This window comes from Lathyrus oleraceus, chromosome 6 (assembly GCF_024323335.1).
Source record: "Lathyrus oleraceus cultivar Zhongwan6 chromosome 6, CAAS_Psat_ZW6_1.0, whole genome shotgun sequence".
NCBI lineage: Eukaryota > Viridiplantae > Streptophyta > Magnoliopsida > Fabales > Fabaceae > Lathyrus > Lathyrus oleraceus.
In genome coordinates, this window is record NC_066584.1 from 414,505,482 (window position 1) to 414,576,318 (window position 70,837).

The following is a 70,837-nucleotide window of genomic DNA, read 5'->3' on the forward strand; positions in this document are numbered from 1 at the left end:
GCCTGTGGGTGATACGGAGTTGCCACTCTGTGTGATACACCGTAATGTTTTAAAATGCTTTCCAACGGTGCATTACAAAAGTGTGACCCTCCGTCACTTATCAACACTCGGGGGGTTCCGAAACGGGAAAATATGTTTTTCTTCAAAAAAATCATTACCGTTTTCGCATCCGCCCGAGGTGAGGCAATCGCCTCAACCCACTTAGAAACGTAATCAACTGCGACAAGCATATACTCGTTATCATAAGAGGGTGGGAATGGTCCTACAAAATCGATGCCCCAACAATCAAATACTTCGACCTCTTGGATGTTTTGGAGAGGCATCTCGTCTCTCTTACCAATCCCCCCGCTTCTCTGGCAACTATCACAACTTTGCGCATGGGTATGTGCGTCTTTGAAAATAGTGGGCCAATAAAATCCTGACTGAAGGATTTTAGTGGCCGTTCTCACCCCATTATAGTGTCCGCCGTAAGGCGAGTGGTGACAATGCCAAAGGATGCTCTACGCTTCATCTCCAGTAACACATCTCTTTAAAAGGTTATCACTACCCAACTTAAACAAGTACGGGTCATCCCATACGTAATACTTGGCATCCGAAAGAAACATCCTTTTTTGGTTCGAAGTTAGGTCGGGAGGCACAAAACCACTAGCCTTGTGGTTCGCAAAGTCTGCAAACCACGACCTAACTTGAATTTTGAAAAGTTTTTCATCAGGAAACTCTTCCCGGATTTTCTTCTCTGAAGCGGTAACCTCCACATTAACTAAGCGAGATAAATGATCCGCCACCAAATTTTCCGATCCTTTCTTGTCTTTGATTTCAACATCAAATTCTTGCAACAAGAGGATCCAACGGATGAGCCTTTGCTTCGAATCCGGTTTGGTGAGCAAATATTTAATCGCCGAGTGGTCGGTATACACTACGACTTTAGACCCTATAAGATAAGACCTAAACTTTTCAAGCGCATACACTATCGCAAGTAATTCTTTTTCTGTGGTGGCATAGTTAATTTGAGCCTCATTAAGAACTTTACTTGCGTAATGTATCGCATGAAAAATTTTCTCTTTTCTTTGGCCTAATACCGCTCCGATTGCATAGTCGCTTGCATCACACATTAGCTCAAAATTTAAATTCCAATTTGGAGCGACTATAATTGGAGCGGTAACCAATTTTTCTTTCAAAGTCTCAAAAGCTTGCAAACATTCATCGGTTAAGAGAAATACCTGGTCCTTAGCTAGCAAATTACTCAAAGGCTTAGCTACCTTTGAGAAGTCTTTGATAAAGCGCCGATAGAACCCGGCGTGCCCCAAAAAGCTTCGGATTCCCTTCACATTCACCGGAGGAGGTAACTTTTCAATCACTTCAACCTTAGCACGATCAACTTCAAGCCCTCTTGAAGAGACTTTATGGCCAAGCACTATCCCCTCGGTCACCATGAAGTGGCACTTCTCCCAATTGAGCACAAGATTGGTCTTCACGCATCTTTCAAGCACCGTTTTCAAGTTTGTCAAGCATAAACTAAAGGAACCACCAAATACCGAGAAGTCATCCATGAAGACTTCCATTGTTTTCTCAATAAGGTCGGCAAAAATGGCTTGCACACATCTTTGGAAAGTCGTCGGTGCATTGCACAACCCAAAGGGCATTTTTCGGTATGCGAAAACTCCAAACGGACATGTGAAAGCCGTCTTTTCATGATCGGCCGGGTCAACCGCAATTTGGTTATACCCGGAATAGCCATCCAAGAAACAATAGTATTGTTGCCCCGAGAGTCTTTCGAGCATTTGATCCATGAACGGGAGTGGAAAATGATCTTTTCGAGTTGCGGTATTCAACCGCCTATAATCAATACACATTCGCCACCCTGTTGCAACTTTAGTAGGGATCAACTCATCCTTGTCATTTCGGATCACGGTAATTCCACCTTTCTTCGGAACCACATGCACAGGACTAACCCATGGACTATCCGAAATCGGGTAAATCATTCCCGCATCCAACAACTTGACAACTTCCTTTCTAACAACCTCTTTCATAGTAGGATTTAAGCGGCGTTGTGGTTGAGCTACCGACTCAAAATCCTCTTCCATTAAGATCTTGTGCATGCAATATGAAGGACTAATTCCTTTGAGATCCGAAAGAGTCCAACCAATGGCTTCTTGATTTTTTTTCAGCACATTGATCAAACGGGCTTCTTCATCATTTGACAAAAGGTTGCTTATGATGACTGGCTTTGCTTCGGTCTCATCTAGGAATACATACTTCAAAGTAGAAGGTAACATTTTCAATTCAATAGGCGCTTTTTCGTCATTAACCTCCTTCTTCAAGTCTTCCTCCTCAACTTCCCACGGTTGTAGTTTGTTTACACTATCAAGTTCCCTTAAGCATTCATCAAGAGCTGGCTCTTCTTCAACTATGAAAACTTCAAATGAGTCATCAAGAGCTAACTCCATAGGAGATATCTCATGAATATGCTTAGAAACCTCCAAAATTGCCTCTTCGATCACATCGATGCGAAAGCTATCACTTCTATCTTTTGAATGCTTCATTGCTTCGAATAGATCGAAAGTAACTTCTTCATTTTGGACTCTCACCTTCATCAAACTGTCGTCAACGTCTATCATCATGCGCGCGGTTTTCATGAACGGTCGGCCCAGAATGAGCGGAGCATCATCATCCTCTTCCATATCAATAACAATAAAATCGACCGGGAAAAAGAATTTGTCGACTTTAACCAAAACATCTTGGGCTACGCCATGAGGATGGGTAGTCGACTTATCGGCCAATTGCAAAGTCATCCGGATGGACTTAATTTCAATGTTGCCAAGCCTCTTTACAATAGACAATGGTATAAGATTAATGCTTGACCCCAAATCAATTAGTCCTTTTCCGACATAGATATCACCAATTTTAACCGGCAAAGTACCTCGTCCCGGATCAACCTCTTTTTTCGGAAGCGTCCTTTGAATGATTGCACTACAACTCGCATTTAGGACAATGGTCTCCGGTTCCGTATACCTCCGCTTTTTTGTAAGTATGTCTTTCATGAATTTGGCATACTTGGGCATTTGCTCCAATGCTTCGGCAAACGGAATGTTGATTTGCAGTTGTTTGAAAATATCCATGAACCGGGCGTAATGCCGTTCATTCTCCCTTTTAGATGGAGCATGTGGATAAGGAAGGTTTTGGATTGGAGTAGCGCTTACTACCTCCTTTCCTTTAGCAACTCTAGAACTTCTCGCTCTTTTCTTTTTCACTTCCTCCACCATTACTTCATCACTCTTATTTTTCTCAATTTCCACACTTTCTTTCTTTTCAACTTCACCATTCTTTTCGTTCTTTTCAACTTCTTCCTCACTCCACTCCCCCACTTCACCATCAATATTATCCTCCAATATTTCCTCCTCATTTTTTTCTTTTCCTCTCTTTGTTCACTCTCATCTCTTTTTTTATTCTCACTAATCAACTCCCTCCCACTTCTCGTCGTGATCGCTTTACAATGCTCCTTAGGATTTGTTTGCGTGTTCGCCGAAAAAGAAGGACCGGGTTGTTGTTCCGCTAGTTGCTTAACAAGTTGTCCAACTTGAGTCTCGAGATTTTTGATTGCCGCATCGTTGCTCTTTTGATTAGCCATTGACATTTGCATAAATTGTGTCAATGTCTCTTCTAACTTTGAAGTTACGACCGACGGTTGTTGAGGTTGATAAGGACTTTGGGGAGGGTTTTGACGGCTAGAAGAACCACCCTCATAACCTTGGTTATGGTAATAGTTACTCCTAGGTTGGAACCCTTGATTCCCTTGGAAGTGTTGTTGTTGATTTTGAGGATGTGGTTGATAAGGTTGTTGTTGTTGTTGTTGTCTCGGTTGGTAGTCTCGTTGGTTCGCCATGTAGTTTACTTCTTCGAACCCGGGAGGTGAACAAAATCCGGTGTCATGCTCACCTTTGCAAAGCTCACAACCAGCTATTTGTTTAGCTTTTGAAGGTTCTCTCAACTCTTTTATTTGCTGCGTTAAGAGTTCCACTTGTTGTGAAATGAGTTTGTTTTGGGCAAGAATGGCATCGTTCGTCCCAAGTTCAAGCACTCCCGGCTTCTTCAAAGAGTTGCCTCTACTTTGACTTTGGAGATCATTTAGAGCCATTCGATTTATGATATCTGTAGCTTCTTCGGCGTTTTTAGACAATAAAGAACCACCCGAGGTAGCATCCAACAAAGTCTTGCAATTTGGTTGAAGTCCATTTTTGAAAATATGGATTTGAGTCAATTCATCAAAACCATGCCCTTTACACTTCCGAAGCATGGATTTGAATCTTTCCCACGCCTCATTTAATGATTCGTTGGTTCCTTGTGAAAACACTGAGATGGCCGTCTTGGATTCCATGAACCGGTTGTGGGAGAAAAATCTTTCAATGAACTTCTCTTCCAACACGTTCCAATCTGTCATGACGACGGGTGTTTGATCTAAGTACCAATCTTTTGCTTTGCCGAGCAAAGCGTGGGGAAATAATCTTTTGAACAACGGTAGCTCTTGAGCTTGATCAACTCCGGCCGCCAATGCTATCTCGTAAAATTTGGTGAGAAAAGCAAAGGGATCTTCATGGTCCATTCCGGTGAATGGACTTCCATATAGTAAATTAAGAGTTCCCGTTTTCATCTCGGCTTGCCTTCCCGTGTGGTTGGGAAACTGAGCAGTATTCCTTGGACTGTTTACACATGGAGTGGAAATGGACGGTGGTGGTGGTGGTTCCATGATAGGTATGAACGGTGGTGGATGTGTGGTAGAAGAACTTTCTCCTTGTTCTTGTCGTTGTCTAGCTTGTTACCTCCTTCGTCTCGTTCTGCTATTCAGCCTCCTTGCGGTTCTTTCGATCTCGGGATCAAAAAGAAGTTCGTCCACAGGAATCTGCCCTCGCATAAAACGAAAGCTGCACACTAAACCAAACAAATTACAAGCACAAGTCAAAAATTCGAAAGCTAAAATTTAAGCAACTATTGCGATGCTCGCAATATCAATTCACAATCCCCGACATCGGCGCCATTTTGTTGATTGTGTTTTTTAAGTGTCGGGTTTTTGTTATCGTCTCCACAGGGATTGTGAGATATCACCGCCTTTCGACAGTTGTTTTAATTCTTAGCTTAAGGTAACAATGGTTTTTGGTTTTAGTCACGGTATCTTGCATGAAAGTGTAAGAAATTGTGGTAAAAGATTTGGTTTTAATATTTGAGAAATATTGCCAAAGTTAGGGTTCGACGATCACTTTGCATGTATATGTTCGATCAACAAAACTTATAAACTCCTTTAGATGATAAACTATTTCACAAAGTCCTCCCAATGTGTTTATCTCTAACACACATTGTGAGTTTTCCCATTTTGATCCATTGTTTATCTCTAACACAATCTATCAAAATGACAACTTTTTGGTTCAACCTTATGGTGAACAAAATCATTCATTACTATCTCTAGCTAACAAACAAGATTGGATGAAAACCTAGGTAAAGAGTTGGTAAACATCTCTCGATCATAAACCAACACAAAGAGTTTTCAATAAAACAAAGTTTTCACCATATATTCATCATTAAAGAGTTTACAAATGAAGATCATCTCATATACACACAAAGCTTATGACCATCTACATCTAACCTTGACAAGATGAAGAACTTAGCTACTCATTTTCATGGTAGCTTGGTCAACAAGTTTTGGAAGAAGGTTGATCAACATCCGAGTCGAATAATCGAGATTGGATGGGAATCCACCTTCTTTTTGTGAAAGATTGTTAAGAGATGAAGAGAAATGATTTCTAGGTCACAAAGTATCTCTAGAGCAATGCTGGAAAAATATCTCAAAAGTACAAAAGTATGGAGGTGTAAGGTATGGCTCCAAAAAGTAGCCCTTGCTACTTATAGTGCTGCTACTGAGCTGTCATGCTCGCTAGGCGAGCAGAATGGCTCGCCTAGCGAGCCCCAAAATGAGGCACCTGAGGCACCTGCGCCCAAAGAAATATCCTTTTCCAGATTGGCATGTTCGCTAGGCGAACAAAACCTTCGCTAGGCGAAGCCCACGCTTCAACCTTCGCTCCAGCGAGCTTAGGAGGTTTTGCTACTGGAATTGCTCGCTGGGAGCTCGCTAATGGCTCGCCTAGCGAGTGAGTGCTGGCTGCGCTTTTGACCAAGTCTGGACGTGTTCGCTACCACCTTCGCTGGCTGCTCGCCTAGCGAGTTTGTTGATGTTTGCTGCTGTAAAATACTGGAGCTGTTCGCTGGGTGTTCGCTGGGTGCTCGCCTAGCGAGCTCTTTGCCACAACCTTCGCCTAGCGAGCAAGCTGATGAATGCATCCTTTTTTTGTCCCTTTGCCAACTTTCTTGTGGCTTCATTTTCTATTATTTCATGCCTAATTCCTGCACAATAACACATAAATCAAAGGTACCAAGATCGTTTATTATTGTATTGAAATTCATCTAAAACAAAGGTGGTTTCGAACACTTTAGCAAGGAAATGGAGTGAAAGATGCCCATATTTGATAGCTCAAATAAGCACTTTTGGGTATCTAACACCTACTCAAAGCTAAGAAATAGAATCTAAGATGACTTAGCTAGTATAACATGGAAACCACCGAGAATATTTAAAGAAACTATGATAGGCACAAAGAAAATAATAGAAAAAAAGAAAATTCTAGACAAAGAAAGGTAAGTAAATTAATAATGTTATTCATACATGTTATAGACAAACATTTGGGCATAACACCCAATACAAATGATAAAGAAGAAAAAAAGATCAGGCATTGTCGCCTTGAGTCAAGCTATGAACGTAGAACCTGAACGCCTGGATTAAGTTCATTTACCTAATAATTTTCTTGGTGAAAGGAACCATACACCCTCTTGAGGTTTTGGTCAAACATCTCATTAACCTCTTTCCTCAAGTCGGCTAACCGTCCCTCATAAACCTTTTATTACTTCTCCTAAGATTCCTTCTTACGCTGAAGATCTTTTAAAATTTTGTCTATGAGAGAGGTCATTACCTCAATAAAAGTGGCACCTTCCTTTCAAAACTTATTTCCGCCTCGTGAGAAGATTGAAGCTCCACAACCTTGGCAGCAAGAGAAGCAAGGGACCCATGAACCATTCTTCCTCCTGAAGAGACTTATGCTTGTCTACCTCTTCCTAAAGAGCCAACAATTTATTTAAAGTTGGAATTTCTAGGACTCGACCACCTCTTATTTTTACTTTGAGGTGTTTCCTATTATTAGAACATCACCCTGTCCAGCAGCAACTAGGGAAAATAGAGAAGTCGTTCGATAGATGTAGAAAGTGGCCTCAAAAAAGAGTTACATCTTCTATGCGTCGAGAAGATTTTAGAGACATGCAAGATATTCCTCTAAGATTGAAGCAAGATCCTCTTAAGAAATATGAGAATCGGGGAAGGAAGAATGGTAGACATCTTAAGTAGAGGTGTATATGATCCATAAGAAGCACCATTTGACAATCGGTCTCGTTTGCCCAAATCTCCCATTGGAGGAGGACTCTGATCCCGGTTTTGGTCACTCTTGTAATTGTAGGGTGAGAATATCGACACAAAGAGGTCTATAAGGGGGGGGGGGGTTGAATAAACCTATCCCCTAAAAGACAATTTCTAAAAGATTTTAGGTCCCATAAAAGATATCAGAGATATTAATAAACACATAAGCAAAACACAACATTAAGAGAGCTTGGAAGCATCTCAATGAATTAAACCAAGTGCAATGTTACAGGATATCACTAAGGATTTTATTACTTCTAATGCAAGTCAATAACAAGATAACCCAAACCGTTTAAAACAAAGTGATTTTAAAAACACTTTACATAGATGTTCATTCAAGACATAATTGAACTTGTGGTGATCTAATAAGATTGATGCATCACAAACCTAATCTTACACGTTAAATATCTATAAGCACGGTCTAACCTAAATGACATACAAGCGATGCAATACTGCACTAACGCAATAGCGATGTTAATGAATGCTAGAAAATTAAAAGAGGTAAGGGAGGAGAGAAAAGATACATAGAGATATATAGTGGTTCGACGTTCATCCTCGCTTTGCCTACTCCACTCTTAAATGGTGTTTAAAGAACCATTGTAAAATGATCATAATCTTCCACTATTTTGATAAGTTTGATACAAGTGTTTTGATTACAATGAAATATCACACTATAATTTCCTTTGTTGATGAAAAACTTAAATTGCAAACAAAAAACAAGATCCCCAAGGATCTTGATCCAATAACCTTGATATCCATAATAATTTTACTCTAAGTCTTTGTGTGTGGCAATCACCTGATTCCAACAATTTCTTGTCCAAGTGAATGCCATAGCTAAGCATTGATTGGACAACTCCTAATTTTTTCTACGACCAACCTTTCCATAATCTCACTAATGTTGGACATCTCTCAAATCCGCCTTACGAAAAATATGTGTTAGGCTTCGCCAAATCCTTTCATGAAGTATAATGAAACTCCCCTCATGATAGATACCAAAAAGAACCCAACAACTTTCAAGAAATGATACGTTCACCTGTTACAAACAACAAAGTTCACACAAAAATATTAGATACCCTAATGTACCACTAGTATCCCTCAACACTAGATCTTTAAAGACGAAGGTCCTCAACAATGGAAAAATACTAAGGATGAAGATGATGAACAGTACCAAGGAATCTCATAAGTACTTTAATTCACAAGGTGTTAGTCAAGGAATTTGATGTGGGTGAATGAAGAATACACACACAAGGTTCTCTCAATATTTTGGATAGTTGGGTCTTGGATCTTGATGGATATCATGTTCTTGATCAACCATAAATCACTACAAGATTGATCAACTCACTATCTCTAATTCCTCCAGAATAATAAAAAATTACACAAGAACAAAGTGGAACAAAAAAAGTGAATTTTACAAGAATTAACACTCAAAAAGTTGTTCTAGAAACAAAATTAATATTGGAGGTGCTAGGAATTGATACATTAAAGAAGAGAAAATAAATTGACATTTTGTCTATATGGGTTTCACCCACATGTTTCACGCACATTGTCACTTTCATCAAAGAAACAACTATTTAAATCTAAGTAAGAAAATTGGTTTTGTGAAGCCATGATTTGGGTTAAGAAGAAACCATGATTCGAGTCGCAAGGTTTTATGATTCGAGTCAAGTTAGATTCATGATTCGAGTCAACTTAAACAGAGTCAAATCCTAGCTTCATGGAAACTTGTGATTCAAGTCAGAATTACAACATGATTCGAGTCACATGATGTTGTGATTCGAGTCAAGTTTATTTTATGATTTGAATCAAATCATCCAGAGGCAAATATCAATTTTCACAAGGTTTATGATTCAAACCATACGTACCACTTGATTTGAATCAAGTCACTCAACATCTTGATTTAAACGTTCTAACTTATAATTCATGCCACACTATCAAGGATCAACTCTTTAATTTTATTAAGTAATGAAGGGTCCTAATGGTACAATGCTAAAATATCTGAAGCGGATACCATACAACTCAAATACGAATAAGATACAGACACACGAATATTGAATGATAAGCAAATCACAAATAAGCACATGAATAAACATAAACACTCAAATTGACAAAAACATCAAAACAAGAAAATGATACCATACGGTAACTTGAATACACTTTCGATAACTAGTACAAGGAGATGAAACCCACTCTTCAGCACCTGTAACAGCATCCCAATAGAAGATTGGTCCCGATCAAAGGAGACCGAGGGAGTCCAAAAGTAGTTGATGCTCTTGGACAAACCGTAGGAGGAGTGGGGCCCGAGCAAAATAAATGGTGATGGCAACTTTATCCTCAAATTCTTTGGAATGATCAAAAACCTTCTTGATAGAGTTCATTTTATCTGCAAATACCAAAACATCCCTCATTAAAAAACGGATGAGGGGATGGCTCTCTATCTTCAATAAAACACTTCTTTCTTTCCAAACCATTGGTCACTCTCATTGTAGCACATGCGTCGATTGATCGCTTCCTCTATATTGAGGGATTTACCTTAGAATGGCCAAACCCCTCTTCATGACCTTTGAATGGTTTTATGGGTGTATACTCATTTGTTTCGGTGTGAGTTGTGGTTGACTTTTATGACCCAGGACTCTCTTTTTGGTTCTAGAGCCATTGAGATTTATAGGTTTCAATGTTTAGTTTATCTCCACTATTCTGAAGGATTTTAGGTTATTTAGACTATGAGTGGTTTGTGTATTCTATAAATGGTTCTAGTTTGTTGTCTTAGTTGTCTTAAAAATCTACTTTTGTGCGTTGTGATTGATTTTAGAATATTTTGCTAGAAATGATCGTGATTTCTTGTTGTAGTTTGTGAGTGAGTTGTTGGTTAAATTTTTTTTGCCTTGTGAGACATCGAGTTCATGCACCACATTCAAAATCTAAGTTCAATGCTCGTCAGTTCACATATTAAATTTTTCGCAATTCAGTTTCACACTGTAGGTGGTTCGCTAAATTGTGCGTGTGAAGTGTGAATGTATGTCTTTGGATTCATATTTGCTTTCTTGTCTTTTTTATTGCGTTGTGCTCTATGTCCCCCTTGATATTTCCCCCTCATAAAGAGCGTCAAGGTATTTCTTCATTTTAATCTCTTTAAGGGTAATAAAATCCAAGTGGACAACATAGTTGTGAGGCTCACATTTAAAATTAACCCAAGCCCAATACTTTCGGAAAGGCATAACATTATAGTAGTAATTGCAATTATATGACATGAATGTTGTCTTAGGCGCGTCCAAGGGGTCCACTTTTATCTGGATGTAGTTGGAATAGGCGTCCATGAGTCTCATAGTCTTGTACCCCTAGGGTTTGTCGATTAATCACTACTACAAAAAAGATCTTTCGTAACACCCATTTTACAATAGTCTTCCTGTTAACCGTGGTAATAATTTTGTTTGGGCATTTTTTTTTGTATTTACTAAAAAATATTTCACAATGGTCATAGGTACCAACCATGGTGAAAACTGACGTTTGGTCATACGTTTGAATCCTAGCACCTACAATTTTGTTTTTTATTTATTTTTAAGCCATTTTTCACCACGGTTGGAACTTCCAACTGTGGTGAAAAGTGGTGTCTGGTCATGATTTTGAATCCTAACACGTACAATTTTATTTTTGTTTATTTATTAAAAGACATACAACAACAGTTGTTTAAAGTAATTATTGTGATAGGTTGAGACATACAACAACAATTTTTTGAAGTAACTGTTGTGATAGGTTAGAAGTTATAGTTTTATTTATATTTATTTTTAAGCCACTTTTTACCACGATTGGAACTTCCAACCGCGGTGAAAAGTCACTCAAGGTTATGGGGAAATATAAGTATTGTGTATATTCACCATTCTTAGACAAATCTTTGTCGTCCATTGAGTGAGTATTAATGATTAAGACACTACCATTAGTGATCCGCGTGAAACCTAAAACTTAGATGAACTTCCAACTTATACGAACTTCATCTTCTACTCCAAACATCTTCTTCCATTTACAATACTCTATTTCTCCATTAAACCAAGCTCAAAAACATCATTTCTTCCATAAACAAAACTCGAAAACATTTTCATTAACAAATTTCAGAACTTCATCACCTCTTCTCCAACTTGAATGACCCATGGAAAACGTGGATTCGAGTTAGCAATGTTAGTTGGTGTTGTTCTTGTTGTTGTTCTCGTTATTCTTTTTGTTGTTGCTCTTTTCTTGTTATTCTTGTTATTCTTGTTGTTATTCTTGTTGTTATTCTTGTTGTTCTTGTTGTTATTCTTATTATTGTTGTTGTTGTTATTGTTGTTGTTTTTGTTGTTGTTCATGTTCTTGTTGTTATTGTTGTTCTTGTTGTTCTTATTTTTGTTTTTGTTCTTGTTGTTGTTCTACTGCTACATTTTATTTTATTAAAAGACATACAACAATAGTTGTTTAAAGTAACTGTTGTGATAGGTTGAGACATACAATAATGGTTGTTTAAAGTAACCATTATGGTAGGTAGTATGCTACTTGACTTATAATCACTATCGTATAACCGTGGTTGAAAGCATCATACATACAATCACACCTTACCTCACAACAGTTGGTCCATCGTGGTGGTATCCCTATTCCAACCATTGTGATAGGTGTTTTTGGTAATAGTGAATATGTCAATGTTTGGAAAGAGATATAGGTCTTTAGGACAAGCCATGTTTAAATCGGTGAAATCTAAACAAAATTGGCATTTCACATACGACTCCCAAATTAGCACTATATTTTCTATTCAGATCGGATACTTGACTTCTTCTATGAAACATGTTTCCTTCAATTTCCTAAATTCTTCGTCTATGACCACTAGTCTCTCCTTTCTAACATTGTGCTTTCTTTGCATCACTAGCTTCACTATGTGACTAATGGAGAGGTGGTGACATACCACTATGGTGTCAATTCCTTGCATATTGGAAGGAGTCTGGCCAAATAGTTCAATGTTCCTCCTGAGTAAGGCAACCACATCCTCCTCACTAGCTTCTATAATGGAGGTGTTAATCTTGGTGGTGTGAGATTTTTGGGGCTTGGACTTCCTCTATGTATTCTATAAGCATGAGCCTCTCTTTATAAGACTCTATTATGAGATCCAAATTTACAAAGTTCACCCCACATGGTGCATCGACAACTACCATAGTCACCCTTATGATCCTCAGGTTTTCTTTGTAGCATCTTCAGGCGGTTTCTTGATCATCTTAGATCATACTGATACACCCGTTTGATAGCGGATACTTCATACTCAAGTAGAATATTGATAAGGCAGTCCCTTGGAGGTTAAAAGCAAGCCACCAGATGATTATATTTTACAAAAATTGGGAATCTACTTTGAGATACCTAACTTTTATCATTTTAGTGTTCTCTTTCAGTCTCATCACATCTTAAAGTGATGTAGACTTTCTCCTGGACCTCTTTACTAGATAAACCAACCAATCTACCTCCAAAAGGATAAAGCTTTTTTGTATTAGGGATGACAATGGGCATGATACTATAGTATATGTCCTTATACCCACAATTTGAAAAAATTCTCGTCCTCGAGCCCATACTCGCGTGGGAACCAACATTTGTACCCGTATCTATACACATATACATACCTGTTTACCCGCATTTCTAATAAAAAATCAATCAATTATAGTTTATCATGTCGTTTTAAATTTGTTCAACAACATTAAAAAAATGCAAGGATGTTCTTGTTGAGTTAATAAATAAACAAACATTTATATTAAAATGCGTACAAGTTTAATAATGATGTATTTAATAAAATTAATAAATTAACATGTATACATAATAATAAAAATAAAAATATATAAACATATACTATATGAGTATGGGTCAGGATGGGGACTAAGGTACACGTACTCGCGCTCATACCAGTTTATTTTAGTTGGTACTTGCATGTGCCCATGCCTGTACCCACTTTACGGGTTTTTACCCACTAAAGATAAGTCAAATTGATATCCCTAGTCTGGATCTAACTTTAGTCTATCAAAGGTGTCATAATATAGGATTTCAACTAAACTTCCACATATATCAATACTCATTTGATCTCTTAATCATCACAATGAACCTTTATGACCATGTGACCATTCTTATGAGGGAGGATCCCTAGTATATTTTTATAGGAGAAAATGATCTCGAGATCTATATCACCTTCTGGGTCTGCCTTTGTCATATGGGAAGAATCTTATACTGTCATGACTTGGCTAACATATCTTTTACAAGAGGAACTAGATTCTCCTTCCCCAACGAAACCTCTGGCTCTGGTATTCCGAGTATGGTTATCTGTATCCTCCTTCTCAATTCTCTCTAGCTCTTTGTCTTTTCTAAACCTACGGTTTATGGGCTGATCTTTCCCCTTATTCCTGGAACTTCCTCTTATTTGCTAAGAGATTCCCTTGACATACTTTTTCAGGTAGCCCTCTTGGATAATTTTCTCAGACTCTCTCTTGAGCCAAGAGAAATCTTCAATGTGATGACCTTCACCTTGTAGTATTTGTACCACCTACTGATTTCGGGTACCATCGTCTCCAACTTGGGAATTGGCTGAGGCGAATGTCATATGTGTGGAGTACTTCACGCTAGATCTATTATTGGTAAGTGTTGAGTGATGTGAAGTTATCAGTGGGACTCCAATTATGTTTAAAAGTTGACTTATCTCTAACAAGAAAGGTGTAGTGGATTCTACATTGCTTCTACAATGAGTCAGATTCATCAAATGAATTCTCTTTGACGTCCATGGATTTCTTCTCCGCATTTATCTTTTCTCCCTTAATGTAAGATTCATCTTGTGCCATGATTTCAGTCATCGTGAGAACGGGCTTATGATCGAGAAAATAATTGAAAGGCACGACTCTTAAGTTATTTTGGAACACTTCCACATGTATCTCCAGGTTTGGACGTATCACCTTGATGGCCTCATTGAAAAGGTTGGTCATTGAAACCTTTCAGTGTTTACTCCCTGAAAATTGATGGACCAGTTTCCTCGAGAGGTCTCGATAGTTGTTCACCGAAGAGAGGGGGAGGTTCATGAACCACATGAGGGCCAACTTCTTGAACATGTTGGATAATAGCTCTCGCTTCAAGAAGTTGGATGCGCCTATGATTCCCATCTGAATTTTGATGGTGAAGATGTGCTCATGGGGTTCCTCTTTCTATTAAATTTCACCAATGATGGTAGTTTGAAGTTTTCTACCACTAGAGTGCCCCAAAATCTTGTTAGAGATAGGTTGGGGGTAAAGAACCTTGTCCTCGACCTGGGTGTCTCTTGATGTCACTCCTAAAGGGTTAATACATTCACATGCAAGGCTTAGTTAGAATGGCATAATTTTTCCATAGCAACGTGCACCTCTGCTAAGGCCTCATTGTTGCTATTCTCAATTATGTTAGTTGTTGTAGCGCCTCGTCGTCTCAACGTGTTAAAGAAGATGATTGAGGCGAGTGAAAAATGGATGTGAGTGTGAGTATAATCTAGGTTAGTTTTACTGAGATCCCATATTTTACGTTACTTATACATGCAAGAAATACAATGATGTAACCCTGCTCACGAAGGTGATCGCAAAAGGGTTTGTATGCTCTGAATATTTGAAATTAATGAATGATCTCCCAACCCTAAAGATTGGGATATTAATAGCATAGTTTATGGGTTAGATTCAAGGGAAGAAGTGGTTTTTCCTCAACTTCCCAACAAGTACATAGTAGTAGGGGGAAGAAGATTTCCTCCTTAAAATAGGTATAACCCAAATCGGTATTTTTCTTGACCCCTCATATGCCATGTTTTGGTGAGATAAACCGATAATATACATGGATCCGGGTCGGGAGACCCGAACCTTAATCAGGCAACCTGAGACCATGCTTGCCTGATTCTTCTAGCAGTCCTTCCACAACTATTTTGGGTTGCATAGACCATGGGTTGCTCCTTTAAAGACCCAATAGAGTTATGTCATCTCAATAGTATGTAATTGACAAAATTACATCAGAGGTCCTTTAAGTTATTTTTTTGTAACAGGTAAATCCTTTAAAAAAATTGTAATAATTTGGTCCTTTAGGGTGATTTTTATATCTTTTTTCTCACATTTTAAAGAATTATAAATTTGTGACTGTTGTATATTTTATTGCACTTTATCATTTTCATACCGCTCAAAGTAATTGCATCCATAATTAGCAACCTCACTCTGTTAAAAAAAGGTAATGGTACACACATTTGATAACCTAAAGGACCAAGTTGTTATTAAAAAAAACTTAAAGGATCAACATGTTACACAAATAAATCAAAGGACCTCTGGTGTAATTTTGCATATATAATTATATACATGAATATGGATATGTTAAATGAGATTGAGTCTCGTCACAAAAACTAGATAAAAGAATGAGGTTGCCCAAACATATTTATACATCTAACAACTCAAGATTCTAAGCAATGTGAGACTCCCACACAACTTCAAAACCCACCCTTACGACTAGCGTGAGTTTGTGTCAAATTCCCACACTATATCCCTTATTTTGGTTATGGTAGCATGTTAAATGAGTTTGGGTCCCATCCCAAAAGATAACTCAAATAATAAAGTTGCCCCAACATATTTATACATTCAACATCCCGAAAACCAGAAACCTAAGCGGTGAGGACTCCAACACAACTTCAACATTCACCTCATGCCGTGAGTTTAGGTCCAATTAAAGTTGTGTTGGAATTCCACATTACTTAATTTTCCAAGTTGTTGGATATATAAATGTATTTTGACATTCTCATCTTTTGTCCTAAGTTTTAGGATGAAATCCAAATCAATTAACATGATATTAGAGTTAGGTTGTTAGATGTTCTCAACTCGTCAAAAAAACACGGGTAAATATAACTCTTATTTGAAAGTTATAATAGCATTTTAAAATGTTATATTAGGTTAGAAATTTTAACATCATCATATTCAAGAGCGCCCTAAAACATTATTAAATGAAAAAAATAAATGCTATTAAAGATTTTTTTTTAAGTTTCTAATCTTTTATTTGGGATTTAACCCTTTTTTTCATAAAAAAAACATTAAAATTGATAAATAAATGTCAGCAATAATATTTGAATAAAAAAGTAAAATCCAACTTTAAGGATCTAATTGATTCAAATGAAGGGAATAGGAAGGGAGGGATTTTAATAGAGAAAAGAAGAGTGGAGGTGGGGAAATTTTTTAATCAGATAAACGTTTGATTCAAAATAGTAGAGGGAAAGAAAAGAGAGAGGTTCTAATTAAAAATATATTTGGTTTAGGAGGGGAGGTAGGAGGGTTATTAATAGTTTACTTTTATTCTTATGATCTTATATAAGTAATATAGTATTCAAATGTGAAAAATTTATGCATATTTTTTTGGTAATAAATTTTTTAATTCTGAATGATTAAAAGAATAATAATTTATCTGGTAACTTTAAAAATATTCACTACACTTGATTCAGATTATGACTCTCCAACATAAATTAAATTATATGTTGATAACAACTTTTAAATCGCGATGAATCATCGAAGAAAACAAATACATAAAATAACTTATTACTAAATATTAATGTTTCAAAATATTTAATAAAATGAATAAACAAAAATAAAATCAAATGAATTGTTTAAAATTTGATATAAAGAAAATAGGATAGAATTCATAACAAAATTAGAAGAAAACATCGAATATAAATAACATAAAAAACTTATAAAAAACAAAAAAAATACAAGAATTATGATTTATATTAATTATAAAAATTCAAAAATAATTTAAAGATGAAAAACAATTATAATAAATTAACAGAAGCATTCGTGAAAAATCACATAAAAGAGATGCAGCAATACGAAAGAAAATAAATAATATTAAAATATTATAATTAAACTAAAGATATTTTAATAAATATAATAATTTTTAAATATCAAAACTCATATTTTCTCCAATCTCCTCCAAATCGAGGGAACATAAAATTTTTGTTTTTGATTAATTTTGTTCTCCCTCCCTTCTCGTTCCTTCTCCTTCTAAAATTTGAATCAAATATATTTAATTAAAAAAAAATTCATCTATTTCCCTCCATTTATCCCAAACTAAACACACCCTAAAAACCAATATCCGACCACTAATATTTTGTTCTAAAAACTATTTAAAAGTTATGTTATTAGTCTTAAGGAAATAAGAACCAAAACAATTTTTTTTATACTATTCGGCAAACAATGGAGTTCACGACATCTTGAATTTAGAAAATAAAATAAAACAACACTTGACATATATGAAAAGATATATTTCTAAATTAAATGTTCCTATTGGTAAGAATGATGTTAGTATTGACAAAATCGTGGAAATAGATTTGTAGTTAAATGTCAAATTAATATCATAGGTAACGTGCAAGTGGGAAATTTAAAAGTTACAAGTTGCTAATTGTTGTATTGGGTTGGGCAATATGCAACTTGCTATATATTTTAATTTTGATGACATAATTTGGCATTTGAAAGCATATTACCCCGCCATTTGAAATGTATTTGAACTTTAAATAGAGATGCGACTCTATCTACGGCTATTTGTCTCCGGTCTTGTCACTTTCAACTTCTTTATTGCAATATGCAAACCATATATACATTGAACTGGTATGCTGATTGACAATAAATTCAAAAAATAAAAATATTATTCATGCGCTTCTAGGTAATGTCAATAGATATTTTGCCCATTCTAGGAATTTTAGGTAGGATGCTCACTCCATTTTGGAGATGTCTTTTACACTTATTTTAAAATTATTTTTCATATGTATGTCTGAATACATCTCAATTATATTAAAATGTGTTATTATGAGATCCATCTCATTTTAATTAAAATATGGTCAAGAGATGCATTTCAATATATTATTTGGGTGTACCTAGATATGGATCTTCGAAATGTCCCTTGAAGTCCTTTTACAGGTCTTTGAAGCGTGATAATTGCAAGAGGGAATTACTTCGGAGATGCATCTCTGAAAATTCCTTTAATGATTTCAGAACAACATCATTATCCTAACATTTTAATTTTTTGAGACCAATTTGTATTAACGTAAAATCAAAGCAAAAGAGTAAAATCAAATTTAATTAAAGGTAAACGAAAGTAAAAAGTCATACACTAATTAAAAAATGCAACACCATACATAAACTACGGCATATGTCGAATCTTATGCCTTTTCCTCCTCCGAGTGTACTACACGACATTTTGTAACTCAACAACCATGTTTTCCACGAGGCCAACTGGGGACTGTCATCCTCAAAGACTCTTGGCTTTATGTCTGCTCTATCGATATCCACAACACGCCGACAGATCACCGTCACACTCTCGGTATGGTCATCCTGAGCCTTTGGTAACTCGTGGTTAGCTGGCCTAAGTGGTCTTCTAGGATGATAGGGTGTGACACCCTATAGAACCATGTCATGTATATGTCTGCATAATTCCAGTGTATACGAGCTGGAACCCGACGATACTCCTCTGGTACCAAGTGACTCTCGAAATCATTCAGGATCGCACCAAGATCTTTGTGGTGGACGACGAGAAGAGAGGACTCATATGGAGATCTCAGAATAAACTGCAAGAAACCAAATTGGCGCATCACTCACCCGGGCAGATAAGGATACATGAGCGATGACCCACATGTCAGTCATTCAGAGTATAAGGAAATGACGTCAAACTAACGTGTCTGGTGATGACCCTCGTATGGGCAGAAGCAAACATCATCTGGTACCATACGGTCAAGAGAGACTCTGAATGGCTTGACCACATTCTTCTTCTTGTACATAACAAATACGGATGCACATGGCTAGTCTTCATCGTAGGTAGGCTCAACTTCTCATTTGATGATGCGATGGAAGTGGGAAATGACCCCTCGGAAAATGGTTTGGATGCAATATTAATAACAAGTGTAACAAATGAATTATGAATATATTAGTAACAAGAAAATACCGTAAGTAGTGTGCAACTCCATGTCATCTACTTTGTCTTCCAAAGACAATCCTAACACAACTTTGAGTACAGATAGAACAAACATGCGTCCTCCCAGTTGTACTCATGAATCGAAGTCTGGTTGATGAAGTACTTAAGGTACACTACATCGACATAAGTTTCACTTTTGTCCACAAACATGGACATGCCAACCAGGAATAAGAGGTAACACCTCAATGCACATTGTCGGTGATACTCAACCTGCATATCATCATCCCCTTCGGCATCCAAGGCCCCTTGCAAAATGGTCTTTATAAAGATTTTCCAAAAAAACTAAACCTGCATATCAATGAACCAAACAACAATGGGTTGTTCCAGCTCAAATATCTTGTTGTCGTTGTTTACCAATCCCAAACAATAACACTCATGTCAAAAGATAATATCACCATTAACATCGATTTAACTAATTGAAAATATATGATTTCAAAAGAAAATAAATATACCTCGATTTTCTTTGCATGCCTAGCAGCATGGTCGACATATAAATGAAGTAAGGAGGTGTCAAATGAATCTCCTGGATAACTCTCTAAAAGAGCGTCGGCAGCGGCTTCCTCATGCACTTCAGGGGCGTTAAAAACTTCAGGATCTGCTGCATCATATGCTTGAGAGAGTCGGCTATCAGAACCAGATGAGTGGGAACCTCGGTTCTCCAAAGTAGATGCATCATCAAACGAGTTATCAATAACCTGTGGCCTCGTGGTCCTCATTACGGCCCTCTCACGTCGTATCGACATGGTTTGGGACACACACCCAAGCCTAATTTGGTCAGTGATATTTTTAGCCATTGCACCTGCATTAAAAACAGACAAATATAAATAACATGTTAGGACAATTTCACAAATTCCACAAATCAACTAAATTTTGGCCTGAGTTCAATCCGGAGATGTATCTCCAAAAACAATGCAGAACAAATTCAGAGATGCATCTCCGGATAAACATGCGATTGTCCAAGCCATGGCAGATACGCCATTTCTGCCCTAACAGTCCAAAAATACCTCAATGCATATTCTTCTAGCCTACCAAAATCGTTTACACTACTATCTAATGTATCTAAAACAACTAATGTAGCTTAAACAACTAACTACAAATCAAAATATAAAAAATAGAATTTTTAAAAATTTACCAAATCAAATTGAATGTATGAGTTATGAGATGCAAGAAAGGAGCAGTTAGAGCTCCAAGGATAGAAGTTTGCTACAAAGGGAAGGTTGAATGGGACAGAGAGCTCAAAAGCTTGAGAGGAGGAAGATAATTTTTTTTTGCAGAAAATGAAAGAAGGAAGTTGGAAAAATAGTCTGATGCGGAATATGAAACAAAAACTTCTGAAGATGCTTCTCTAGATCATCCACTGACTTTTGAATAAACGATATTTAGAGAGATGCAACTTCTAACACATTTTTTACGCATAAAGAGATGCATCTCTAAATTAATTTTTGACGCAATAGTGGTGCCTCTTTAATTTGGTATAAAAAACGGCTAAAATGAAGTGTCCAGAGATGCATCTCGACTCTAGGAACAATCTAAATTTTTTATGATGGTGTGAGATAACTCATAAGGGTGAAAAGAGCAGCCATCTTTTATAAAATATTACTTTTACTCTTTTAAAGAGATTTTATCTTTGTAAGTTTTTTTCTAAAATAAAAAAAAAAGTGCAAATTAATCTACAAGTAAAAGTACAGAAAATAAAAATAAAATATATATTTATATTTAATATTTAATATTTTTGAAATATTAAATTATTAATTTATTTTTAGATGTTTTAAAGTTTTGGATTGTAGTATTTATAAAGTTAACTTTTTATAATTAATTTTTCATAATATAATTAATTTGATATTTAATATATATTATAAATATAATTATTAGAATATATTGTAATTTTTTTAATTATTAATTTAACAAATAAAAATAATAATTTAAGAATTTTTATATTCATTTTTTTATTATGTTTTTATCTGCAATAATCTTTTTTTTTGTATTATATAATGTAAAGGAACGCTTCGGAATGAAGCTTTGCGTCCTTTTGAAGGAATGGAAATTGTAAGTAAGTCCATAGATAAAAGTGTAGTAATTTAAAAATCACATAAATTCCTTTTGAAGGAATGTAAATTATAAATAAGTCCATACATAAAAGTGAAGTAATTAAAAAAATCACATAAATTTACGGCTAATAAGTACATTATCCGAAAAACGGCATTTGAAAATTATAGTTGGCAAACGGGCAACGGCATGTCCATTCCGCTTAAGTCCGTTCCGTATAAGTTTATAGAAAAATAAGGTGGGACAGAATATGCATAGTTAAATGTGTGGGTCAAAAACCTTAATCCGTTCCATACAAAAGTGTGTATGAGGTGGGGTGGATTCGTGAGCACTACATCTTTTATGTTTAAAAATATATAAAATCATATATTTGCTAAAAAAAATAAAACGAGACAGACACGTTAGTTGATGAGGACCTAAATTTTTGTACCGACCCGCATTAAATTGCGGGCAAAATGGACCTCCATTTTCCCACTCTAGTGAAAACTTCCAAAAAGAAATGGTAAAATTAGATGAATTTTTTGAAAAATAATTGCTATAGAGTTTTAGAACTTAACTTGCCAACCTCCAGTTATACCTTGCACCTCCTATAGTTTCAAATTTTCAAAAATGTCTCTGATAAAAAATTGAATCAAATTTTCGTGCAAAATTTATGGTAGGCAAATCGGAATTTTCTGTACAAACTAAATTTTCGGTAGTGTATTTTAAATTTCTGGTATACCGGAATTTATGAAATTTCTGGACATTTATAAATAATATCAGAAATTCTAAAATTACAATTTTTATACCGAAAATTTCAACCAAAATGAAATTTTCGGTAGTGTTATTTATTTGAAATTTTAAACGTTCAGGATTTTACCGACAGTTTTGTGTGGTCCAGAATAAATGTAAAGTTGTATAACTAGTGGGATCAGTTGTTGTTTGATAAAAACATCTCAAAATGCATCTTCCTTGATTTTTTATTAAGGCAGAAGTGTACTTCAATGGAGCTTCACTGCCTGTAGAGTTTCCGCTTTCAGATGACAATCTCTCGTCACCTTGACGTCCAAGTTGAATGAATTGTTGTCTTATACCGAAAGAAGAAATGTGAGAAAGATCGAGTTTCGTGAAGATTGGATTGATACATACAGAAGGGTGAAATACAACCTTATTAAGTTGAAGACCGATGAAGACGTGCAGGATATGTGAAGATCATTTTGTCGTAGGTTAACAAAGGGGCTGATCGAGTTAGATGCAAATATTTCAAAGTCTTCCGACGACATTATTAAGATGATGAAACATCCAAAGTTCATCTGATAGTGTCTAAGTTTTCTTATTTATCATCATTTTTAAAGTTATGTTTAAGTTATGTAATTCATTGTCAAATGTTAGTTTATGTTGATGTTGCATCAATGGAAGATCAAAAATATTATCTAATAATTTTTTTTGATGAAGATGTTTAAGTAATGTTACATGTCATATACAAATAATTGTTGGTGTAAGCCCTAGAGGCCAATACTTTTGGTACTTGTATCGAATTATTTATTAATAATAAAAGGTTTTTTCTTTATTATGTTTGTTTAATAAAGTCCCTAGAATAGATAGTCCGTTTAATGTATCAAGTGTGACTTAATCATGAGATCACATTAAACATAAGGACATTATTCTTAAAGTATCCGTAGTCGAGCTTTATTGTGAAGTGGAATAACATTAAAGCATTAAGACTATTATGTATATAGACTGATGATCACATCTCATGGATCATGGATAAGGAGTTATCAAGTCTTAAACATAGGTATGAATATTAAGAGTAATATTTATACTGGATTGACCCGCTATGAGAATACTATATAGAATGTTATGCAAAGTGTCATAAGTTATTCTCATGGTGATAATGGTGTATACCACCCTTCGACCTGAAACCACTATGGACCCTAGATGTAGAGTCGAGTGCCTTATTGCTGATCAAACGTTGTCCGTAATTGGATGACCATAAAGACAGTTTATGGGTACTCCACGAAGCATGCTAAGGGACATGAGTGACCTAGATGGAATTTTCTCATCCTGCGTAACAAGATAAATGTCTATGGGCCCAATATTGAACTGGACAAGGATGACACGGTCTATGCCTTTTGTTCAATATAGACATAAGGGCAAAAGGGTAATTGTACACATAAGTATTATCACAGAAGGATTTGTCTGATCACATGACATTTTTGTGTCTTGGGTAGCAGTGATGTGTTGCTAGATATCGCTCACTGTTTATTATGTTAAATACGTGATTTAATATAATTGCCAATGTCGCGAAAACCTACAGGGTCACACACAAAAGGATGAATTGATGGGAGATAGAGTAACTAAGGAATACCGTAATGTACGGTGCACTTAAGTGAATTGGAGAACATCGTAAGGTACGGTGTACTTAAATAGAATACGAAATATGGTAAGGTACCACGCGCTTAAGTGATATTGGCATATTATAAGATATGGGCCACATACACTTGAGTGGACTTTTTAGCTTGCAGCCCACACAAGTGGTTCTATAAATTGAACCCTTGTGTAGAAGCATTTGTGCAGTTGCAATTTCGTTTCTCTCTCTCTCTCTCTCACACTCAAAGCCTTCATTCGTAGCAGCTAGCACTGAGATTGAAGGAATCCATTCGTGTGGACTGAGTAGAGGCGTTGTCATCGTTCAACGTTCGTGATCGCTCCGCAGATCTGCATCAAAGGTTACAATCACCACAAGAGGTAACGATTCTATCACTGATCATGTCCATTCGTAAGGATCACTAAAGGAGAAATTTTAAATTCCGCTGCGTTTTGGATCGTCCTTCTCCTTCAATAATGTCTAAATGGGCCCCCCATAGGCTATGTGTGCAGCACGAGACAATCCAGAATAAACCTCGTCATTTGAATTTACCAAACTCATGAGGTTATCCATAATAACTGCAATCATCTGGAGGCGTTGTTGGTCATCGACGTCAACTGTAGAAGGAGGCGGTGGCACGTCATCGACAAGTACCCCAACATCAGAAGGCTCAGTGTCATCTGTATGCTCAACATGTGGGATGATGTGTGTGTGATACAGTGAGATACCACTTTAAGTAACCATCCTCACATTGCGAGGCATGCTGAACTGGAACTACACGGTCTCTAATGGCACAACCAGAGCTGATGATGTTACTCTGAAACCACCTGTCAATACTCCGCATATGGTATATCCGAAACTGGTTGTTGGATGCTCTGAACATAACCATATTGTCGCAGACACCTCTCAGGCAAGTGTCTAGCGACCATGGTCTCCCACTGCATATAACTTGAATATTAAGAAGAGTCATCAAACTCACGGTGGACTCTATGATCAGTGTATGGTGTTCAGATGACAACATCGATAGTTAGCGCATCTACACTCCTCTTGTACTCAGCAACACCAACGGGATATGACTACATGGCCCTCCATATCCTCTCCCGTGGGGCCCCTCCAAGGAAATGTTGCACCCTTTTGTCACAAATGATGGAGAAATGCTTGTATATCCAGCACTAATATCATAACACAGACAAAATAAATAATAATTAATAAATGTTATTCGTAACAATTAAATAAGAAACAAACACTAAATAATAATATCAAGTATACCTATAATAGACTCAAATAACCAGTAAGTTTGTTTGGTCTCAAATATTGTTGTCATTCTAAGTGCTCTATACATAATGGTCAATGTACTACCTCCCAAGCCCAACTGGTAACGTCGAGGCTACTGAACATCCACAGATATCGGGCATCGGTATAAGCATCTGACTTGTCCGCAAAAAGAGTACACTAGATGTAGCATGTACACCCTAGCGGCAGCCTCATACCTTTGTGTCGCAACAAGTTTCTCGTACTTATCCCGAAGCCAGGACATACGAAGGTGAGCCATGTTGAAACCAAACTCCTCTAGCACGGTCGTCTTAGAAACTCCCAAATCTTGTGCAGCAATCAAAGATGCAAATGAGGAGGTAATAACATGAGCCATCCAGAATCTGTAGACGATGGCGAGATGGAACAATGAGGAGAAATCATTCAGAGTGATAGTCATCTCCCCTAAACAGAAGATGAAATGAAGATGTCTCCTTGTGTCATCTCTCAACAAAAGTAGTAAGTAGTGGAGCGTCGAGCATGGTGAGGGGGCAGTGGGTGAAATCAAAGAGCTCAAACTCACGTACAATACAGATGACCTCCTCGGACATCAAAGTCTTCGGGAAGCCTTTCAGCTTCGACTCGTGTGATGTCACCTTTAGTGGGAGACGGTCCTGTAACAAGAATTTTTTTTTTAAAATTAACAGTTAACTTTCATGACACAATAATAAATAAATTAAAGTTAAACATAAAATATATTATACCTCTCTCTTTCATAACCGATATGCCACATGGTCAACATACTCGATTAGCCCCGACAGATCAATGGGTCCTCCCGGGAATCCTCAATTAGTGTGTTCAAACGGCTCGGTCGAAGGAGTCGTAACCTTTGTGTCAGCAGTAGCATATGGAACCGGATTAGCAACAACGAGATCTGGCTGGACGACTGGATCAGTAACAACGGCATCTGGCTGGACCACCACATCTGTCACCTCATCAGCAAGCACCTCATAAACAATCATCTCATTAGTAATATATGTCACGCATGTCTCGATCACTGGGTCATGAACAACCTCAACATCATATATGGGTTGCTCAACTGATATAACCGTTTGGCGTCGGATGTTACGGGGTGCGCAGAACTGCACCTGCTCAGCCAAGTGTTTCCAGTAAGTAAATCAAAATTTTCGATATCACCCAAAAATGTGCGTATGAGAGGAAAATTTGAAAATTTGCAAATGTCTCTTCATACAAAATGAAAGAGTGTCCGGTTCAAATGGGGTAACCGGTTAAATTCTCTAAAGCTTGAGAGAGCTATTTTTATCCCGTGGTTTTTAAAATAAATGGGCTTTTGAAGCCCAAAAATTTGTTTCTTTAAACCTAGATTTTCTACACTGAAATACAATCGTAATAGAGGCAGAGGAATGAACCTCTCCCATTTGCTTCACTGGCAAAGTTGAAAAAACATGAGTTTTCAGAATCGATTTTAGTTGACCTTAAAAGTTACGGGGAGTTGCTTGAGTTGTTGAAATCAATTTTAGGAGGAAGATTCACTTAACGTATCCTCCAAACATCCTCTTAACTCAAACAAAATTGCTCTTGATCATAGAAAATGCACATCAGATTGCTCCCGATGTATGAATCCCATCTCGACAAAAAGAATAAACTTCTGAGTTAGTATGAACATCAAAATTAATATTATAGAGAAAAAAATAGCCTTAGAAAAATCCAAATTCCTGTTCTACAATATATGTCTAGGACAGTCAAAATTCAAAAACCTTATACAACAGTGTTTTGCTCCACCACCACAACACGACATAAAATAACAATCTGGCTTTGTAGAGTACCACCCACTGTCCTCAAGGACTTGCACACGGGGTGAGCCGAGAAAGGAGTGCTTTGCTTAACAGAAATCTTTAACTTCAAAAACACGGGCCGTATGATCTAAAGAAGCTGAGACAAGGTACTCGCGATTAGCAGACAAAGAAAGAGTTTGAATGCCTTCAGAGTGCCCTCTGAACATTTTGACACATTCTCCTGAGCGACTGTCCCATAATCTCACAGCTCCATCCATAGATCCAGTAGCCACATATGATGCACCAAGCCATGTCAAACATGTTACTCCATACTGTTCAAAATAGAAAATTTTGTTTCATCAGACATAAAAAAAGAAAACTCAATTCCAAATAAAAGTATAACAGCGGAAAGTTCATTCAGTTTCTGATGCATAAGCATGTTACTTGCGCAATGAAAGATCCCAACAAACCTCGTGATCACAAGTGCTTCGGGCTAAGGAATTCTCTATATCCCAGATGGTCATTTTATCCATGCCTCCAATTAAAGCCCAAGTACCACTGTCATATAGTTTTAAGGAACAAAGTTATTGATGCCTTGTATTAGATTAAGAGAACAAGGTCCAAATCATCATTAAATTAAAACAAAAATGCAGTTATTTAAATGTTGAAATGATTTAGATGAATGAAATTCAAAGCATGATGAAAAAATGCCTATAATTTTCACTTACGCAAACTAATGAGATGCAATTACTTTTGATACCTGTGTTATGCAGTAAATGAAGTGACTGACAGTTATATCAAATAAGTTCAATAACATATTGTGATTTATGAGTTATGACACTTGGTTTGGTTTCATATTTATTAACGGGCCCTAGTATTTTCAAACATTAATGGACGCTGATTTTATGTTGATTGTCACTGACAAGCCTATTTTTACTTGTTACAGTAACTCTAATGCTGGACAATTTTTCTTTGCTTATTTATCTCCCCAGTACGTCACTGTCCTTCAAGGCTTGAGCAATCTTTGAATAAATAGAACTTCAACCAAACACATGCATGATCCATCAAGCATACACAACATGAAAATGTGCACGCACGCATACACGCGGGTTATTAACAGTTTATTAATCATATGAAAAGTTTACTAATCTTAAAACATACCTTGGTGCGAACCCAACACACTCAATGGAACTTGAATGAGAAGGCACAGTACTAACAACCTGCCAATAAGATACAATGTTTCTTAGAGATCAGGCAGAAAGCTAAATTTATATGCCAAACCTCTTCCAGTTAAAGTTGCAACATGCATAGACAAATCGAACAATTAGCACAGGGATAAATGATTCTTAGTAGTTATATTTTCAGGTGAGATACAACCCAAAAACTGTTGAGTCTATTGCCCAACCAAGGAGCTCATAGTGTTGCTAGGTAACGGAGTCACCAAGTCAACTAAGTAACTATCTCCAATCCATATAATTGAGGTTGACATAATATCTCAATTTTAATTCATATCTCCAATCCATATAATTGAGCTTGACATAATAAGTCATGTGTACCAAATTTTAGAAAAATAAGAGACACGCAAAAGGTTTCTCACAAATAGCGAGACATTATACCCAAAAGCAAATACACAAACATATGATTATAGAAAATAGCACATTAAATATCAAATGTAGTGAAAGTACATACTCTTCCAGTAGTGATATTCACAAAATGCACAGATCCATCCTGGGAACCAGTAAGAGCAATAGTTGAAGTTGAATTTATTGCTAAACATGTTATTCCCTCGGTATGGTATGGATGACCTAGAAAAGTAAGGGTTAACAAAAAGAGACAAATATGCAAATACAACAATAACACCAACAACCAAGTCTTATTACCTCGCACAACATGAATGCTTTCTCCAGATTTTGGGTTCCATATTCTCAAGGTTGCGTCGTCAGAACCAGTACATATTATTCTCCCTAAGGTACCAAGTGAAAGTGAAGAAAAAGGGTAAAATTACAAAAGGCAAATCATAACAGTTAAATAAGTCGAGCCAAAGATAGATTACTACCGTCGGGAGTAAAATCACCACATGTGACACTACTAGCATGACCATTAAATGACATAAGGAAGGCAAAATTATCCGTATTCCACATCCAAACCGTGGAGGAATCATCAAAACCAGCAATGAGTATGTTTCCTCTTGGATGCCACCTAAGCCACTGAAAAGATTTAACAGCAACTAATTTAAAAACTACTCAAAGCAGAAAAGGCAAGATTTTTTTTTACAATATTACCTGAACGCCCCCTTCAGGTCCATCAAGTGTGCCTTTCAGATTTCCAGCTACATCCCAGACTTTAACTGTTCCATCAAAACTTCCTGTTGCCAGAAACTTTCCATCGTGGCTAAAACCTAAACTAGATACAGAATCGGAATGACCTGCATAAAATCAATAGCGGACTCACTTGGGGATTGTAAGAAACAGAATCCTGTGACCTTATCAATTGTCATGCCATGCCTAGCTTATACTAAATAGTAAAATTCCACCAAAGGAGTTTCTGTGTAGGTGGTCTAGGGTTGGATCTTCACTACGAACACTACCACCGCCCTCTAACAAACTAACTACTAATATTTGCATTTTAGAAAAAGAAAAAAAATACCATTAAGCTCAGAAGCCCAATCTCCATTGTTGATCTGCCAGAGAAATCCTTTGTCATCACCACCTCCTGTTGCCACCAGTGTCATATCTGTTGGGCTGCAGGAAGCTGCGTATAATTCCCCTGTACAATAATGCAAGAAAGAAAGCATTAAAAAAATATTCGAAAACGAACACAGAACAAATTTATCAATCTGTTAAATAAAGCACAGGCTACTTAAAAACCTAAATTGAATTATAACGAATTAAAGACTCACTAAGAACCAGGACAGCACAAGCAGAAACATAAACAAAACAAAAAGAGTAGAAATCTCACCAGTATGACCGGTGAAAATGTGATCAGAGTCATCAACCTCCTCTGTAATATTTAAAATAACATTACTATCAAATTTTCTTGATTCTAACATTATCGAATGCATAACACAATACACAAGTAGCTTAATCGAGTTAGGGTTTATACCAATTTCGGAATCAGAGTCCGAATTGAAGTCGCGAATAGGGTCACTAGCTTCTGGAAGAACTTCATCATCCAAGGCAACTTCATGGATGATATCAGAGTCGTCAAGGAAAACATTATTGTTGTCTTCTTCGTCATCATGAGCATGTGAATCACTCATTTTGTTGCTATTTGTAAAATTATCAACCTAAAATTTTCAACTCTCTAAACCTGTATAGACAAGACCGCACCTGAGAATGAGGACGACGGAGGCGGCGGCGACGGCGGCGAGCTGTCTAGTAGTGTTGGTAAGTTTTGAAATGTTTGGATACTTGAACCATAAATACTCGTTTTCACACAAAAAGTAATGTGCAAATCTATTTTAAGTTGGTGAGTTTTGAAATAAAATAATTTTTTAAATAATTTATCCACTTAGTGAATTGGATTGAGATTTTAAAATTAAATTACAATAACTTTTTATTATTCAAGCAAGACTTTTATAAAAGTTTAATAAATCTTGTACTATTCAATTATGATAATTATGATTTTGGTGATTTTTAAATTGAATATATTAAAGAAACGTTATTGTTATTATTCTTGCTCAACTTATATGTGTTTTTAGTGAATTCGTGAATGTATTGTTAGCAACGGGCTGAAAACAATGACTCAAAATGTAGGATTTATTTTGCGTGTGGCTCGTATGTTAAGTATAGACTAAGAATGAGATGATTTGTGTTCTTGCCTAAACCATATATTTGTAATATGATTGTTTCTATACTCTGATGTCACTTGATGTGGCGGGTTATGTGTTTTCTTTTTGAACATGTTGACCACTTTTCATTCTCTTGTTTACTCGAGTTGAAGTTGTGGATCGGTTGGAGTCGGGTTTAGGCCTAGTAGAAGTCGAGGATGTCCTATATTAAGATTGTCCGTGAAATTCTAAAAGAGCGGCAATGTAAGATCTTTGGTGAATATATCTACAATTTGATAACAAGAGGGGGACATGATGCAAACCTAGCCACATGTTAATTTTTTTCAGACGAAGTGAATGTTCATCTCGATGTGTTTGATTCGTTAATGTTGAAATAAATTATCTAATAGATATATTCCACTAATGTCAATCGAGTTCCCTTTTTCTTTATTCAAAAAGGCTTTTTGCCCTCAACTTTGTGTTCATCCACGTCTCGGTCAAAAGTGTCTTCCCATTAATGTTATCACAATAGATCATTACATTTTTATGAACCATTGTAACACAACTCTAGAAGCATGTTATGTGCCAACAATATTCAGACACCGCGATATTCAGTCTCAGCACTGGAGCGGGATAGTGCGAGTTTGTGTTTTAAGGACTATGATAGTAAGTTGTCAACAAAAAAACACATAGTAACCAAAAATGGATATCCTGGTATCTTGGCAGTCAAATCTCCATGTTGTAAGAAATCAAAGATGTAATGGATGGGAAATAAATATGAAGTTCATATTAACTAGTGTCACATAGGAGATGTTTGACCTTGTGGATGTGAGATATTGTAGAACACCTTCAAGGCTGCAATGAAAAGATTCTCATATGGAATGTTAGTTTTGGTAGCAAGCTCTGGTTTTGTATTAATCGGGTACAAAAATGTTACTTATGAGAATATAGAGTTAAAATAACTTTGTTCTTTTCGGCATGTTTGTTTTAGGTTAAAAAAATTATTTTTTCTTTGTATTTTAAAAAAAATATTTTTATGAAAATATTTTTGTTAAATAAGTGCCAAAAAAGGTGGTCAAGGAACCCAGCAAGCCTACTTCTACAGAAAAACTATCTTCTCATATGACAGTTTTATCCATCCTGATTTTTCCTCTAGAAAGTGTCTAATGATGATTAAAATACTCTACTTGATCCAAAGCATTTTTAAATGATTGTGAAACAATCTCAAAGGTGGTACTGGTACGGTCAACCAACTTATGGGCTAAGAAAGCATTATGGGAGCACAAGAGCTCCAATTCCTTTAGCATCCCCCACACTGCTTTGAAGAAGACAGAGTTTGATCTTTTATCTCCACGATCCTCACCAACTAATTCCCTTGGTAGACAAGAGGATCAATGAACTTCAAGGGAAACAAAGCATCCTTCTTCCTGGAAAGAGAGGTAAAAGTTTCCTTTCCCTCATGCAGGTATTTATCTTGTTGAAGAGTTGGGTCGCAGACGCTCTCCTCCATCCTTTGCTTTTTCAACACGGTGTCAGCCGAACCAGAAAGCCCCCCAATGACCGAGTGAACCAAGGGCCAGAGCAGTCGAAGCGCGTCGGGCATACCTGGCTAGATTACCTAGTATTTCCTCCAAAATAGGCCCAAAGAGGTTATCCAAGTAAGCATAATTCTCATCTAGTGGAGAAAGTTGACAACCTCTAGCAGAGCAGTAAATGGCGAGCAATCTAACGGGGGCATTCGACGAAGCCGACAAGTTTTTCGCAACAACATTATTTATGATCGGCCATACTCCTCGCCTAAAAAGTTGGAGATGCTCTTCATTAACCATGCATTATGCAGTAACAAGTAAAACATATACATCAAAGACATGCAGATTAAAATACCATAAAATTCAAAAGAGTCGAGGCTTACCACAAATGATTTTTCTCTCTTTCCGAGAACGGGTTTTCATCAACAACCAGGCGTCAATAAGAAGCTTTAAATATTTCTTAGCAACCTTCGTCATCGGAGTAGCGCCCCATATATATCCCAAACTTTTGATAAACTTTACCAACTGTTATTTTTTATACTAGAGAGATTTTTTTAGTATATACGTAGTTATTCCCTAGTAGAAAGTGACCATCAGTCCAATACTTAAAGAATAGGTCGACACATCTTCCCTCCACTCCATTGCCGACATTATAAATCGTAGCATGAGCTATGGGGCTCACGAGGGTTACTAGGAAGAATCGATCTTCAAAGGGCGAGAGCTCTAGGAAAGGTTCGAACTCATGGATGATCTGCTTAAAGCGGAGTAATCTTTTATCCCTAGTTTGGAACGTCGAGTCACAAAGATATTTGAAGAGGTTAAGGAAGAGATGCACACAGTGTCTTCCTTTCACATACTCACACCAATACTAGTGGAATCTCATATATGCCAACCATGAAGGGCGAAGTTGCGAATAATCCATGGCCAGATGTTTCAGAATCTCTATCTCAAAAGCAGTAAGAGGGAGACGAAGGCTCATGGTGTAAAAAAAAACACCCTCACAAAAATGAATGACGCAAGCGTCATACTTGTTGAATATTATTTCGTTCTCAAAAGGACTCACAGTTTCCCTTCCGAGAATGGGCTTTCATCAACAACCGAATGTCAATAAGAAGCTTTAAATGTTTCTTAGCAACTTCGTCATCGGGGTAGCACCCCATATATATCCCAAACTTTTGATAAACTTCATCAACTGACCTTTTTTAAACTAGAGAGATCTTTTTTAGTATATACACAGTTATTCCCTAGCATAAAGTGACCATCAGTCAAATACTTAAAGAATAGGTCGGCACATCTGCCTTCCACTCCATTATCGATACTATAAATTGAAGTATGAGCTTCGGGGCTCACGAGGGTTACCAGGAAGAATCGATCTTCAAAGGGCGGGAGCTCTAAGAGAGGTTCAAACCCATGGATGATCGACTTAAAGCGGAGTAATCTTCTATCCCTAATTTGGAACGCCGAGTCACGAAGACATTTGAAGAGGTTAAGGAAGAGATGCAAACAGTGTTTTTCTTTCACATACTCACACCAATTGTAACACCCCTTTTTCTACCCCAAAATACTTAACATATAATCAGAGTAAATAAGCACGCATGTAAACAAAAGGGCGTCACATCGACGTTTTCAAAAACTAAAAGCTTTCAAAAACCAAACATCATCCATCATCAATATACAACCCACCTGGTCATTTAAGATAACACATTTCACTTATCATGAATATTCAAGAACATGCGTTCGCAGTGGAAAATAATGAATACTCATGTATTTCATAAAATGATCCATGTCCCATACCATGATCATCTCTCAATAATCTCCTCAAGATAACTAAAACCATATCCAGAATATTTGGCACTATGGCCTCTCAAACCGCAATTTTCAAATAAACATGTTCGCAAGTAATAACATAATACGTATCCAAATCAGATATGAGTTCAATACTACCAATCTACCCCGTGTTACATGACCAGAGCATTGACTCACTACTTAGTCTCTAAGCTAAAACACGGAAACTCTCCGGCTAAATCTCGAGGGAGTTACCTTCCACTTACTTCTGCAATACTACTCTGGAGTATCTGCACGATGCCATGTAAAGCAACATTCAAACAGAAGGGTGAGAATTCAAATCATTATGAAGAAGTATAATAAATCACAATGATTAAATCAATAATGAACGGAATTCATCACACCTTGTATAACCATGTCAATAATATTAACCAACATTTATTTCACATGTTTCAAGCACACATAAAAACTCAGGGAGTATAATATTACAATCCAATACTATATTCCCAATTATACACATAACTACAATTATCACATAATCACATATTTTGCCAAATTATGTATCCAAACATCACCAAATTCAATTACTATATCTCATACACACCTCACAATCACATCAATGCAAACATTCAATTATCACATAACTCTAATGTGACTCAATGCAAGAAATGTGACTATATGCATGTGGTACCGCAATGTGAACCCAACGTTTCACCGCTTTCCGATTCAATATCTAGAATCCAAGCCACGCTTCCGATCTGGACAAGATCAAAGTCACTACGTCTATTTCCAATTACGGATCAACGTCTGCTACGCCTATTTCCAATTAAGGATCAACGTCTATGTGAACCCACAGTTTCACCGCTTTCCGATTCAATATCTAGAATCCAAGCCACTACGTCTATTTCCAATTAAGGATCAACGTCTGCTACGCCTATTTCCATTCAAGGATCAACGTCTAATACCATGTGAACCCACAGTTTCACCGCTTCCACCATGAAGCCGACCATGCCATGAATGAATGTACAAATACCAACACATATGCAATTAAGATCATCTCTACCATCTTAACATTCCACATATCACCATAACTCAACTCTATGAATTATCCACCAATGGTACATATACACATTCATAACAATATATCATTCACAAATATAGGCTAATTATCAACTACTCACACTTAGAGTGCATTTCAAAATGAATAGAACTTTTAAAATCTCAAATTTTTTATTTTTCAACAGTGGTAACCGGTTAACGCTCGGAGGGTAACCGGTTAACACAAAACAGAATGCAATTTCTAGGAAGGTTTTTAGCAAGTAACCGGTTAACGCTCGGAGGGTAACCGGTTAACGAAAAACATAATCAATTTCCTGCGCAAATTTTTAGCAAGTAACCGGTTACTGCTCGGAGGGTAACCGGTTAACGTAAAACAGAATGCAGAATTTTCTGCGTTTTTCATCGTTGGAGGACTTTCGGACCTCCGATTTCGATTCCGTAAAAAGTCAAACGTTCAGAAAATTATAACTCATACAATACTCTAAGTATATAACGTTAATTTGCAGTTTTAACACAATCAAATCACCACAAATCAAGAATACTCATCAAAACCTAACAATTTCAAACAACCATACAAAATTAGGGATTTTAACCTAAACATACTTCTATCCATTGACCCAATCATACTAACCCATAATAATAAGGATTCTCCCCTTACCTCTTCAAATTTCTGGAAACCTTAGCTTCTCTCTTGTTCTTCCCCTCTTCTCCTTACTTTTCCTCTTTTCTTTCTCTGTTGCCGTCAAATGATCAAAATAATTCTACTCCTCACTCTCCTCACCTCTTATATACTAGTATTCTATTTGGGCTTAAAGAATGATACCTCTAATTTAATTATTAGGCCCAATAAGACCTAGTATTATAATATCTCTATTTAATTCAAATAAATTAAACCAACTCAATATGCACACCAAGTTAATTAATTCAATTATTCATTATATCTCATATCAACTAAATAATTAATTAACACACCAAATTAATTAATAAAATCAATTATTATACTACCTAACAACCAATTAATTAATTAACACTCTAAATAAATAAAATATAATAATAATAATAATAATAATATAAGAAATAATTACTAAAATTGGGTTGTTACAACTCTCCCCCACTTAAAAGATTTTCGGCCTCGAAAATTTACCTCAACCGAACAACTCCGGATACGATTCCTTCATCTTATCCTCGAGTTCCCAAGTAATATTGCCATTGGCGGCTCCGTCCCATATCACTTTCACCAAAGCAATCTCCTTACCACGAAGCTTCTTCACTTCTCGATCTTCAATTCGCATAGGTGATGTATCAACCGTCAAATTATCCCGCACTTGAACATCATCTAATGGAACAACATGCGATGGATCCGCAATGTACCTCCTTAATTGAGACACATGGAACACATCATGAAGATTAGAAAGTGATGGTGGTAATGCAATCCGACATGCCACTTCATCTACCCTCTCGGAAATCTGAGAAGGACCAATGAAACGCGACGTCAACTTACGCGACTTCAAAGCTCTACCAACACCCGTTATTGGCGTAACTCGAAGAAACACATGCTCATCTTTCTCAAACTCAAGATCTTTCCTCCCCTTATCATGATAACTCTTTTGACGACTCTGAGAAGCCTTTATCTTCTCTTGAATCATCTTAATCTTATCCGTAGTCTCTTGAATCAACTCGGGTCCAACCACAGCACTCTCTCCCGATTCGTACCAACACAAAGGAGTTCTACACCTTCTACCATAGAGAGCCTCAAAAGGTGCCATTCCAATACTCGAATGGAAATTGTTGTTATACGTAAACTCGATCAGAGGCAAGAAACTATCCCAATTTCCTCCTTGTTCCAAAACACATGACCTCAAAAGATCTTCAAGTGACTGAATAGTCCTCTCCATTTGACCATCAGTTTGCGGATGATATGCCGAACTCAAACGCAACTTCGTACCCAAAGCACTTTGCAAACCTTCCCAAAATCTCGAAGTGAACCTCAGATGTCTATCCGAAACAATGCTCGACAGAATACCATGCAAACACACAATCCTTTCGATGTATAACTTAGCAAGTCTCTCCATCGAATAGTCCATCCTCATCGGAATAAAATGAGCACACTTCGTCAACCTGTCCACAACGACCCAAATCGCCTCACAATGACTCGATGTTCTCGGCAAACCCGAAACAAAATCCATAAAGATACTATCCCACTTCCACTCGGGAATAGATAACGGTTGCATCAAACCAGACGGCTTTTGATGTTCAATCTTTAACTTTTGACAAGTCAAACATGAATACACAAATTCCACTACATCCTTCTTCATACCTTGCCACCAAAACATCTTTCTCAAGTCTTGATACATTTTAGAAGCACCAGGATGAATATTCAGACCACTTCTATGCCCTTTCTCAAGAATCCTCTTTCTCAAATCCGCAACATCCGGAACACAAACTCGATCACGACACCTCATGATACCATTCTCATCAATCCGAAAGTCACCACCTTTGTCTTGGTTAATCAATGTCATAACATCAACTAATTTCAAATCTGACTTCTGACCTTCTCTAATCTCGTCAAGAATGCCACACGTAAGCTTCAACATACCAAGCTTAACGCATGAAGGCGTCGCTTCAGAAACCAAACTCAAATCTCTAAATTGCTCCAACAATTCAAACTCTCGAATCATCAACATAGACATGTGCAATGACTTCCTACTCAATGCATCGGCTACAACATTCGCCTTTTCAGGATGATAATTCAAACCAAAATCATAATCTTTCAAGAATTCCAACCATCTCCTTTGCCTCATATTCAATTCTTTCTGATCGAACAAGTACTTCAAACTCTTGTGATCACTAAACACATCAAACCTCGATCCAAACAAATAATGTCTCCAAAGCTTCAACACAAACACAACGGCGGCCAACTCTAAATCATGCGTCGGATAATTCCTCTCATGAACTTTAAGTTGCCTTGAAGCATAAGCTACCACTTGCCCTTTTTGCATCAAAACACCTCCCAAACCCAACAAAGAAGCATCACAATACACAACGAAAGTTTCTAACGGATCCGGTAAAATCAAAATAGGAGCCGTAGTCAATCTTCTCTTAACCTCTTGAAAATTCGCTTCACACTGCGAAGTCCAAATGAAAGCTTGACCTTTCCTAGTCAACTGCGTCAATGGTAACGACAACTTAGAAAATCCTTCAATGAACTTCCTACAATAACCAGCCAAACCAAGGAAACTTCTAATCTCAACAACAGACTTAGGAGCTTCCCATTGAGACACGGCTTCAATCTTCGTAGAATCCACAGAAATACCACCACTCGAAATCACATGTCCAAGAAAACTTACTTCACTTAACCAAAACTCACATTTAGAGAGTTTAGCAACCAACTTCCTCTCTTTCAACACCGATAACATAACCTGCAAATGCTCGGCATGATCCTCTTCACTCTTAGAATAAATCAATATATCGTCGATGAACACAACAACAAACTTATCCAGATAATCATGAAAAATTCTATTCATATACTCCATAAATACACCAGGTGCATTAGTCACACCAAAAGGCATCACGGAGTACTCGTAGTGACTGTACCTTGTCCGAAAAGCAGTCTTTTGAATATCCTCAGCCTTTACCCGAATCTGATGATACCCAGACCTCAAATCAATCTTGCTAAACACACGAGCTCCAACCAGCTGATCCATCAGATCGTCAATCCTCGGAAGTGGATACTTGTTCTTAATCGTCACTTTATTCAGTTGTCTATAGTCAACACATAATCTCATAGAACCTTCTTTCTTCTTGACCAACAGAACAGGCGCACCCCACGACGACACACTAGGACGAATAAACTTCTTCTCGAGCAAGTCTTCAAGTTGATTCTTCAACTCTTTCAACTCAGAAGCAGACATTCTATAGGGAGTCATCGATACAGGACTAGTTCCAGGAATTAAATCGATCGAAAACTCAACCTCACGTTCCGACGGTAAATCACTTATATCTTCCGGAAATACCTCCGCAAATTCACAAACTATTGGCAATTCTTCAATCGTCCTCTTCTCACGAATATCCAAAGTTGTTAACAACATAAACAACTCGGCACCACCTTGCACCGATTCATCCACTTGCTTAGCAGACACAAACCAATCTTCCTTCGCACCAACCTCAGGAAAAATAATTGTCTTCTCGAAACAGTTGATATACACCCGATTAAATTCTAACCAATTCATACCCAAAATCACATCGAGTTGCTCTAAAGGAAGACAAACTAAATCAATTCCAAAATCCCTACCAAAGATACTCAACGGACAATTCAGACACACATAGGAAGTAGAAACAGAACCCATAGCAGGTGTATCAATAACCATACTTCTACGCATATCAGATAATATAAGATTCAATCGCTTAGCACAATCCAAAGAAATGAAAGAATGTGTTGCACCGGTATCAATAATGGCAGTCAAAGGTGTACCATTAATAAAGCACGTACCTTGGATTAGCCTATCATCGGTAGTGGCCTCCGCACCAGACAATGCAAACACCTTTCCCTTCGCTTGCTCCTTCTTTGGATTATCACATTTGGTACTAATGTGACCTTTCTCACCACAATTGTAACAAGTCACACTCGAACCAACTCCACACTGGTTTGCTCTGTGACCACTCTTGCCACACTTGAAACACGTCACAGAATCCTTACTACAATCAACAGCACGATGACCTTCAACGCCACATTTGAAACACTTAAGTGGAGTAGAAGATCCTCCCCCACTTGGCTTCTTGCCAAAACCAGATTGTCTCCTCTTGTCATCATACGGTTTCCTACGATCCTGGTTTTTCCCCTTCAAACTCTTGTAGAAAGAAGCATTTTCCCTATTATCCTCATCATAAATCCGACTCTTGTTAACCAACTCCGAAAAACGAGTAATCTGTTGGTAACCAATGGCCTTCTTGATATCATGTCTCAAGCCATTCACAAACTTCAAGCATTCAGATCTCTCAGCATTAGCAGTATTGTAATGAGGACAATACTTGATAAGCTTCTGAAATCTAGCAGCATATTCCGCAACGGTACCATTTCCTTGCTTCAATTCAAGGAATTCCACCTCTTTCTTCCCACGACAATCTTCTGGAAAGTAGTTCTCCAAGAAGACATCACGGAAAAGAGCCCAAGTAACCTCAAAGTTGTCTCCTTCAAACCTCTGAAGAGTGTTACTCCACCAATCTTCAGCTTCCTTCTCAAGCATATGAGTACTAAACTGCACTTTCTGAGCATCAGTACAGTTCATGACTCTGAAGATCTTCTCAATTGCCTTCAGCCAAGCTTGAGCTTTATCAGGTTCATGCTCACCCTCAAAGACAGGAGGATTGTTCCGCTGGAATCTCCCCAAAGCACGGAACTCATCATCATCTCCATTTCGGTTACCAGCATTCGCTTGAGGGATCTGACCAATGGAGTCAGCCAACATCCTCAGCGCCTCAGCAATGGCATCATCATTCATGCCTGCAACCATCGTCCTGAACAGCCCGAACAACCAGACAAACAGTATTGATCATGTCCGATACACAAATCAAATACAACGGGATGGAAAACCCTAACGACTATTGACCAACTGGTCGACCAGGCTCTGATACCACTAATGTAACACCTCTTTTTCTATCCCAAAATACTTAACATATAATCAGAGTAAATAAGAACGCATATAAACAAAATGGCGTCACATCGACGTTTTCAAAAACTAAAAGCTTTCAAAAACCAAACATCATTCATCATCAATATACAACCCACCTGGTCATTTAAGATAACACATTTCACTTATCATGAATATTCAAGAACATGCGTTCGCAGCGGAAAATAATGAATACTCATGTATTTCATAAAATGATCCATGTCCCATACCATGATCATCTCTTAATAATCTCCTCAAGATAACTAAAACCATATCCAGAATATTTGGCACTATGGCCTCTCAAACCGCAATTTTCAAATAAACATGTTTGCAAGTAATAACATAATACGTATCCAAATCAGATATGAGTTCAATACTACCAATTTACCCCGTGTTACATGACCAGAGAATTGACTTACTACTTAGTCTCTAAGCTAAAACACGGAAACTCTCCGGCTAAATCTCGAGGGAGTTACCGTCCACTTACTTCCGCAATACTACTCTGGAGTATCTGCACGATGTCATGTAAAGCAACATTCAAACAGAAGGGTGAGAATTCTAATCATTATGAAGAAGTATAATAAAGCACAATGATTAAATCAACAATGAACGGAATTCATCACATCTTGTATAACCATGTCAATAATATTAACCAACATTTATTTCACATGTTTCAAGCACACATAAAAACTCAGGGAGTATAATATTACAATCCAATACTATATTCCCAATTATACACATAACTACAATTATCACATAATCACATATTTTGCCAAATTATATATCCAAACATCACCAAATTCAATTACTATATCTCATACACACCTCACAATCACATCAATGCAAACATTCAATTATCACATAACTCTAATGTGACTCAATGCAAGAAATGTTACTCTATGCATGTGGTACCGCAATGTGAACCCAACGTTTCACCGTTTTCCGATTCAATATCTAGAATCCAAGCCACGCTTCCGATCCGGACAAGATCAAAGTCACTACGTCTATTTCCAATTACGGATCAACGTCTGCTACACCTATTTCCAATTAAGGATCAACGTCTATGTGAACCCACAGTTTCACCGCTTTCCGATTCAATATCTAGAATCCAAGCCACTACGTCTATTTCCTGTTAGACGGTGTGGCTAGTGATCGAGAGGGGGGGTGAATAGATCACCTCTTTGAATATAAACGGATTTAAAATTTTATCAGAGTTATTGAAACTTAGCGGAAAATTTCAGTCCCGAATCGACTTCCGTCTATTCTGAACCGCTACTAGAAAACCGGACACGCGAATTTATTGCTGGATTTGAATTAGAATGACAGAAATTATTAACACTAGAATCTTATCAAATTGAATGCACTTATCACTAAATCCTAATTCCAATAATTAAAACTCAGCTAACAGTTTTGTCAAACAATTGGTGTGTATGTGATCAATGATGAACAACAGTGGACTTTAGTTAAAGAAGTTTTCTTGCCACTATTGTATCGCAAAAAGTACAGCCACAACACACTAACTGAAATTGCGAAACTGTTGAAAACGTAAAGAGAGATAAGGAAAGAATACGATACGCAGAGATTTGGTAAGGAAGTTCCCCACGTCGTCCTCGCGTGTGGGTACGTCTCCCTCTCAATTTCAAATGAAATTGAGAACTGTGATTATCAATAATGCCGAATTCGTTGATACAAGGTTACAATACAAAGACAGAATTCTAAATCCCAAGAACTTCTTCTTGTATGAAACCTCCACTTGATTTGAGCTCGATCAAGATTTTCCTGCAAGAAATTGCAAACAATTCACCGGTTCCACGACCTGTTTGCGAAATCACCCGATTTCCAAACGCAACGCTGCGGCTGAATCTGTTCTGCAAACGTGACTAACAAACCCGCAAGAACACTCCAGTTCTTGAAGGACAAATCAGTTGGTTTTTCCTCGAAACCCCCTTCAATCTTCAACTCAGCTAGATCCTCGATCGTTCCACTGAACACCTCAGCTAGATCCTTGATCGTACCACTGAACGTTATCTCGTTGATCCTTTAATCCAAAGAACAAGAATGATTATGTGTTGATGTTCTTGAAGAAAAGAGATTGATAAGATGAAGAAGATGAAGTCTCTTTCAGGTTTCTATCTGCTCAAAAAAATTGCTGCTACACACTCCTTTGATCTTGTGTTCAACTGTTTTTTTTTCTCTTCTGAATTCGTGTTTTTCACTGTTGTCATAATACTTCTTATATATGAAAAACATATGTTGTTAGTAGATAAAACAGACTTATGTATTGATACATGAAGTTATGCATCGATACATACTGTAGGGTTGATGAATTTTAGAGAATTTATGTAAGCATGGATCGATGCAAGGCTCGTATGGATCGATCCATAGAGCATTTTGCCTGTCCATGTATCGATACATGACTCGTATGGATCGATACATACTGAAGCAAAAGAGTTTTGTGGTTTACAACATATTTTATGGATCGACGCATAAGATTATATATTGATACATACTGATACAAAATAGTTTTTATGAGTTCTTTTAAGAGATGTATCAATGTGGATCTTTATGTATAGACATGAAACAATAGTATGGGATAAAAACACAAATGAATCATGTAAAATAATGCACAGCCAACAATTGGATGATGATCACACTATTTGATATCATTCAAAACTTATTCAAAGTAAAGAATTTGCTCACAAACTCCCCCTTTTTGATGATGGCAAATTTTTGGCAGCAAGATGTGTGATACTCCCCCTGAGTTTGTGCATATCTGTCAACATATCTGCATTTCTCCCCCTTTGTCAACATCAAAAAGAAGAAGAAACAGGTTTATCAAGGCAACATGTTGTAGCAGGACATGGCAAAAAATGATAAAGAAGCTAACAATCACAAAGAAGGAAGCTTAAAAGTAAAGAAACACTCACAAAGAATGACAAATAAGGGCAATATCACCGGAAGTAAGCAGAAGAAAAAAAATTTAACTAGTAAAACATGTTTAAGAATTACATAAGCTAAACCATATATTGTGCAACAATCCAAAAAAAACTTAAGTAGCATGAAATGAAATGCAGTGAAATGAAATGATGATGGTTTAATGTGGATTGTAGCCACCACAGGACTCCTCATCATCTCTATCAGGATTTCTGAAGCTTGGCGGAGGTGGAGGAGGAGGCATTGTGTCTGGATTTTGGCCCATGAAGGAGTAGTTCCTAAACCTGTCCTGAACTTCAACACTTCTAAATCTGTCCATAATACCAGGATTGGCACGACAGTCGTCCATAAAGTCAGACATTTCATTGTAGAAGACTTTGTGCCGCTTAACCAAGTCTTGGTGCCAAGAGTGTTGGTTATGATACATCCGTGTATGCTCATCATGCCACTCACGATGCTCCTTATGCCACTCATTTTGTTGTACATGCCAAGACTGTGCCTCGTCATGACGTTCTTTGTTGGCAAGCTCCATTTGTTGAAGCATTTGAGTGAGGTGCGCAGTAGGTGTTGAAGATGAAGCACCGCCGGAGAACGGAGGAACCGTAGGTTCAGGTACATAGTTGGTTGGAGACCACCTTTGTGGCACCCAATCACCCCAACCAGCATTGTCCTCAGTTGGAGGCACATCTGCTTCATGCGCATCATGCATTTCTTCATCAGGTTGGTCTTCAACAACATGGATTCGTTCAGAAGGCACATCAAAATTATAGATCCTTGTTTTGGATTTCCTCTCAAAGAAGTAGAAACATTCACGGTCCTTGTCCCACCGATATCCCATATGAGATAAAGTGGAAGAGTTAAACTCTTGAGCTGCAGATGGAGATATGAGAGGAACTAGAGGGATTGCAACATTCCAAAACTTAAGAATTTTCATTATTTGAGAAGCATATCCAAGAGCAACATTCTTGGAGCTGTTACGCACGAAAAATAGACGCTTCACAAAGTAATTTGCCTAATTTAAGGGAACCTTATTTTGCAGAATATACAGGAGATGTATGCTTGCCCTGTCTAACCGAGAATGTCCACTGTTTGCTGGACGCAGAATGTGCGAGATAATCCAATGAAGAATACGTGGAGTTTTCTTAATCATACCAGACGTGACGTGTTCATCCTCACTCAGCGGTCTGTCTAGTTTCAAGATAGATGGAGTAAACTCCTTCATGTTAAATTCAGTATCAAAATGGAGGTCATGCCAGGACTTGAAATTAAGCGACGGAAGCGGAATTTGAAACACTGTTTCCCAATCAGCAGCTTCAAAAGTATATGTTCTGACACCGATAGAGCACTTAAACATATATCCTCTACCATATTGTAAGCCAGCATAAAATGCACAGATAAAATCCTCATGATACTCATCCTTTGTAGACAAAAATGACCCAAGTCTTTGTGCATGTAGGAGTTCAACCACATCATTGAGATGCAAATGAATATCATCATGTTTATCAAAGATATGGGGTTTCATAACTAACCTTGTCTTGAAGGAATCCTCAAACTCAGTAGCAATTGCAGGATGAAGCAAGTCTAAGGCATTTGTAGGAATGTCTGGTAGCTGCTGAGAAGTACCAACCGGTTCCTTTCCTTTTCCTTTTCCCTTTGCTCTAGCTGGAATGGTTCGTGGAGGCATGATGATGAAAGGTTGAGGGAAAGTGGAATGAATTTAGGGTTTTAGAGAGAGTGATGATGAGGAAAATTAGGGTTAGCCGCTGGTTTTGGGAGGTATGAGAACTGCTGATATGAAATCTTGAGATAGGATGTGATAAGAGTGGCTGATATGTCGATCCATGAGAAAAAAATGCATTTAATCCAAATAGCAGTCAGTATGTGTCGATGCATATGGCCATGGATCGATCCATATCATGCATTTTTGTTTTTAAAGGGTCTATGTATCGATACAAGCGACGGATGGATCGATACATCCTGAACCAGTTTTGACAAATTTGAAATGCAGAAGATATGAATCGATGCATACATGTTTGGATCGATACATACTGATGCCAAACCAGATTTTAATGAATTTTTATGCAGTATGGATATGCATTATGAAGTATGTCATGATAGTTATGCCCAAGTATGATTCATAAATCAGATTTTTAATGTTCAAACAATATATGCAAAGAAATTTACATCAATGAGAGTAAGAACTTTTGTTCTAACATACACAATCACATAGTTGTAAAAGAATTATAGAAAGGAGTGATATTACCTCTGCTGACGTAATCTTGTGATGTATAAATGACATCTAAAACAAATCTCATCAACCAAGGTGAGGCATAATATAAATACGAACAAACATGCTTAAGACATCAATTGAGAAAGATTTAAGATCCCTAATTCACGACGAATGTTGAAGAACGGTTTCGTTGCCAAAGGTTTAGTGAATATATCAGCAAGCTGATTTTTGGAATCAACATGCTCAAATACAACGTCTTCTTTTTCAACATGGTCGCGAAGAAAGTGATGTCTAATCTCTATGTGTTTAGTGCGTGAGTGTAAAACAGGGTTTTTAGTAAGGTTTATGGCACTAGTGTTGTCACATTTTATTGGAATACGTTTGAGTTGAATGTTAAAGTCTTGTAGTTGTTGCTTTAGCCACAAAATCTAAGCACAATAACTACCGGCTGCAACGTATTCAACCTCTGCAGTTGACAAAGCCACAGATACCTGCTTTTTGCTATGCCAACTTACCAAGGAGTTTGAAAACAGGTGACATGTACCACTCGTGCTTTTCCTATCTGATTTGCAGCCAGCAAAATCAGAATCGAAGTAACCTACTAAGCTACAATCACTTCCTTTGGAATACCAAAGCCCATATTTAGGTGTTCCATGAAGATATCTAAATATGCGCTTAACAGCTTTAAGGTGTGATTCCTTAGGATTTGATTGATATCGTGCACAATACAAACACTAAACATGATGTCAGGTCTAGAAGCAGAAAGATACAGAAGAGATCCAATCATACCTCTGAATTTTTTGACATCGACGCACTTACCATGCTCATCCTTATCTAGATTTCCGTTGGTTGGCATAGGGGTATCAATTGGTTTTGAGTCATTCATTCCAAAGCGCTTGAGTAGTTCTCTGCAGTATTTTGTTTGACATACTGTTGTACCCTTATCGAGTTGCTTTATCTGCAGTCCTAGGAAGTAATTCAGCTCCCCCATGAGACTCATCTCAAGTTCACCCTGCATAACCTTAGAAAATTCTTCGACCAAGTGTATGTTAGTTGAACCAAAAATTATATCGTCTACATAAACTTGAACTAAAAGGATGTGCTTTCCCTTATGTTTAATAAAGAGAGTATTATCCACTTTACCTCTTGAATATCCATGATCAATTAGGAATTTGCTAAGCCTTTCATACCAAACCCGAGGGGCTTGTTTAAGACCATACAAAGCTCGTTTTAATTTGTAAACATAATCTGGATTTTCAGCATTCTCAAAACCAGGAGGTTGTGAGACATATACCTCTTCATTTATGACACCATTTAGGAAAGCACTCTTTACGTCCATTTGGTAAAGCTTAAAATTGTTAGAACACGCATAGGCAAGCAAGAGACGTATAGCTTCAAGGCGAGCAACGGGAGCATAAGTTTCCTCATAGTCTATGCCCTCCTCTTGATTATACCCTTGTGCTACTAAACGTGCCTTGTTCCTAGTTATCACTCCGTTTTCATCAAGCTTATTTCTAAAAACCCATTTAGTGCCTATGATATGATGATCTCGCGGACGAGGGACAAGTTCCCAAACGTCATTTCTTTTAAATTGATTAAGCTCTTCTTGCATGGCCATTAGCCAAAATTCATCAATCAAGGCCTCTTTGGCATTTTTAGGTTCTACTTGGGAAACAAAAGCGAAGTGAGAACAAAAATTACTTACCTTAGAACGAGTCATTACTCCCTTTGAAATATCTCCCAAGATGTTGTCGATAGGATGGTCTTTTGAAGATTTCCAAGCTGGTGGAAGGTCATTCACTTCAGCTGTCCTTTCTTCCTCAGCTTCTTCATGACTAGTATCTTCCTCCTTCTCATGGGCAGCTGTTCTGGACTGATCAGTTTCCGCAACAGCTTCCTTGAGTATGTCTTCTGTAGATACACCTGCGTCATCAAAATAAATACCTTTTCCGACACTTTTCGGATAAGACTCATCAAAAGAAACATGGACAGATTCTTCAACAGTAAGTAAACGCTTATTATACACTCTATATGCTTTACTTGATTGTGCGTATCCCAGAAAGATACCTTCATCCGCTTTCGCATCAAACTTCCCAATATTTTCCTTACCATTATTCAAAACAAAACATTTACAACCGAACACGTGAAGATGTGACAAGTTTGGCTTTCTTCCTTTTAAAAGCTCATAAGGGGTTTTATTTAAAATAGGACGGATTAAGATCCTGTTTAAAACATAACAAGCTGTGCTAACTGCATCAGCCCAAAAGTATTTTGGTAGTCCACCCTCATTCAGCATTGTTCTTGCCAACTCCTCTAAAACACGATTTTTACGCTCCACAACGCCATTTTGTTGTGGAGTTCGAGGAGCTGAAAAGTTATGCTCAATACCATACTTGTCATAGTACTTATCAAAGTGATAGTTTTGAAATTCACCACCATGATCGCTACGAATTGTAACTATTTTGGAATTCATTTTGTTTTGGGACAGATTTGCAAAATTCTTAAAAGCAGAAAAAGTTTCATCTTTGCTATGAAGGAATATAGTCCAAGTAAATCTAGAATAGTCGTCAACAATTACAAAACCATAATAATTTCCACCTAAGCTCTTTGTCTTAGAAGGTCCAAAGAGATCCATATGGAGAAGCTCAAGGGGTCGTGAAGTTGAAATTACATTTTTAGATTTGAAAGAGACCCTTGTTTGTTTTCCCATTTGGCACGCGTCACATAGGTGGTCTTTTGAAAATTTTATTTTTGGAAGACCGACTACTAGATCCTTAGATACAACCTTATTAAGCAAATCGAAATTAACATGCGCTAAACGTCTATGCCAAAGCCAAGAATCATCATTCAAGGTAACTAGACATTTAGTACTTGTTAAAGATACATCAAAAGATCAAGCATATAGATATTGTTTACTCTTACACCCTTAAACACAACGTTCTGTTCAGCATGTTCAATTATGCAGCAAGTTTTTGTGAAAGAAACTTTATAGCCCTTGTCACACAATTGACTTATGCTTAACAAATTGTGTTTAAGTCCCTCTACTAGATGGACATTAGAAATAGTAGTGGTAGAGGGATTACCTACACTACCTTTGCTGAGTATAGCTCCTTTGTTATTGTCTCCATAAGTAACATATCCCTTCTTCTTTGCCTTGAAGTCTATGAAAAGCGATATGTCACCGGTCATGTGCCTTGAGCAACCGCTGCCAAGAAACCATCTTCTATCTACGGAAGCAAGGCACTCATCCTACAATATCAAAAGAGAGAAGTTGGTACCCAATTTTCATTGGGTCAAAGTGGGTAAGTGCTAACATGGTTTCCTTTTGGCTTCCATTGATAAATACCTTTAGGAACAAGAAATCTCCTAAACTTGCATTTCTCAATGGTATGGCCAGCACGACAACAATAATGACATAAACCATGATGATGTATTTGTTTATTCTTGTTCATTAAATCCTTTGGAATAAAAGAGTATTTTGCATATGGTGGATTTAATGACTTCTTAAACAACCTAGAGTCAACGGCATAAGTAACCTTAGGTTGTAAAGCTTTTTCCAATTTGACCTTGAGAGTGTTTACCTCTTTTTGCCAAATATGACAAGCGTCACAATACCTAACTTTACTACATCCATCAATGTCAATATCTTTTGAATTTTCTGCAATACTAGCTTTTAACGATTCTAAATCATTTTCAGCTTTGTATACTTTACCTTCCAGAAATGAAAAAAATTGTTTATCGGAAGATAATCTTTTAAAAGCATCTACAGCTTCGTTATGCAGTTTTTCAAAAGCTAATTTCAGTTCAGAAAAAGACATAGAAGAGAAATTATTATAATAGGCTTGTTTTACCTTTTTGTCATTGATTTTCTTCTTGTGGTAGGACAGATTTTTGGTGTGAGCCATAAGGCACAGATTTGCGGTTTCATCACTATCACTTGAGCTTTGTGTGCTTGATGAATCACTATCACTTTCCCATGCAATGTAAGCTCTTCTTTGTTTGTTGTACCCTTTTGGTGAAGCTTTTCTTTGATCCTTATATTTCATAGGACAGTCTGTTTTATAATGTCCAGATTTACCATAATTAAAACAAGATCCTCTTCCTCTATTCTTCTTATTCTCTTCCTGTTTCGAATCTGTAGATTGTCTTCGAAACTTCATGAGGTTTTTGTCGGAATGCTTGACTCCATTCTTTCGAATGAATCTATTATATCTCCTTACAAACAGTCCCATTTCCTCATCATCCGAATCTTTGTCACTACTAGAATCATTGTCACTTTGCTCTTTTCGTGAGGACTTAGAGCTAGAGGCCACAAGAGCTATTGGCTTCTTCTCTCCCTCTTTGTCTCTTTTCTTCTCCTTTTCCTTCTTACTTTTGTTCTCATATTTTTCAAGACTTTCCAATGCTTGCTGATGTTCTTCCAACTTTCCAAACAGAGTTGTAATCGTAAGTGTCGTTAGATCGTTGGCTTCCTTAATAGCTGTTACTTTAGGTTGCCATTCATTGCTAAGACATCTTAGAATTTTATTAGTAGCTATTTCATTGGAAACAGGTTTTCCAAGTGCATTCAACCTATTTGTGAGATGAGTAAATCTCTTTTGTATGTCAGAGATAGATTCTCCTTGTTTCATGCGAAAGAGCTCGAACTCTTGATTGAGTGTGTTAATGCGGGACTGTTTTACTTCAGTAGTACCCTCATGGGCAACTTCTAAAGCATCCCACATTTCTTTAGCTGTAGTGCAATGGGATACTCGATAATACTCATCAACACCAAGTGCTGAAATTAGCATATTTCGAGCTCTCCAATCACACGACCATTTTTTCTCATCTTTCTCATTCCAATCAGCTTCTGGTTTAGGAACTATGGCGCCAACCGCATTTGTCATAGTAATTTGAAAAGGACCATTTTCAATGGCAGCCCATACTAGCCTATCAAAAGAATTTATATGAACTCGCATGCAGTCTTTCCAGTAGCCGTAATTTTCACCGTTGAAAATAGGCGCTCTATTATACGCCCCCTTTGGTTCAGAATCCATACTGTTACAGGCAGCCGCAGAGCACCAGCGAACCGGCGCTCTGATACCACTTGTTAGACGGTGTGGCTAGTGATCGAGAGGGGGGTGAATAGATCACCTCTTTGAAAATAAACTGATTTAAAATTTTATCAGAGTTATTGAAACTTAGCGGAAAATTTCAGTCCCGAATCGACTTCCGTCTATTCTGAACCGCTACTAGAAAACCGGACACGCGAATTTATTGCTGGATTTGAATTAGAATGACAGAAATTATTAACACTAGAATCTTATCAAATTGAATGCACTTATCACTAAATCCTAATTCCAATGAATAAAACTCAGCTAACAGTTTTGTCAAACAATTGGTGTTATGTGATCAATGATGAACAACAGTGGACTTTAGTTAAAGAAGTTTTCTTGCCACTATTGTATCGCAAAAAGTACAGCCACAACACACTAACTAAAATTGCGAAACTGTTGAAAACGTAAAGAGAGATAAGGAAAGAATACGATACGCAGAGATTTGGTAAGGAAGTTCCCCACGTCGTCCTCGCGTGTGGGTACGTCTCCCTCTCAATTTCAAATGAAATTGAGAACTATGATTATCAATAATGCCGAATTCGTTGATACAAGGTTACAATACAAAGACAGAATTCTAAATCCCAAGAACTTCTTCTTGTATGAAACCTCCACTTGATCTGAGCTCGATCAAGATTTTCCTGCAAGAAATTGCAAACAATTCACCGGTTCCACGACCTGTTTGCGAAATCACCCGATTTCCAAACGCAACGTTGCGGCTGAATCTGTTCTGCAAACGTGACTAACAAACCCGCAAGAACACTCCAGTTCTTAAAGGACAAACCAGTTGGTTTTTCCTCGAAATCCCCTTCAATCTTCAACTCAGCTAGATCCTCGATCGTTCCACTAAACACCTCAGCTAGATCCTTGATCGTACCACTGAACGTTATCTCGTTGATCCTTTAATCCAAAGAACAAGAATGATTATGTGTTGATGTTCTTGAAGAAAAGAGATTGAGAAGATGAAGAAGATGAAGTCTCTTTCAGGTTTCTATCTGCTCAAAAAAATTGCTGCTACACACTCCTTTGATCTTGTGTTCAACTGTTTTTTTTCTCTTCTGAATTCGTGTTTTTCACTGCTGTCATAATACTTCTTATATATGAAAAACATAAGCTGTTAGTAGATAAAACAGACTTATGTATTGATACATGAAGTTATGCATCGATACATACTGTAGGGTTGATGAATTTTAGAGAATTTATGTAAGCATGGATCGATGCAAGGCTCGTATGGATCGATCCATAGAGCATTTTGCCTGTCCATGTATCGATACATGACTCGTATGGATCGATACATACTGAAGCAAAAGAGTTTTGTGGTTTACAACATATTTTATGGATCGATGCATAAGATTATGTATTGATACATACTGACACAAAATAGTTTTTATGAGTTCTTTTAAGAGATGTATCAATGTGGATCTTTATGTATAGACATGAAACAATAGTATGGGATAAAAACACAAATGAATCATGTAAAATAATGCACAACCAACAATTGGATGATGATCACACAATTTGCTATCATTCAAAACTTATTCAAAGTAAAGAATTTGCTCACATTTCCAATTAAGGATCAACGTCTGCTACGCCTATTTCCATTCAAGGATCAACGTCTAATACCATGTGAACCCACAGTTTCACCGCTTCCACCATGAAGCCGACCATGCCATGAATGAATGTGCAAATACCAACACATATGCAATTAAGATCATCTCTACCATCTTAACATTCCACATATCACCATAACTCAACTGTATGAATTATCCACCAATGGTACATATACACATTCATAACAATATATCATTCACAAATATAGGCTAATTATCAACTACTCACACTTAGAGTGCATTTCAAAATGAATAGAACTTTTAAAATCTCAATTTTTTCATTTTTCAACAGTGGTAACCGGTTAACGCTCGGAGGGTAACCGGTTAACACAAAACAGAATGCAATTTCTGGGCAGGTTTTTAGCAAGTAACCGGTTAACGCTCGGAGGGTAACCGGTTAACGTAAAACATAATCAATTTCCTGCGCAGATTTTTAGCAAGTAACTGGTTACTGCTCGGAGGGTAACCGGTTAACGTAAAACAGAATGCAGAATTTTCTGCGTTTTTCATCGTTGGAGGACTTTCGGACCTCCGATTTCGATTCCGTAAAAAGCCAAACGTTCAGAAAATTATAACTCATACAATGCTCTAAGTATATAACGTTAATTTGCAGTTTTAACACAATCAAATCACCACAAATCAAGAATACTCATCAAAACCTAACAATTTCAAACAACCATACAAAATTAGGAATTTTAACCTAAACATACTTCTACCCATTGACCCAATCATACTAACCCATAATAATAAGGATTCTCCCCCTTACCTCTTCAAATTTCTGGAAACCTTAGCTTCTCTCTTGTTCTTCCCCTCTTCTCCTTACTTTTCCTCTTTTCTTTCTCTATTGCCGTCAAATGATCAAAATAATCCTACTCCTCACTCTCCTCACCTCTTATATACTAGTATTCTATTTGGGCTTAAAGAATGATACCTCTAATTTAATTATTAGGCCCAATAAGACCTAGTATTATAATATCTCTATTTAATTCAAATAAATTAAACCAACTCAATATGCACACCAAGTTAATTAATTCAATTATTCATTATATCTCATATCAACTAAATAATTAATTAACACACCAAATTAATTAATATAATCAATTATTATACTACCTAACAACCAATTAATTAATTAACACTCTAAATAAATAAACTAAAATATAATAATAATAATATAAGAAATAATTACTAAAATTGGGTTGTTACACCAATACTAGTAGAATCTCATATATGCTCGCCATGAAGGGTGAAGTTGTGAATGAGCCATGGCCAGATGGTTCATAACCTCTATCTCAAAAGCAGTAAGAGGGAGACGAAGACCCATGGCGGGGGAAAAACACCCACATAGAAATGAATGCCGCAAGTGTCATACTTGTCGCGTATTCTTTCGCTCTCAAAAGGACTCATAGTTCCCCAATTAGAGGGTAAACCGACTTTTATAAAAGCATCATCAAGACCATCTGGTCTAGCGAAAACATAAGTAGTGGAAGAGTAAACAAGATATGTCCAAGGAAATGGAATATCCTTTTGAGGTTTGCTAATATTTTTATGTATTTCTTGTTCATAATGCACTAACTTTGCAATTGTAGAGAATAAAAGGGAGAAGAGTGAAACAATTAAACTGTTGAACTGGAAAAAGAAAGGCTCAAAAAAGGGAAGAAGATACTTATTTTCCTAAAAGAAAACTACAACTTGAAAGATACAATACTTCACCAGACACATCAAATCACTCACACGCAACACTCAAATAAGTTTTGGTTTCCAAAAATCGTAATGATGATATTTATAAAAAGACATTTTGAAGTAGGGTACATTAAATGCATGGTTCCTTGAAAGAATTGAAAAGATTCCCAGTCATCTACCTTAAAAGTAATCCGGGGTTGTAACATCGAGCCCCCTGCCTTCTTACATGGCGACAAGGGTTTGGGGGCAATTGTTCTGGACCGGTCAGACCGACCCCAAATTAATTTTTGCCAACCATACTGATTTCGATCAGCAATCAGATAAATATCTCACTTCTTCTAGAATCTTCATAATATCCGAAGATTATCATTCTAATAATCATCAAAGGTTGTAAAGCAGCCAACGGCTCTCCGAAATTCATTTCTAACTAATAGTAATTAGTTATTATCTATATACTATATATAAAAATGCGTTAAAATCAAATAATAAATTTCATATACAATTTCATACCTACTAGAACATTAGAGTGCTGAAAACAACAATCTACCACATCATCATTCAATTTTTCATTTATGATAACAATATGTTTTTAGATTTATGGTAATATTCACTAAACCAAAAAGCGGTAGATGAAAATACTAAAAGATGTGTAAATCAAAAAAAAATCTATTGAACAATAATTTTAATATTACATTTTTCAAACTAATAATCAAAAGTAAAAAATGATTTCGTAAATAATTTAAAAACAAAAAACAAAACGGACATTAAATTGGACTAAAAAGCAGTAATTTGTTTTTGTCGTGATACATATTTACATTTATTTTTAATTTTAAAAATGTAATGGAAAATATATAATTTATATCACACAAAATACACTATTCTTAATAGGACAAGTCCAGTTTCTCATTGTTCTTCTCACCCTGATTACACAGGGCATAATTCAGTAGTAAGTAATAAAGTGACATCAGATGTGTCAATGGCAAGAACCAGTCTTAAGGGATGTTCCAGTCTAATGCATCTTATCATAATTTGATAGAAGATTGAACAAGCATGAAACAAGGGTGTACAAAAATATTCATCTAAGTAAACATCACTTCATCAAACAGCAGCAGATGATACAAATTGAAACTTGACAAAGCGACCCCTATGCACAAATGTAATTGAATATAATGCAGTGGACTTACAAGAGCTGTAATTAGGATATGGTACTTGAAGGAACCAAAAAAAAGTGAAAAAAGTGAGAAAACTTTTAGTTAAAAAAAATAAGTCACAAATAATTCCATTCATTACTACTGTGACAGGGTCACCTTGGACCAGATAATTCAACTGCATGTAGATTTTCAGTAGAGTCAACAATCCAATCAGAATTGGGATGAGGTGCCAGTTCCACTTCTTGCCGTAGAACTTCCCCTTTTTGCCACTCGTCCCATCTTTCTGCCAACCCGTCCCCTTCAAGCATTCTCACCACTTCTGACATCTTAGGCCGGTCCATAGGCGAACCTTGCGTGCAGAGCAGCGCAACCTGGATTAACTGTTCTACCTCCGCTTCTATGTAGTTGGTTTGAAGATCGGGATCAACCAACATTTCAAGCTTCTTCTCTTTCAGAAGTCCTTTTACCTATCAACATGTTTAGTCGAGTGCACAATTGTTCATGGGTTGCATGAAATGAAATGAAATTGAACAAGTAAACTATATAATAAACAAAAAACAGAAGGATAAGCATTTGTACTGGACATACCCAATCAAGCAGCATAACATCGTCATCATTTGCAAGCCGGGCAAGGTCAAAAGCTCTTTGTCCAGTGATAAGCTCAAGAAGCATGATACCATAACCAAAAACATCAGTTTTCTCTGAAGATTTGCCAGTAGATAGGTACTCGGGAGCTATATGCCCAATTGTACCACGTACAGCAGTTGTCACATGGGTGTCCTTATAATCCATAAGTTTTGCCAATCCGAAATCCCCGACAACCGCCTCAAACTCCTCATCCAACAATATGTTAGCAGCCTTCACATCACGATGAATGATCTTTGGGTCGCAATGATCATGCAAATATGAAAGACCTCTTGCTGATCCCAAAGCTATTCTTTTCCTTGTCGGCCAATCTAGTGGTTCTTGATGTGGAGGACGCTCTAGAATAATGCAAACACAAAATCATAAGTATAATTAATATTAAATGAAATATTGTGTAGAGCATAACTATAAACAATCAAATATCAAAGACACCCAATTGCAATTAATCAGAATAAGGCCCTATTTGGATAAACAACTCAATTAAGTAGTTGTAGCATATGCACCTATTTATAAGCTATTTCTAGAGCAAGAGATAAAATAAAGTCAAATTGTTTTCAATATAAACTATAAGTTGTTTATTTAAGCTATGTTGGAGAGCTTGTAAAAATAAGCTGAAAACCTAGGTAGCACCGACACCTCTAGAAAAATAGCGTGTCCGTGTCAATGTTGGACATTGACACCTGCACCGACACTTATAATTACCTTTTATTTATTCATTTTTCAAATTATTACCGAAGTTGCCGTGTCGGTGTCGGTGTCGTATTTTGAGTGTCGGTGCTTCATAGCTGAAAACAACTTATGAGCACGTCATTAGTTTTCATAAGCTCTCCCAAACAGTTATGCAAGTATATAAGCTCAAATAAGTCATAAGTCATTCCAAACAAAGTCAAGTCTCGTGGCTTCCCCAAGAAACTTCGAAGGGAGAATAGAGATCTACCTCTTAAACAGGAGGCAACACTTCCATTAGCCATGTAGGGATAAACAAGTAACCTTTCGGTTGGTGTCATACAAAACCCACGTAACCGGAGGAGGTTTCTATGCACGGCCATGCTGATCATCTCTACTTCAGTCTGAAACTGAAGCTCCCCACCAGGTGTCCGCTCTTCTTTCAATCTTTTGACAGCAACGAGTGAGCCGTCTGCCAAACGTCCTTTGTACACCTTACCAAACCCTCCTCTTCCAAGAATGTTTTTATTGCTGAAAGTATCGGTTGCAACTTGCAACTCTCGTAGTGAGAACCTCTTGAGCTGCCCAAGATGAACTTCAGGATCCTCTTCAGCTGCAAGGGTATGCAAGGAAGTTAAATTCTATCCATTAAATGAGTTTAACTAATGTAGTAGTTATTCAACTAGGATCGCTCGCTCACCTGGAACATCAAAGAAAAATTCTTGTGGCTTCCTTCGACGCCACCATGCAAATGCAATTGCAGGCGCGGCAAATAATAGAGCAGCACCAGCAGCAACTCCTCCAGCTATCGCTCCAGTTGCACCTCCAGTTCCTACAATTAGGAATAAGTGAAGGTTCTAACATTACTGCTTCTTTCAAATAGGTATAAAGCAATCAGGTATAAACGATAGCTAGATCGTTATATCGTAAGATTAATCGCATCAGAAAGATTACCTGGGGCAGAAATTGGGGGTGGAGGGACAAAAGGAGGAGGCGGAGAAAACGGTGGAGAGCCTGGACAAGGGTGCCCAGTGACTGGTCCGCATAGATTCAAGTTGTTTGCAAAACTGTAAGCAGAAAGGAAGCCAATATAAAGAAGTTTTGCAAGCAGAGCCAAAGAGTGTAAAAATAGAACAGAGTTTAGTAGGAACCTGATCGGAGTGAATAATGAGAAGGAGCCATTATCGGGAACCACACCTGAGAGTTGGTTATTAGACAAATCCCTGCATTTGATGAATATGATATAGATGTTAGTATTGCAATGTAATGATAAAAAATAAATCGAGTGCACAGTTAGACATTAAAAAGAACTCACAGAACTTGGAGAGCTGAAATATTAGTCAGTGACATGGGAATAGGACCCATCAAGCTGTTGTTATTAAGCCGGCTATCCTTAGACAGACATTCCAGGAAACAGTATTAATATCAATCTTGATAACAGATTCCTTTTATCAAACACACCAACATAAATCATATATAACAGAAAATAAGCATCTTTGAAGAATGTTTTTGGCGAGAAAGAAATTTAAAGCATGTCGACGAAATAGATAAAAGTATAGAACTAACAATCAACAATAGGTGCACTTACAGAAAACGCAATTTCGACAGCTTGCCCAATGAATCTGGGATAGGGCCAGTGAACTTATTTAGGTACAGATCCAAGCTCACCAAGTTAGTAAGATTCCCCAGGTCACTTGGAATAGGACCGGTAATGTTATTACTGTAAAGCTCCCTATCATACATAAAAATAGAGTATAAATAATATATTTAAATCAATAGTTTGTAAAATCAGCATCTAATAAAACTTTCATGATAGTTCAGTCAGTGAAGTCGTTTCGCAATTCCAGGACCATGACCAGCCTTCTGTACAAGAGTAACCCAGTTGCAAAAGGATATAACTTTTTGGGAATAAAACAGTGATACGATGAAACTGAAGTTCATTTTTTATGTTTCAAATGCATAAAATTGGATTCATTTAATTGACTTGCATGGTAATTTTAACCAGCGTAAATGAATACCATGTTCCCCACAACAATGAAATAATGAAACTAATCATTTAAAACCAGGATGGACTCTATGCAGATAAACACCATCAACTAGTAGTTCAAAAGAAACTTGTTCAACTCTTCATTATCTTAAACAACTCTCATGCAACTACCATAAAAAAGAGTAACGAATCAAATAGAAAAAACCAACAAAACAGGAACACTGAAGCAATTGTCACCACTTCACTAGCCAAGCCCTTAGAAGATAAAATGCTAAAAGGAAAACAACATTGGAATGGAACATCAAAATATCAAAGCACAACATACAGATACTGCAAATTCTTGAGTTGACCAAGCTGTGGAACAAGTGTGCCAGATAAAGCAGCATTTCCCAAATCCCTGACATTAGACAAACGGAAAGAACAAACGGAACATTAGAAAATTTATCTTCTATACAAAGAGCTATTCAAACAACACGATGATATAAGTTGCAATATCAAGGAACAACCAGCTTACACTCTAATGACACTATTATCATTGTTGCAGGTTACATGAAACCATGTGCAAGGATTAACAAGTGTAGGATCCCAACTCTGCAGAACATTGTTAGGATCTTGTAAATTTGTCCGTAAATTATGTAAAGCATCACCTGTTTCAAAACACAACACCATATAATCAGGTCCTGTAAAGAACATAATAGCCACTACATGACTCAAGATATGTAAAATCTTCTGAAAACTTATCATCCCAAAAACGAATAAATGACAATGATGGTCCAATCCGATAAATTCTACAATATTCCAACTACAAATCCACAAGCAAAGAGGAATTAAAAGACCAAAAGACACACATCATATGTCATGAGCAACAAACCCCACATCAACCCTTTTTCACACAACCAGGAATGAAGGAGGCAAAATAACCACATTTACATTAACCAATCACATTAAAACAAAAAACGAGACAAGCATAAACAAATGAAATGAATACAAACCTTCCATGTTAGCAGAAATCAAGCATAGTGGATTGAGAAGCAACAAAAACAAAACCTCCGAAATAAAAGCAAAAGCGCATAACTTTGTCTCCATTAGAATATTATGTAGTAAATAACCTCAGATCCAAACAAAAACTAACACTAGAATAAACCATCAGAAACCTCCACCTCCACCACCAGCACCGCCACAAAAATCAAAATGAGCATAAACCCTAACCCCCAAATCTCACACTACACTCAGAACCCGATCTAGTCAAAAATCACCTTTTTTATTACCAAAAAATAAAAATAAACTTTTTTATTAAAAACCAAAAAGTATCACAGCATTTCTGTTTTCCCCAGTGTGAATTAAAACTATAAATATTTAATTTAGAGTGAAATTTTTATAAAAATAAAAAGGAAAATGTTTTGAGTTTCTGAAAAAGAAAGGTAGACACTAGAGAGTAGACACAGTTTCTCTTTCGGGTGGTGAGAGAGTGTAAATTGTTATCTGTTTGATGGAGGCGTGAAAGTGCCCGAACGGTGGTGACCGCTGCCCGAAAAAATGGAGTCAAAAACGCATTGGCGCTATAACGTGGAAAGTGACGTGACTGGCAATTGGCAAAGCAAAACCCCGTTTTTTTGGTCAAAGTTGGGTGGGTCCAACGTTACTTTCTTTTTGGGGGTGATGCCATGTAGCATAATCATTTTTCTCTATACACGTGGCATTTACGTATTTTATTCAAATTTAATTAAAAATTGTATACTGTAGTAGTTAAGAATATTTATGATAAAGCATGAGAAGAGTGGAGAACTATAATTAGTGTTGTTACTTCATTCTAGTATCTATGATATACTAGTAGTGTTTATTTATTGTTAAAAGTGATAAAGCATGTTTGAGATTGTTTGCCATGCGTATGCGTCTCTTTTTTGGTAAATCATGTTCTTTTTTATGCAAATTCGAGTATGATTGGTTGGCTAGAAGATGATAAATTGCGAATGGAGGAAACTGTGTATGTATAGAATAAAAGGGCTAAGTATAGTATAGGAAAGGATGCATGTAATTGAAAGCCTATGGATTTTAGGGTTACTATGAGCCCACATTTTGGGTAGTGTTTGTGGTTAGTTATGACAGCATACCATTTTATTGCTAATCATGGTGTTTTATTTGAACATTGTGTTTATTCTATGTAGTATTTATCAACATTTTTTACTAATTTTAGACCATACATGTGTATGCTTGGTTAACTCAACAATTTGCAGTATTAACTAGCATACAGCGTTTGTGTTTTATTTGAACATTGTTTGTGGTTAATTATGAGAGCATACATTTTATTCTTAATGATGATGTTTTATTTGAACATTGTGTTTATTCTATACTTATTAATCATTTTTACTAATTTTAAAAAATTTCTACCACCGAAAATAAAAGCTTATTTAAGTTTTATGTGCGTGTAGGTGTGTGAACGATCGGAATTTAAGTAGTTGAAATAAAATGGGTTTGGATAAGAAAATAATTTGGTCGGAAGTTCACACGATAATGGAGTTTAATCAAGTTTTGAAAGAATGGTGGTTATGGAGATTTTAAGTTGACCAGGAAGCCTTGTGGTATAAGGTTATATCATTGATTTTCCTTCTCTATGAATCGATAGCTGGTCTAACTATATAACTGATAAATTTGTTACAAATTTATCATCTTGATCTTTCGTGATCGTAGTCGTTGAATGATACCACCAGCATCATCACTTTGGACAATTCCGTAAAAACACAATCAATGTCTTGATTAAATCCATCAGGGTTGATAAGCGGCATCATGTAACCACTTCTTCTTGCACACTTAGGATAGTATAAAGAGTTCTCCCATATATTGATTTTAATCTTACTAAGGGAGTGTAGAGATGCAATTCCTTTAGAAATATCTCCATTAGCATTCTGGATAGGATAGTCGTTAATGGTCCTTCATTCTTAAGGTAGGTATTTATTGTCTTAAGTTGACTTCTTTAACTTGAATATCTCTATTTGGTCTTTGGACTTGCTTTTGTCTTTAATATTTTTCTTCTCTTGATTTTCATCTTCCAATGATGTTCTTTAAGGGATACCTGCAAAATAAACAACCTTTACTTCTATCTACTAAGGGTTAGTTCATCAAAGATAATATGTTCCATAGTCATGTTCTTTTTCGAAACGAAGTTTTAAGAGGGTTAAGGTTTTTATGAACCATGCGTGTAAAGGAGTTTAACATATTATATTACCTTTGTTACATAACTTACTTACTACTAAGTAATTTGTGCAATAAAGCTTTACTCAATTATAGCAACTAAAGGGTAAGATTAAGGATCTTACCAAAAATCAAAGATTCAATGATTTTGTTTTGTTGTTATTGCGCAAGTAAATTTCTTTCCATGCAGGAGTGGAACAATAAAACATGTTTATTTCTTCAATTTTATAGCTTTAGGAGTAACTGTCGATACAATCATCTACATCACAATTTAACTTTTCTATCTTTGGCATCCAAATCTTTTTGGATCCTTTGATCTTAGTGGAATAAGTATTATGGGCAGGCATTTTTTCTCTTTTTAATTTCACAATGATCTCTATAAAAGTATGAATGAGGATGCCCTTCTTTGCTCTCATAACTCTTTTTGATAAAATAGAACATGGTAATATCATCGTTTTTATTGTAGTAATTGCATTTTAGGGTTTTGCATTTAGATGTTTGTTGGTCATTGCAAATATTGCTAAAACTTTTGCTATTATTCTTAGGTTCATTACCAAGACCAACCTTATTGTGAGATGATATTTGGTTACCTAACAAAATATTCAAGATGTCTATTTCTTTAGTGAATTTATCAAGTGTGTTTTGAAGTTCATCAATTTTATTTTTCAAAATGTCACATTGTTCACACTTGATAGATTCTTCTAAGACTTTATGAGATGAGCATGAGTTTTGAGTTAGATCATTTTGTCTCTTTCTAAGATTTTCTATTTCTTCCAACATGTTTTTATTTTTCAATTTAATGGAAGAGATAGTATTTTTAGAGGTAGATATAACTTATTCTAATTTACTTGTTTTTTTTTATCTTTTTACAAATGCGAAATAAATCTTGATAAGAAAAGTGATAGGGTACCTCATCTCTTGATAGTTTGCCATGAGACAAAAGCTTGCTTCTTTCTTATCTAAGGATTTCATATCATCGTTATCCTAGGATATGTATGCTCTTTTTTCTTCTCTTTGGAATTTTTGAACTTTCTTCTATGATTTTGAGGGCAGCTTCATCTTATGTGTCATTTTCTCTCCGCATTGATGATATGTAGGAACGAAATATAAGCTTTCTTCATTTTCTTATGGAGCTTTAAAGTTTATTCTTCATTAATTTTACGTTGACACTCTCTATCTTCTAGCTCCATGTCTTTAATACTTGTGGATTTTAGTGTGATGTTTTTTTTTGTCATTTTCTTCATTATTAGCAAGTCTTTATAATTTCATCTCGTGTTCGTGCAATTTTCCAAAAGGAGCGTGTGTCCATAGTCGTTAAATTCTTAGATTCATAAATTGGAGTGACTTTAGGTTTCCAACTACGGTTTCGGCATCTAAATATTTTTACAACTATCCTCATTTGAAAATATTTTTCCCAGAGTTCTCATATGACTCACGATATGGGTTAATTGTGTTTACATTTTATTTATGCTCTCTTTAGGTTTCATTCTGAAGATTTCATACTCAGGGATTAATGTGTCCAACCTTGACCTCTTTATCTCACTAGTTCCTTCATGGGTAATTTGGAGGACGTCTCACATTTCTTTTGCAGTTTTGCAGTGAGAAACTTGCAAACACTCATCAAGGTCCAGAGCGACATTGATGACAGCTTTTGCCTTCAAACCGTGTTGCACATTTTCTTTATCATCTTTGGTATAATCCTCTTTAGGTTTGATTTCTATAACACAATTAAATTTATGTGTAGGAACAAATGGACCTTCATTCACAACCTTCTAACTACCACGATTCATCCCTTATATGAAAAAAAAAAATCTCTTTCCATAAACTATAGCCTTATTCATTAAAGAATGGGGGTTTGTTTAGTGAATAGTTTTAAGTCATTTTTCCTCTTGAGGCGATTAGTCTTTAATATGAGTTAGGCTCTGATGCTACTTGGTGGACAAGTGACTTCAAGCCCAAGAGGGGGTGACTTGTGCTATTTAAAATTCGTGATTACTTTTAATTTTTCTTAATTAAACTTAAAATTGTGTTACTAATTTATTCAGAGTAAATAGCAGCGCAAATTAAAGTGATAAATAGCATAACTTAGAAAGGATATGGTTAGAGAGATTGCGCTAGAGATTTACATAAGTTTGACTGAACGTTGACCTAGTCTTATTCCCAAGAGGTCTCTTGAGAGTTTGACTATAAAGTTTGAGCTTTTAAAGGTTATGCCTATGATCATTTATACAATTTGATCTTTAGATTTTTACAGGATTATCCCCAACCAAAGATAAGTTCTACCACGAGCTAAGCTAATGAACCTTCTTAGAGATTTTTAGGTTGATCTTAATAGCCAAAAGTAAAACTTTTTTAGGCAAAGCTCAATAAACCAAAATAGAGATTTTATGAGTGGTTTATCTCAAGAACCAAACTCAATCTTCTCAAGAGTATCACACTCTCAAGATTTAAGTAAACAGCACGACCAACAAAACTCTTCTTCACAAGTAAGATTTCACTCACGAGCAATAAGGTTATTTTAAGTGAAAGAAATATTTTCCAAAGAGAAAATGAGATAGAAGTTAGAGAGATAAATTCCAAAAAAATGTAAAACTTTGGAAAGCGGGAGTTTTTATAGGAGATAAAAAATCAAATAAGGAAACACTCCATAGGCATTTTAAATGTCCCAATTGATTGGCATAAGGTCTCAGTCGATTGGATTAGTCATTTTTAATCGATTACCTTGCACAACATAGAAATATTTGATATAGAGTCACTAATAGTCATTAAGGTGTTGTCCTAATCGCTTGGTTAATCGATTGGGCCCTCTCTAATCGATTGGCATAAGGTCTCAATATGTTTGATAGTTGAAAAAATCTTTTAATCGATTGGCTTAATGTCTCAATCGATTGTGTAGTTCAAAAAACTCTTTTAATCGATGACTTAAGGTCCCAATCGATTGGTTAGTTCAAAAATTCTTAAAAAATGAGGTTGATAGTATCCTAATCAACTGACTCGGGATATAAAACATTTTTAAGGTGTAAAAATGTGAATCATGAGCTCTTATATATCACTACTAACTCTCTCTATAAAAATATTATTTCACTTTCTCTCACTTAGAAATTTAGTCGTAGTACTTTCGAGAAAGGTCTTTTGCGAGTGAGCCATTTTTTTTTGTAATTTTGGAAGGGTGGAATTGTAAGTCCACCATGGAACACTTTTACCTTGCTTGAATAATTTATCCAATATGGGATTTTTTTATTTGGGTTCGAAGCAAAGCCCTTTAAAAAACTTTGCTTTGGGGATTTAGTTATTAAGTCACTCATTCGGTTCAAAAGCTCAGCCTGTTGAAAAGCTTTCATTGGTTTAAGATCATCCTGGTATAAAATATCACAATGGTTTATGGTTATCCTGGTAAAACCACTGGTTATGTTTGTAGCTCATTCTGGTTAAAAGCTTGTTAAGGTTGGATATAAGCCAAATACAAAATCTCATAAGTTTGTGGTCAACCCGTCAAAACCTTAGTTCGGTTCGTGAGATCAGCTCGTGTTAAAAGCTCACTAAGGTTCGATATCTGCTCATGTAAAATCTCGGCTTAGCTTAGAGACTGGCCGTTTTAAGCTGTTGTTTGGAAAGAAGACTCACAACTTCCCTCTTTATTCATTGTTTGGTATGAAGTTAGCCAAAAACTTCATTTTCCTTGTAGAATGGGGGTTTGAGAGTTCAACATAATAAAAGCTCATAAGGTTTACTGGATACTCTCAAGATCAAATCTTGGGAAGAGGATTAGGTATTTTCTTTTTTACTGAACCTTTATAATTTCTAGTGTTATCTTTTTATCCCTTAACTATTTAATTTTTGCACTTTATTTTCGCTACTTATTTCTAAAATTATTCGCTGCACTTTAAATTCATTTCGGATAATTTTATAAATAAGTGGCGAAAAGAAAGTGCAAAAATTAAATAGTCAAGGGATAAAGACATAACACTGGAAATTATAGAGGTTCAGTAAAACAGAAAATACATAATCCTCTCCCCAATATTTGATCTTGAGAGTATCCAGTAAATTTATGAGCTTTTATTATGTTGAACTCTCGAACCCCCTTATAGAAGGAAAATGAAGTTTTTGGCTAACTTCATACCAAATAGTGAATAAGGAGTGAAGTTGTGAGTCTTCTTCCCAAACAATAACTTAAAGCGGTCAGTCTCTAAGCTAAACTGATATTTTACATGAGCAGACCTCGAACATTAGTGAGCTTTTAACACGGATTGAACTCACGATCCGAACTGAGGTTTTGATGGGTTGACCATAAACCTATGAGATTTTATATTTCTCTTATATCCAACCTTAGCAAGCTTTTAACCATAATGAGCTACGAACCGAACCAGGGTTTTTACCAAGATAACCATAAACCAATGTGAGGTTTTACACCAGGATGATCTTGAACCAATGAAAGCTTTTGAACGGGCCGAGCTTTCAAACCGAATCAGTGACTTAGTAACTAAATCCCTAAAGCAAAGCTTTTAAAGGGTTTTGCTTCGAACCCAAATAAAAAATCCTAGATTGGATAAATTATTCAACCAAGGTAAAAATGTTTCATGGTGGATTTACAATTCTACCCTTCCAAAATTACAAGATATATCACATACCTAAACTTTAATCACAAAATATCTCTAAGTAGATAAATCTTAAAACCATGTTATTCTACAAAAGCGATACAAATCTAAGCATGTAAAATTATGATGAGAGAGAGAGAGAGAGGAAAAAGAGTACACCAAATATATAGTGGTTCAGCTTTATCATCCTCGTAGGATCTTAATCCAATCTTCAATGGTCTCCCATTGGGAATTGTTTTATTCCACTATAAAATAATATGATAATTGCTTACATAAATTATACAACCATTTGATATAAGATACTTCTGAAAAATAGCTAGTCTTCTTAACATGATCCTTTCTTCTCGCATACGACATGTACTTCTCCAATCTTGAAAGATCCACCTGATCTGGACTTAAATCTTCCATAATCACTAACATGCTTCAAGTATTCGTATGTGATAATCCCTTGATCCCACCGATTTCTTGAGCGATGACCTGTTTGAAGAACACATAAAATATAACTCCATCGATAGGCTTCCACATAACTCTACTAAAGTAATCCTGGAGGAAAGACTTCTTATTTTTCCAATTGAATTTCCAACTCCAACAACACCACACAATCTAAATCTTAATCTGCAACTCAAGAACTTCACAAACATCAACATGAATGAACCTCCTCTACAATATATCTTACAATATCTAGAGTTAATAGGAGATCATGATGTTAATCTTACTAGAGGCTAAGGATGAGTTCAGATGCTAAAGATAGATGTGAAAATGTTCTTTGAAAATGGGTTTCTAAGTTTTAGAAAGACTTCCAAATATATGATTATCATCACAATAATCATTCTCATTATTATGGTGAGAAATGAAAAAAATTATAATCTTAAAAAAATTGATGGTGAGGGTGAGAGGAAAATAATTTATATATGTGTTTGAGATTATGCAAAACAATGAGTAAACACACCCTTTTGATTAGAGTCACGGGCAATGGATATAATTTGAGTCGAATGAGTGAAATGGTTTGAATTAAAAACTAAAAACTAAAATTTTGCATTGTGATTTAAATCAAGTGTAATTCGTGATTCGAATCATGATAGATTGTGATTTAAATCAAACTAGGCAGAATCAAAAGATAACTCAAATTTTGAATTATGATTCTAATTAAGTGTAATATATGATTCGAATCATGGCTGGCAGAGGCAAAATCTGAATTTCCAACAAAAATTGAATTTTCACATTCATGTTTGATTCGAATCATGCATAACCCTAATTTGAATCACACTTCTTAAAATTGATTTTTAGAGTAAATTGAAGTTTTATTTTAAATCTAAAGTCATTATGATAAGAACCATTTATTCATGAGTTTCTTGGCCCAAATAATCGACTAATTTGACTTGAACCATATTGCATTGAATTTCACCTAAGAGGTTTTATTTATGCAAGCAAAACACTTACTTAAAAAGAATTTCACTCAATTCTAAGATATTTTCAAAGACTAACAAAAGGAGACTCAATTACAAAAGTGATAAATGATAAATGACAATAAGCGAGACAAGCAACAAAACCAAAGCCCTAGAGGGTAGAGTGAAGCTAGCGAAAATATACCTAAACGCATCGCACGCTCGAAGATAAAACAGAGTTGCTGTCGAACTTTATTTATTCTCGAAGGAAAGGGAAAACATTGATAAAACCTAGGGGAAAGAGATAAAGGGTAAGGAAGTCGGTTATGCAAGGGGAAGGTATTAGCACCCCTCACATCTGTTGTACAAAACAGGAACCGTTTTGATTGTTCTATGCTTGAATGGGTGTCACTATCTAAATTACTCGTATAAGGATAAATGGAAAATGAGAATAAATAGATAGAGTGTTTAGTGAGGATTGGGGCCCTCATGCCTACGTATCATTATAATTCAATAAGGAATTCAGAGCTCCATAATTCATATAACTAATGGGGGGATATGAAAGAAGATTGATAAAGGTATGGTTTGAACCAAAGGATAATGTTGTTTGAACCCATATGATACGTATATATGAACCAATGAGGAAAACTGGCATATTGGCCGACAAATAAAGGGTGTTACCTATATCAGGCTCCAAGGTAAGTAAATAAGGTTCTTAGTTGAGAGGCAGACATCAGTTATTAAGCCAAAAGTATATATGGAGCTTAAAGAAATAGCATATTTGGCTCAAAGAGAAATTATATCACATGGGGTGAAGGATTAGTAGAAGATATTGAATGAAGGTAATGATTAGTGAATAATGGAAAGTGAATGATATGATAGAGAGAAATACTTAAAGTGGAAAGAACTGAAGGATTTGGCAGAAGTGACAGAAGGGTATAATTGGAACCAAAAGATAATGATGCTATTGATATCCCATAAAGGGGATGCAATTTGTACCATAGAGGAAAATCAGACATATTGGCCAAAAACAGAAGGCATATAATGTTTATCGACGAGACAAATAACTCTTTGTACAAATGTGGACACTAGTTAATTGTCCTAAAAGGGTATATGTGGAATCCCAAAAAAATGGTATTTGGTTTCAAAGAAAGTCAATATGTCACTTAGATGAATGGTTATGATTGAAGATAGATGATGGATCTTGAAAGATATGAATGGAGCCCTAAGGCAGAAGAAAGAATAATTATGCTCGCCAAGGATTTGCATCCTCGTGTCTATGTATTATCATCATGCAATAAGAAAGTTAGAGCTTCGTAGTTCGTGGAACTAATGCGGCACAAAGACAACAAGAGATTTGATAAGGAATGAGAGATTTGATAAGAAGTGGTGAAAAATATAACTTTTACCAAAAGACAATGGTATCATGGGAACCCATAAAGGAAATAAACTTTGAACCAAATAGTAAACGGCCACATTGGCTGAAAAGAAAAGGAATTAAGTGTTTGGCATCAAGACAAATAACTCTTGGTTCACAAGATAGGCGTTGGTTAATTTCCCTAAAAGGATATGTACGGGACCCAAAGGAAAATGATGTTTGGTCCAAGGAAACAATATATCACTGTGGGGGAACAAGCAATTTAAAACCAAAAGATAATGGTATATTGAATCCATGAAGGGATAAACTCTAAACCGAAGAGTAAACAAGCATATTGGACAAAAAAGAAAGGAATGAAATGTTTTTCGATGAGACAAACAACTCTCAATTCACAGGATGGACACTGGTTATTTGCCCAAGAAAGTATACACGAAATCTAAAGGGATATGGTATTTGGTTCCAAGGAGAAGACACTAGATCACTATTGAGGGATGGTAATGATGGATGTAGAAGACTTGGCAGTCATTGGATATGAACTACACTAAAGTGTCATTAACCTAACTAAGAACTCGGGGCTACATTCTCGTACTAAGCATATTGAGATTATTCATCACTTCCTACGCGATCATGTTGAAAAAGGCAACGTCGTTTTTGAGCATGTTGATAGTAAAAATCAACTTGTCGATATTTTTACAAAACCACTTGCGATCGAACCCTTCTTTAACGTTTGACGGGAATTATAAATTCTTGACATCTTAACACTTGCCTAAATTTTATGTTAATGCACTTTGAGTATATCTTGTCTATCTAACATTTGACAAGCATGCTTCATAAGAGTGCATTCCTCATCATTTCACAAGCAAGGTACTATCGTTTCATTTTCCATTTTTGTGTGTGAGATTTTTCTTTTCGCATGTTATTTATGGTCCATATAATTGATTTTCTTGACGTATAAGATAGTTCATGTATGATCACTTCCGACAATGTCCAATTGATGTATGTCAATTTATATGCTTATAGTGACGTTATGTTAACTTCTTTTTCCTTGAAATATAGTAATTGGTGCATCAATTTTTTTTATCTACTTTTCTCATGATTTATGATTGAACATGTTACATTATTAACAATATTCTTGATTGTGTGTCATTATTATGTTTTCATCTCTGTTTTTAGTTTGTGCGGTGGTACTCTATTTATCGCCTTGCTAAAGCACATGCGTGTGCAGCATTTCGGGAGCACCAAAGGCATATGTCACGTAATCGTGTTGCTTTTGTAGAATGTCAATTATTTTGTGTTCACTTTGTATCCTTTATTCTTTATGATTGTGTTGTATTTATTTGGCATAAGTTGTGACAATTATGTTCTATTGTTGCATTATTGTCTTTTATTTATGTTTATGAATTCTTTTTTAATATGAATATCATTCTATGTGAGTGCTATCATATTGATGCTCTTATCTTTGTAAACCGCCTTTGTATGTTATGTTGGTTTATGCGTGATTTAATATTCTACTCATCGTTTGCTTCGTTTATTTTTTATGTTAGCAAA

The 70,837-nt window shown here is 36.3% G+C and overlaps 3 protein-coding genes across 3 annotated transcripts; all 3 read right to left on the reverse strand.

Annotated features, from left to right (window-relative positions):
• Positions 1-26,813: 26,813 nt before the first annotated feature.
• LOC127092869 (uncharacterized) lies at positions 26,814-30,407 on the reverse strand. Its single transcript, XM_051031757.1, has 10 exons — positions 30,038-30,407; positions 29,894-29,935; positions 29,582-29,701; positions 29,218-29,360; positions 28,992-29,142; positions 28,816-28,899; positions 28,625-28,740; positions 28,097-28,155; positions 27,406-27,493; positions 26,814-27,267 (listed from the first exon to the last, which is right to left on the reverse strand). Exons 1-10 carry the CDS (start codon positions 30,192-30,194, stop codon positions 27,043-27,045), a joined length of 1,185 nt encoding a protein of 394 aa, XP_050887714.1. The 5' UTR covers positions 30,195-30,407; the 3' UTR covers positions 26,814-27,042.
• A 1,829-nt stretch (positions 30,408-32,236) lies between these two features.
• On the reverse strand, positions 32,237-45,361 carry LOC127095973 (uncharacterized). The gene is made up of 3 exons (XM_051034612.1): positions 44,972-45,361; positions 38,901-39,816; positions 32,237-32,520 (listed from the first exon to the last, which is right to left on the reverse strand). Exons 1-3 carry the CDS (start codon positions 45,359-45,361, stop codon positions 32,237-32,239), a joined length of 1,590 nt encoding a protein of 529 aa, XP_050890569.1.
• Positions 45,362-55,312: 9,951 nt separating this feature from the next.
• Positions 55,313-60,276, reverse strand: LOC127092212 (somatic embryogenesis receptor kinase 2). Its single transcript, XM_051031043.1, has 11 exons — positions 59,735-60,276; positions 59,257-59,389; positions 59,068-59,139; positions 58,344-58,487; positions 58,071-58,142; positions 57,907-57,978; positions 57,710-57,822; positions 57,456-57,587; positions 57,027-57,368; positions 56,033-56,427; positions 55,313-55,911 (listed from the first exon to the last, which is right to left on the reverse strand). Exons 1-11 carry the CDS (start codon positions 59,826-59,828, stop codon positions 55,597-55,599), a joined length of 1,884 nt encoding a protein of 627 aa, XP_050887000.1. The 5' UTR covers positions 59,829-60,276; the 3' UTR covers positions 55,313-55,596.
• Positions 60,277-70,837: the final 10,561 nt, after the last annotated feature.

Excerpts from the sequence above, each read along its gene's own strand:
- LOC127095973 (XM_051034612.1), bottom strand. The coding sequence starts at position 45,361 with ATGCCTCCACGAACCATTCCAGCTAGAGCAAAGGGAAAAGGAAAAGGA. Across the intron at positions 39,817-44,971 it reads AAGCTGCTGATTGGGAAACA|TGTTTCAAATGTGGCGTTGA; the intron begins GTGTTTCAAATT and ends ACTCCACTTAAG. Across the intron at positions 32,521-38,900 it reads TCCTAGTGTGTCGTCGTGGG|AGCATCTCCAACTTTTTAGG; the intron begins GTGCGCCTGTTC and ends TGGTTAATGAAG.
- LOC127092869 (XM_051031757.1), bottom strand. The coding sequence starts at position 30,194 with ATGAGTGATTCACATGCTCATGATGACGAAGAAGACAACAATAATGTT. Across the intron at positions 28,741-28,815 it reads AAGCATTCATGTTGTGCGAG|GTCATCCATACCATACCGAG; the intron begins GTAATAAGACTT and ends TTACTTTTCTAG. Across the intron at positions 28,156-28,624 it reads TGAATATCACTACTGGAAGA|GTTGTTAGTACTGTGCCTTC; the intron begins GTATGTACTTTC and ends TCTTATTGGCAG.
- LOC127092212 (XM_051031043.1), bottom strand. The coding sequence starts at position 59,828 with ATGGAGACAAAGTTATGCGCTTTTGCTTTTATTTCGGAGGTTTTGTTT. Across the intron at positions 59,390-59,734 it reads GATTTCTGCTAACATGGAAG|GTGATGCTTTACATAATTTA; the intron begins GTTTGTATTCAT and ends GTTTTGAAACAG. Across the intron at positions 57,979-58,070 it reads ATTTCAGCTCTCCAAGTTCT|GGATTTGTCTAATAACCAAC; the intron begins GTGAGTTCTTTT and ends CATCAAATGCAG.